This window comes from Cornus florida, unplaced genomic scaffold (genome assembly GCF_030987335.1).
Source record: "Cornus florida cultivar Cherokee Brave unplaced genomic scaffold, ASM3098733v1 CherokeeBrave_3.0.0_Hap2_Chr04, whole genome shotgun sequence".
Taxonomy (NCBI): domain Eukaryota; kingdom Viridiplantae; phylum Streptophyta; class Magnoliopsida; order Cornales; family Cornaceae; genus Cornus; species Cornus florida.
The window spans coordinates 64425223-64497311 of record NW_026775574.1 but is presented as its reverse complement, the minus strand read 5'-3'; the positions used below and the strand labels follow the sequence as shown (position 1 = coordinate 64497311).

General features: G+C 34.7%; 2 protein-coding genes and 1 long non-coding RNA gene across 3 annotated transcripts in view; 2 read left to right on the top strand and 1 right to left on the bottom strand.

Moving 5' to 3' along the window:
• LOC132303380 (glycerophosphodiester phosphodiesterase GDPD1, chloroplastic-like) overlaps positions 1 to 6086 on the top strand; it is a 6215-nt gene extending 129 nt beyond the window's left edge. The window contains exons 1-8 of the mRNA XM_059800620.1: positions 1 to 33; positions 109 to 308; positions 2253 to 2312; positions 2790 to 2870; positions 2956 to 3156; positions 3247 to 3342; positions 5301 to 5497; positions 5656 to 6086. The exon at positions 1 to 33 is cut by the window's left edge and continues 129 nt beyond it. Coding sequence (XP_059656603.1) covers positions 1 to 33; positions 109 to 308; positions 2253 to 2312; positions 2790 to 2870; positions 2956 to 3156; positions 3247 to 3342; positions 5301 to 5497; positions 5656 to 5887 — 1100 coding nt within the window. The 3' untranslated portion in view covers positions 5888 to 6086. The remainder of the gene's footprint in view (positions 34 to 108; positions 309 to 2252; positions 2313 to 2789; positions 2871 to 2955; positions 3157 to 3246; positions 3343 to 5300; positions 5498 to 5655) is intronic.
• Positions 6087 to 25097: 19011 nt separating this feature from the next.
• On the top strand, positions 25098 to 27056 carry LOC132303379 (NAC domain-containing protein 83-like). Its single transcript, XM_059800619.1, has 3 exons — positions 25098 to 25596; positions 26063 to 26379; positions 26482 to 27056. The coding sequence occupies exons 1-3, from the start codon at positions 25416 to 25418 to the stop codon at positions 26782 to 26784; spliced, it is 801 nt and encodes a 266-aa protein (XP_059656602.1). The 5' UTR covers positions 25098 to 25415; the 3' UTR covers positions 26785 to 27056.
• A 4215-nt stretch (positions 27057 to 31271) lies between these two features.
• On the bottom strand, positions 31272 to 38965 carry LOC132302244 (uncharacterized). The gene is made up of 2 exons (XR_009480789.1): positions 38888 to 38965; positions 31272 to 31599 (listed from the first exon to the last, which is right to left on the bottom strand). It is a non-coding gene; the product is annotated as an uncharacterized LOC132302244 (long non-coding RNA).
• Positions 38966 to 72089: the final 33124 nt, after the last annotated feature.

Here is a 72089-nt window from a genome sequence, read left to right as displayed (position 1 = left end):
CATTGGCTCTCTGTCCCACTCTCTTCTCTAATGGTCTGTTTTTGTATTTCATTTGAACAGTCTTTTTTGGAACAAATAATTATTGATTGGGATTATAATTGATTACAGAGATTGAAGGCGATGTTGGTGATCATGGTACGACGTCGTTCGAGCTGCCCAACAAGTTTGTGGTGATGGGACACAGAGGGAGTGGAATGAACATGTTGCAATCGCCTGATCGGAGAATGAAAGCCATCAAAGAGAATTCAATTCTCGCCTTCGACGCTGCCGGAAAATTCGCCCTTGACTTTATTGAGTTTGATGTTCAGGTGAGACCATTCATTCAATTGAATCCCCTCCCTTATTATTTTTCATTTTTTTTTTTTTTAATTTATTTTAAACTTGAAATCCAGACTTTCAAAATATGAAGTTTGAATCTAAATCACGTGATCGACTCATAATTCTTCCATTCATTTTGTATGCATCGAACCAGAAAATTTTCCTTGGTTTAAGAATTTCAGACTCGTTACCTTCAGAATCATATCTGTGATCGATTCAACCATTATTTTTTCAGAAGCTCTGTCACAAAATGTAACCACGAGTCGCCGCAAACAAGCAGATTTAACAGCCTTAGTTTCATCCCACGTGGTGAATTATTACGAAATCACGTGGTAAAGTTGTCCAAAACTACTTTAAAGAAAGAAAAAAACACAAAAGAAACTTGTCCAAAATAGGTTAAAGAAAATAATGGATTCTAGGTTAGACTAAACCTTTAGGTTCAGACCTGACCATAATGGCTAGACTCACTTGACCACGAGAGGTTAGGCTCGGTGGGTTGGGTTAGATATTAGGAGAGGAGAGAATAAATCAAAACAAATGAATTAAATTTGCAAATGAGGCCAGTGGTATTTGTAGACCTAGAGGTGTCTGATTGGGCCTGGCCGAATTGTTACTAGACACAATGGTTTGACCCGAACATGCATGGGGTGTAACCCTTGGGCCCGAGTAGGTATGGCCCAACTAATACCTATTTGGGTATTAAACATCCAAACAGTGCAAACACACCTTGGTTGATCCGAATTGATTCTGGGTTTTCTTGTTAATAGATTTTGGTTCTAAAAAGATTTATTTAATCTGGATAGCCCATACACACACTCTTAAAAGCCCAATAGGCCCAGTCCATTTCAATTATTCTTTTTAATAAAAGCAATAATCATTTTTATAAAAGAAATGCACCATCAATTTATTGATTCAGAGCAAAATTATAAAAAATAATCACGCCCAAAGCTTGCTTAAGTCTTCCCCCCTCTTAAAAACTTAAGTAACCTAAGGGCCAAACCCAAATGTCAACTTAGGAGTATATTAACTCGAGGCATTTTCAACTTCCGACAAACATTTCACACACCTACTCCTTTCAATTCTTTATAAGCTTATTAAACACCTCACTTTTGAGTTAATTTCTCATTCCAATGGATTTGAAAAAATAAATATATCACGCTCATCTACTCTCGGAGAGGAAAGTGTTTGGTTACATATCCCCCAAAAACGATTAACGGGCTCAAAGTTGGCCTATACTTTCCAACAATATTGCGGCAAAATAAATGGAAACTTCAAATGATTTTCACAAAATGTCTAGGATATGGAGTAATTTGTAAAAGTGTGAAAGTTTAAGAGTATTTTTATGCTGTCTAAAGTAAATGGTAATATAAATCTTTTAACACTTGGGTGATTTCTACTTTTCAGTGTTAGAGATACAAAAAACTTAAATATTTTGTTTCAATTTATTAAAACTTGATTCTCCCTTTTTCGTAATCTACCACTGTTACTTTTATTTGGCAATATTACTGGTATCCATTTAGCTTCAATTCAGAAATAACAATACAGTTGTACAATTCGTGCCACGAGCAATCCAACTCGAGTTGAAGAACTTTTAATGCCACAAGCATCAGCTCGAGTTGAGTCCTCACATTCATCTAAAAGATTCGTGCCTATATAAATGCTTACAAAAACTTTGGTCACTTGCATACTAATAGCTAGTGCTTATGCAAGCAACTAAGCATGGCTTGATTTTTCCTCTTATTTGTCACTCTCATTTTTCATTGTAATTTTATGGTAAGCATTCTTTTTATGCAATTACTGTCAAATTGTCGTATTTATTTTGTGGCACTAATTTATTTATTTCCCTTTTTTTTTTTTTTGGCTAATTTTTCTAGTTACAAATTAGATGAGCAGAGAACCTTAGAAGAAACTGTGAACCAAACTTTTTTTTGTAGGTCACAAAAGATGACTGTCCAGTCATTTTCCATGACAGCTTCATCCTCACTAAAGAAAAGGTTAGTTCTTCTCTCTCACTCTACATTTATGTGACAGATGTTCTCAGGCACCCATTAATAGTGTTGTAAAAAATACCCAAAAAGAAAAACAAGAACACAAGCAAGACACTAGATTTATGTGATTCATCCAAAACTAGTGTGACGTCCACGGAGTCACCGAAATTTTACTATGATGAAGAGTAAAACTAATTACAGGCGATCAGATTACAATATCCGCCCATATCCCAACCCCAAAGGAATTTTTCGGTGTATATGAGACAAGGAGACTGCATGTGCCCGGTGGTGGATTATTGAGTGTTCTAAAAGGTCCGACACCACCATTGTCCACTAGAAAAATAAAGAGGACTACATAATAATTGTTAAATTACCAAAAACCCCCACCTTATGGGCAGGGGTTGCATTCCAACCAACATAGAATAATAATCATTAGAAGTTCTTAATGTTCTGACTGTCTCATCGGTTTGTTGACCATTTCAGGGTGCAATAACCGAGAAAAGAGTTACAGAACTCACTCTAGTGGAGTTTCTTTCCCATGGACCCCAAAAGGAGCCCAAAATTGTAACAAATTTTGGCTTGTTCCTTACCTGCTTTTTTCAGGGTATGTTTTGAAATTATAAATTCCCTAATGTTTATTGATAAATAGGTGGAAAAGCCTCTATATAGAAAAACTAAAGATGGGAGAATTTTCGAATGGAATGTCGAAACCGATGCTCCTCTATGCACATTGCAAGAGGTTTTCCAGGAGGTGGACCATTCATTGGGTATTAACATTGAATTGAAATTTGATGATAACATAGTCTACAAAGAGGAAGAACTAGTGAATGTTCTTCAATCAATATTGAAGGTATTTTTCTTATTTGTTTTACCGTTTTGTCGTCCTTTATTTTTCTCCCCAAATTTCTAAGAGTAACATCAACTTAGTTTCATGTGTTAGGTGGTCTTTGAGTATGCCAAGGACAGGCATATAATTTTCTCAAGCTTTCAACCAGATGCAGCCCAACTGATGAGGAAGTTGCAGACCACCTATCCTGTAAGCAAACTCTTTCTTCGACGCTATTATGTTTTCAGCACTTTGCCCTTAATAAGTCACGGTCATAGATTCATCTAAATAACTCTCCATTCCAATCCCATGCTTTTAAAGTACCTTCACGAGGAACATTGGAGTCTATACTATTATTAGTCATATAAAATAATTCATATGTATATAAAGTAATTGCAGTCACACGTATGATTGTCGCATCACTGGGTTTGAATTGTGTCAGTGGAATCATTAAATTTTTTTATTTACAAAATTATTTAAATTTTTTGTAAAAATTTTTAAAATGTCTCCACTCAATTTTTAATAATATCTTACGATATATTATTATTGTTTAAAGTCACTCCTCTTATATAATTCTCTAAATCTGTCACTATGTGGAATGCAAGGGATCCAACGACTGATGAGATGTCACTATCACTCCTCGTTGAAGGAATAGTTAAGTATATAACTGTAGGAATGCTAGGGTACTAATTACATTGTTCTTTATATGCTTCTCTATTTAGGACTATAGGGATTTAGGCAGTTCAAAATATGTAGAAGGCTAATGTTATTACTATATAGATCTTAAAAGAGGTTAGTGTAATTTTCAAACCAAAATGTACCATTCATTAATTTAACATAGTTGATGTAAATGAGAAAAGAATATTAATATAAATTAGTCAATACCTAAGTCACATAAAGCGGGAGCGACGAATTCGAAAGCGGGAACATGAGAGCGGCAAAATTAAATCATAAGTAGTGAGAATTTGAGTGAGAGCGCAAGCGAAGCGTGAGAGCGGGAGCGCGCTCGGAATATGAAAATGACACTTGTTGAGAAAGATTGTGTGACTTAGGTAAATACTAGTTTTGTATTAGTTTCTTAATCTTTCCAAATAGTTAGAGGTAATCCATACTTACTATCTAATATATATATATATATATATATATGTATGTATGTATGTAAAGTGGACCAACGGAACGAAAAACCAAAGCCAACTCAGTAGTGCCATAGGAGTATGGGCTTGCCTTGGGCCCTAAAAAGGCCTGCTCGGGCCTTTGAAGAGAAAGATTTATTGTTCTTGATTTTTATTGTTATTTATTAATTTAAATTACACTTATATTAGTGCTTTATACAACTTTTATTACTTAAAATTAAAAAATGTATTTGTTCAACTTTTTTTATTATTATTTTTTTTATGTAGCAACCTTGTGGTCATGGATCTGGTTCAAGCATAGTGAAGTAATTTAGTGTAAGAAAGCAACCAAAATGTGACAACTTAAATGCTACGTTTTTTGGCCCTCGTGGTGGTTTAATTATAATGATAGAAGTCTCAAAACCATGGGTTACCCAGGAGTAAAGAAAAAGAAAAGATTCTGTGTATTCTCATTTTCACATGCTACATATATATATATATATATATATATATATATATATATATTTGCTAGAAGTCTATCTCATGTATTGCTTCAGGGGGTGACGTATTAAATTCGCTTTAAAATGAAGAAAAACAGCTCTTCTCAATATACTCTGAACTTTTTGCTTTGTGGTTAAAATACTCGAGTCAAATCAACAGCTTCTTTTCAACTATTTGGGGTCCATTACATTAATCTAGGTCACAGGTACATGTTTTCTAGTTTGTTACGATTTAAGATTAAAGTGAATAGCCAGACCGAATAGTCTGACATAATTAATTGCTACATTAGATGTCTTAATGCAGGTCCTATTAGAGACCTATTTTAATGCATCTAAAGGCTGTAAGTGATTAGGTCGGACTATTGGGTCTAGCTATTCACTTTGTAAATCATTTTTCTCAAATTTTGGTATTAGAATTAAGTGATCGTTTCAACATGATTGTTAAAGAAAATGAGATATTTACGCGAACTTCTAGATAAAAATTGCATCAAAATATTTGGAGCCTTGAAAGAAATGTGACTCCTATGATTTGCATGTGTTTGGTGTTATAATGTAGGTGTTTTTCCTCACTAACGGAGGATCTGAAATTTGTGTGGATGTGAGAAGGAATTCTTTGGATGAGGCAATAAATCTCTGCTTGGAAGGTGGCTTGCAGGGTATTGTTTCTGAGGTCAGAGCCATCTTAAGAAATCCAGGATCCATAACAAAAATTAAAGAATCCAAGCTTTCCCTCCTAACTTATGGTCAATTGAAGTAAGTGCCAAATGTCCCACATACATGTTCTTTTACTTTATAAAGACAAATTTGATCCACTCATTAGGATTTTTATTTTCCAAAGTTTTGAAATTTACATTAGTCTAAATTGTATCGAGGATGTGTTTGAGACAATAAAACATTTTCTGACCTTGTAGCAATGTGCCGGAGGTGGTATACGCGCAACATTTGATTGGTGTCGATGGTGTAATCGTTGATTTGGTTCAAGAGATCACGGAGGCAGTGTTGGATTTCATCAAACTAGCCAAGGAGGGTGAAGGGAGTTTGTTTCGAGACAAAGGAGAAATGCGAGGAAAAACAAAGCTCCAATTCTCACAGCATGAGCCCTCATTTCTTTTGAAGCACATACACGAGTTGATAAAGTCCTGAAGTCAAAAAATACATTATTGGGATGTGGCCTAATAGTACCTCCTTTTCTTTTAAAGTGAAAGGCAGGGTTTGGAAGTTTTTCCAATAGTGTTGTGAGAGTAGCGTTGTGTTCATTTATTTTATTTTTTTTTTGAAGTAGATGTTTACTTAAACAACCTCCTCAAATGAATACTCTAATCCTTCATGAAAACTTTTTAAATTTTTCCTAGTATTCTGATTACTTAAAAAGTCTGATACTGGGTACAATCTGTTTCTAGTCAGAATAGAAACACTTAGCACTACAACAATTAAGCTAATAAATGCATTAAAACAACACTTCATCTTTAAGAAGTTTAATTAAAACTAGAAATCTGAAGCTGAAAGACAAATGATTGGAGAGCTAAGTTAAGGTTAAACCTCCAATTACGCTGCTAAGTATGGATGACTACATGTATGAGACACTCATCACCATTATTCAAACACAAATGAGTCTTATTTATAGTGTTAGTTGAGGAAGCTCCTGCACTTAATCAATATCTAAATGGACGGTTGAGATAATTATCTGAAGTCAAAAACTAATTGGGATGAGACATATTGACTGCCACATTTAGTTCTCAGCACGGAGCGCCGCTCGTTAGATCTCTAGCTCTCTGACCCGCTGTCCCCCTAGTCCGGGGCACTAAAGTTCTTTGAAACCTTAACCAAGAAAAACAAATATTTTTAATCTTTAGGCGAGGGGTTATGAGAGTGGCCCATATATGGACTTTGAAGACGAGCGGTATTTGTTTTGAGGCCCAACTCTTTCCTCAGCCTTAGCATCTGCTTGTGGGACCCAGTTGAGTTAAGAAAGTAAAATACCCATTTTGAGTGCAAAGACAAGTTTTAGAGGCAACTAAAAATAATAACCAAAAAAAATATAAAACAACAAATAACTGAGCAGTCTTATTGGTCCTAATGATGTCAACAAAGGTTATGTTTTTTTAACAGAATATATGAAAGATTGGTCAAATATAACATCACTCCAAATCATAGTTCGTCGTATCATTTGATACGCGACTATTTTTTAAGTTCGATACACAACTCGTATCGATAAGTTTACACAAACTTTGTTCGAGTCCGTTATACTGCGATCGTGATTGATACTGCGAATCATGTCTAAACACTTGTACTTTGGACCACTTAACCAAGCCCCAACTTAGCCTAGCCCTTGGTCATGTATAACGTCAACCAAAACATTTTTATTTGGACCTGATCAACCAAACCCAAGCTTAGCCTAGCCCAAATAAGTCATGGTCATGGATTCATCTAAATAACTCTCCATTCCAATCTCAAACTCTCTGTACAAACCATGACTAGATGATGATAAAGCTAAAAGGTTATGATATGAAAACTTGTTTACATGTGCAGTAAAGTTAAAAGGTGTTTTGCTTTTTAACAGTCAGTAAATTTCAAAGAAAGAAGGCAACATACATTTCTTTTACTGTGATTATATAATTATGGTGGGCTGGTTTAGTTCACATGCCCAAACACAACTCATCTTTGTTTCCATGGAATGACCTTCTGAGGAATTTTAGCAAAAGCAACTATATACTCAATTTCCAACCACCCCGTGGGTGTAAAGTACCTTCTATGTACGATGAACCTTGGTGTCTATACTATTATTAGTCATATAAAATAATTCCATATATATATATAAAGTAATTGAATGATGAGAAATACTAATCACAGTCACACGTATGATTATTGCATCACGGGGTTTGAATTGCGTCCGTAAAATCATTAAATTTTTTTATTTACAAAATTATTTAAATTTTTTGTAAAAATCTTTAAAATGTTCCCACTCAATTTCTAATGATATCTTACTATATATTATTATTATTTAAATTAGCCCCCTCTCATACAATTCTCTGATTCTGTTACTACGTGGGATGCAAGGGATCCAACGACTAATGAGATGTGACTATCACTCCTCCTTAAAGTAATAGTTAAGCATATAACAATAGGAATGCTAGGGTACTTACATTGTTCTTTATATGCTTCTCTATTTAGGACTCCAAGGATTTAGGTAGTTCAAAATATATAGAAGGTTAATATTATTACTATATAAATCTTAAGGAGGTTAGTGTAATTTTCAAACCAAAATGAGAGGTTTTGACAACTTTGAGAAATATTTACCATTCATTAATTTAACATAGTTGATTTAAATGTGAAAATTAAAGAATATTAACATAAACTAGTCAATACTAGTTTTGTATTACTTTCTTTTTCTTTTTCTTTTTTTTTTTTTTTTTTTTTAGTTGGTACTTACACACACATGCCTCCATCAAGACTCGAATCCCTAGCTTTCCTTTGAGAAGTAGGAACCTGGTACCGCTAAGCCACTGGCGTATTGGTAATTTCTTAATCTTTCCAAAAAGTTGAAGTAATCCATACTTACTATCTAATGGTTATGTAATACTTAGCGGCCTAATAGGTAAAGTCCAACTCTCCGAGCGGGTGTGTTCATGTTTGAGTTCCCTCTCCTCCTAATTTGTCGGGAATATATATATATATATATATATATATATATATATATATTTGTAAAGTGGGCCGATGGAATGAAAAACCAAAGCCAACTCATTAGTGCCATAGGTGTATGGGCTAGCCTTGGGCCCTAAACAGGCCTTCTCGGGCCTTTGAAGAAAAAGATTTATTGTTATTTATTAATTTAAATAACACTTATATTAGTGCTTTATACAACTTTTATTACTTAAAATTAAAAAATGTACTTGTTCAACTTTTTATTTTATTTTTATGTAGCAACCTTGTGATCATGGATCTGGTTCAAGCATAGTGAAGTAATTTAGTGTAAGAAAGCAACCAAAATGTGACAACTTAAATGCTACTTTGTTGGCCCTCGTGGTGGTTTAATTATAATGATAAAAGTCTCAAAGCCATGGGTTACCCAGAAGTAAAGAAAAAGGAAAGATTCTATGTATTCTCATTTTCACATGCTATATATATATATATATATATATATATATATGCTAGAAGTCTATCTCATGTATTGCTTCAGGGGGTTGGCGTATTAAATTCGCTTTAAAATGAAGAAAAACAGCTCTTCTCAATACTCTGAATCAAAAGCTTATGATCACATCCTAAAGGTTTACCACATTTATTATTCAAGGAAACTTTGGTCAACTTTGAAATCCTTAGCTTACTTTTGAATTTCTCCACCCCCTCTTCTAGAAAATTATTCTTATTGGATCATATTAGTTTACTTGTTCATGTATGTATAATATTATGTGTTTGTGTGTCAATTTAGCATCTATATATATATCTATATATATATATATAGATACACACATTTATTATCCAAAATATACTATGGTTGCATGTTGAGATTTTAAGAGCTAGCTAGCATGATATCTTTTTTTTATTATTGTTGATTGTTCAATCATGTTGAATTTATTATTAGACTAATTAATTCATCCTCGTTGAGCACTATGAAACTCCAATAGTTTTGCCTCATTACATCCCGCTCCATTTCCATTGTGGCGAATTTGATAGCCACTTAAATGAGTTTGGAATTAATATAATAAAATAATTAAAAATTCGAAACGAATTTGGGGTAGAGACAGATTTAGTGATAAACCCGTCCCACTCCGCCTTTATTATATATGTACATTTAAAAATTATATATATATATATATAATATATATATATATTTTTAAGACCTTTATTATTTTGTTGGAAGTATTCGTTAATATATTATTATTCACTTCTTAGTAATTTAAAAATTGGATCAGCTTATTTATCATACCAATTTGAACACATTGAACTAAATTTTTTTCACTAAATAATAAAAATGGCATAACCAGCCTGCCTTCGTAATTAAACATAATACGCGAGACGGAGTCAGTACTTCATCTGTCAGAGTAGGGACGGGAATGGTATACCAATTACAAATCCGTTCCAGAGTTGGAATATTAGAGTTGGTATTACAAATTTTTTAACAAGAAGGAATAAAGTTTAGTCAAACCCGTCCCAACTCCGACCCAATACCATCCCTAATTCGATTAAAATTCTTTAAATCCAATGATGGTCACAGTAATGTAGGCACCAATTTAATGATGCCTCAAGAAAAATAGGGCATCATAGTTGAATGATTGATTGATATAAAGGACTTTATTTGGTCTTCAACATCATTTCCTCTTTTTACTTTGTGCAACTTTTTTCACTTAATAATATGATCAATTGCCCAAATAAGTGAATAACTTGTATTTTGGATTTGATTTTATTAAGTTTGTGGCACTACTTTGTCTTAAACAGGCTGACAATGTTTGATCACTATAGTATAATATTTTAAATAATAAGTGGCAGCTACTTTCAATTATGAAATCATTCTTATCAACATTATGATAAGAAAACCTTATTATAAGGTTTTTCTTTCCTTCTTTGTATAAACTTTCATTTGTTTTCTTCAAACTCCACACACACACACACACACACACACACTCTCTCTCTCTCTCTCTCTCACACACACACACTCTCTCTCTCTCTCACACACACACAGGTGGGCAACCTCAATGAGACTATCAATTTTTTATTTTTATTTTATTTTTTGCAAACAATAAGTCAAGTGAAACATAAATTAATAAAATGTGAAACATAAATTAATAAAATAAAGAACATAAGAGAGCTGAATGAGACCAGATTGATGTGGTTTGAGACATACTCTACATTCATGACACACAAAGTCCTGAGGTCTCTATCTCTTTATTTGATATTTTATTTATTTATTTGGGGACAAAAATACCTATAAATTATATGAAATATAAAATGTCATTTTTGGAAGGAGAATATAATGGAATTACTACAATAATCTATTTAATCAATCTATTTACCAAGTGAATAATTCATTCCAACCAATCTCTTGAAGAAGTACTACAATCATATAAATATCTAATACTTATTTGATTCTCTAATAATATAAGCTTCATTCATTTTAAAAGAAGAATACAAAAAAGGTATTTAATAAATCATGCAATGAGCTTGGAAACTTATTTTGCTGTGTTGTTCTGTCCTTCCATTTGATTCTCTATTGTTCAGGGAAAACCAACTTTCATAGAATATTAAAGGAAAAATTATGAGTTATAAGACCTATAAAAATTTCATAGGGCAATGAAGTCTTACTTTTTATAAATATTTCTAACAACGTTCTATAAGTAGCACAATTCCTCTTTTACCTTTATCATATATCATGTATGTTTAAAATAAAATTGTCTCAAATTTTATAGAAATTTTTTATTATCAAGTATTAAGAAATTTTTTTAAAAAAAATAAAATTGAAGTGGAAATTTCAAAATTAATGTAAATAATTTTAATTATTATTCATGAATGTAATGCATGAAGGGTATTCATTGTATTTTAACATGTTGTGAGTAATTTACTAGTTTATCGTCACAATTGGATTGGAAATAATTTATTAAATATTTTCTTAAATAGGTATTAGTTACAAATAGGGCTGCAAATGAGCCGAGCCGAGCCGAGCTTTAGGCTGTTCGGGCTCGGCTCGTTTGTTTATGGGATAAGCTCGGGCTCGGGCTCGGCTCGTGACGAGCTCAAAAATTTGGGCTCGGGCTCGGGCTCGTCTTGATTTTAAAAGCTCGGGCTCAGCTCGGGCTCGGCTCGTTTAACAAAAAAAAATAAAAATAAAATTCAAAATTAATTAGTATTCTACAGGCCACAATACCTTTTTCCATTGCTTTATCAACTATCACGTAAGCAAAAAGAAAAAGGGCAAAAAAAAAAAAAAAAAGGTGCAGTAGTGCAAACTTTTATGTTTCAAGAACAAATTAAGGATTAATTTCAAAAAAAAAAAAGGACAAAATTGAGCATGAGTGCATTATGCATTTTCTATGAAAAAACAACACATCAAAAAGTTATAAATTCCCATGATAATAATATGTATAGAACCACTGAAACATCGTATATATTAAGTAGAAAAAGAAATCACAGAGGAAAATAAGTTGGAGATAAATTAATTTAGTTACCTGTGGCCATTGAGCATTAGTCTCCATAAATTTAGAAGAAGTAGAAGAAAAGGCTAAACAAAATTGTCTGCAACTGCCTAAAGAATGTTTTGAGGTTGTCCAGATCCATGGAATTAAAGTGAAAATAAAGTTTTGCCAAAAAATTAATTGATGCAGTACCTAATTGATGGCGAGGATAGAGGATGGCCAACGATGATGACGAGGATGGAGGGACAGTGGCACAGACGACAGCGGGAAACGGACGACGTCCATGGCGAAGACAGAGGACCGCGGCCGATGATGACGATGACAGACGATGCGTTTAGATCTGAGAGAGAGAGTTATGGCGATTGAGTTGATTAGAGAGAGACAGAGAAGTAGTTGTGTAGATGGAAGGGTTGTCGTCGCCGGTGGAGTTGATTCGTAACTCGTGAGTGAGTGATAGAGAGAGAGTGACTGACGATGTTGTGGAGAAGAGGCAGATCTGAATGGTAGGGTGTAGTTTTAGGGTTTTTTGATATCTTACAAAATCAATGGATGAGATGTTCTAATTTGATAGGTGAGACGAAATCTTATTTGGGCTATGGATTTATGGTGGATTTTCTTTGGGCTAGTAAGTTATAATGCTTGGGTCATATTAATGAAAAATATGAGCTGGGCCAAACTTAAAAATAATATGGACTAAACATTTTAAATGTACAATAAAAACAAATGGGCCTGATATATATAGAATGGGCCTGATATATGTAACGAGCCTGATACGAGCTTTGTTCACGAGCCTTAACGAGCCCATGTTCACGAGCCTATGCAAGCCGAGCCCAACGTTGCTCAGGCTCGGCTCGTTTAGTAAACGAGCCTAGAAATTAGGCTCGAGCTCGGCTCGTTTGCTTAATGAACTAGCCCGAGCCGAGCCCTTAACGAGCCGAGCCCGAGCTGTTCATGAATAGCTCGGTTCATTTGCAGCCCTAGTTACAAAATATTGGTAGCCAATAGAGAGTGAAATTTGTATTTTACTGAGAAAATACACTATAATGCTATGTTCGGTAAGAAAGAAAAAAAAATAGATGGAAGAGAAATAAGAAGGGATGGATGAGACATCCATAAGGAAGAGATTATATATTTTCTTTTTGTTGTCTGGTTGAATTGAAGAGAAGGAAGAGAATAAGTTCATAAATATTTACTATGTCCCTTAAAAGAGAAGGAAAGAAAAAGTTTTAATTATTTTTACCATTATATCCAATAATATTTATTATATTATAATTTATAGAGAATAGTATGTACTGTAATTTAAAACTTGTATAATTTAGGACATTATTTAATTTAAACTTCTATAATAGTCTACTTGTCTTCCCTCGTTTCTTCCGTCCATTTTTTGGCAGATGAAAATTTGTAAAGGAAAAAAGATGGGTCATCCTTCATATTCTCTTTTCTTTTCTTATATCATCTCTATCTAGAAAATTAAGTTTGTTCATTCCTTCTTATCAAACACGGCATAATGGTAATTTAATAGCAAAGGGCAATACTTAAAATAGGTTCATTATTTATACAATATTTTGAAATATTTCTAAAATCTAGGAATTTTTTTGTCTTATGAAAACTTTAATTATAGGGCGTATTTGTCTTTAAAATTTAAAAAAGTGGGACTAATGGGTAAATTTTCCAATATAAAACCTAATTCCTTGAATAAAAGAAATCTTAATCCTAAATACAAAAGAATCATTTTTACCATATTATATTAAAAATTCCTTAGTTGACGGGATTTGATGTATCACTTCCAATAGAGAATAGCAATAATGAAATGTATCTCATTACACTATCCACCAGCTCTATATGTTTTTGAGCTAGATTAAGAGAAATTTTAAAACACTAACCTGAAGAGTATTTAGGATTTATATAGACAAATTTTCGTCTCAAAATCCATTTAAAGTAGACCGCACGTTTCAATCAAATTTTGTATTTTCTTTCTTTTGACAAAATTTGACAGGCTAAGTTTCATTTTTAACTAGCTCCCATGAATTTATTTTAAGGTATTTTAACATGGTTGTTACATAGAATTATCAATTTTCAATAAGATTAATTCTTCATCGTTGAAATTGCCTTATTTCCATATGGAGTAATACTAATAAATTCCTTATATTTGGTAAATGTTTTATCATTTGTTCTAAATATCTAAAACTTTCAATTTTACCCTTTTAAATTTAACAAGAGTTGTCTTGTCTTTCTTCAAAGCTAGAAAGCACATACTCTTCTATGAAGGAGCCGTACCCATGTCGAATACTCTTCCGATACGTGCTCGACACTTCATATATATACGTGTCTATAAATAAAAATTAATTATATTATTTTGGATACTTTGCCAACACTTACCAGACACTTCGCTAACACTTTTCAGACACTTCGCCAATATTTTTCGGACATGTCTAACATAAGTTTATCCAATAATCTTGAAAATAATATGAATGCTATCACGACAAAAGAATGAAATAATAGTATATAAGATATAAAAATAATTACAATAATAACATAATTTCATTTTCTAATTCATTTCAGAGCAACTCTTAGTATAGAAATCCAGAAATGCATAATGGGACGGACTAACCTATTATGGGACGAGTTAGTACTATTAAAGCTTTTTTTTTTTTTTTTGGGGGGGGGGGGGGGGGGGGGGGGGCGGATACGCCTTTGGTAGTGTATAAAAAAAAAAAAAATTATATTTATATGTATTCGTGTTCACACCGTACCCGTGTCCTACTTTTTTAAAATTTATCGTATCCACGTATTTGTGTCGTATCGTGTCCCGTCTTTGTGTCCATACTACATAGCTGCAAAGTAAAGGGGGGAGGTGGTAGAGAGGCTGTGGAGCATGATTTTTTGGGGCTGAGTGCAACCTGAGCTATTTTATTTGAGAAATTAAAATGGATGAAATTATTTTTGCCATGTAACCCTAGAAGAGGCTATTTATTTAACAAAAAAAAAATCATATTACCGTACTCTTTGAGAAATAGTGAATAGTGTAATAAAACTAATGTGAGCCATGGACATAAACGATTTTGTCGAATAACAATCTTTGTGTATGTGATTTATGTTTTGCGTTATTTTGTGTTCCAAGCGATTTTGTTCTATAAATTGGTGGTTGTCTGCGTTGTGTGTTATCTATTATCGATTTATTGTTTTGATTGTTTTCAACAGAGACATGGCATAATCAAGTTTTATTTTCTGTAAAAGGTTTCAATAATAATTTATCATCCTATTTGTAAATTATTGGAATAATTTTGTTATATTTTTAGAAAATAGACTAATTATTTAATAGTTAAAATTTATAAATTGACAAAAATTTCCAATTGCCAATAAAATGTTAAAAGATGTTTGAATAGTTAAAAGATGTGTTAGGGAAATTAACTCCCTCTAACTTACTCTACAATCAGTTGTTATTGAGAATTCAATCTCCCCTTCGTCACACACAACAGAAACATCAGTATCACATCAATCAACAAGCATATATGGAGATAACAATCATACACATCCACGCACAATGCAATATTTTACATAGTTCACCTAACTCTAGAATTATGTCTATAGAGAATATACAACCAGATGTCAAAACCTTACTCACTCACTCATCATCTCTTTTGAGGCTACATCTATACACTCAAAAATTACATATATTATCCCTTTTCCTCACAACATTCACTCTTAAACCCATTACATCTTTTCTCTTTTCTCTCTCTATCACTATACCTAAACCCATCTCTATTTACAGAGTCTTTAAAACTCAATTCCCTGTCGGACAAGTATTCCCCAATTTGCTTATAAGGAGTTACTATATTAGTCTTCAACTCTAAAGTAACAGTTTTCTATCTTCCACATCCAACTGTCTCAACTTTTCTTAAACTGGTTCAATTAGGGTTGCATGTCCAACTGGTTCAACAAAAACTTGAATTGATTTTAAATAACTTGAACATGTTTACTTATACCAGAACACTACTCGCACACCGAATTCGAGCCACAAAACACAACAATCTTCACATTGGCTTGAATTCGGTCTTCACAAGCTCCTACATAGTTCCACCTTGAACCAAACTCCATCTATCATCCCTATTGGTGTTCAATTGCTCTGTATGGCAACCCACCAATAAATCAACTCATCCTTATTAATTAATTTTCTGGCTCTAAGCGACAAACCTCTATTCTTCACTCTTCATTGCTCATTATTAGTCTTAAAACAAACCCTTTCATTCCCCACATCATACTCGCCCCATCTTGAAAACTACCACCCACACTCCCTGGCTTGTCCCCAACACTTGTTCTTTATGGGCTTGTGTCTTCACACCATCTATCTTCTTCGTGTCATCATCGATAACTCTAATTGAATCTCCATGGCACCTCACGATCATCACATACTTTGACAAACTTCACACCAATCTTCTATTAGTGATCTTGAGGACTAACCACAACCTACCATCGGCTATGATACCAGTTGTTAGGGAAATTAGCTCCATCCAATCCACTTCACGATCGGCTGTTGTTGAGAGTTAAATTTCTCATTCATCACACACAACAGAAGCATCATCATCGTATCAATCAACAAGTATATATGGAAATAACAATCATACACATCCACGCATAATACAATATTTTATATGATTTACCCAACTCTAGGATTATGTCTATGGAGAGAGAGATTATACTATTATGAATCAAGGAAGAGAATTTACAACAATATGCCAAAACCTCACTCACTCACTCATCATCTCTTTTGAGGCTACATCTATACACTTGAGAATTACACATACTTTCCCCTCTTCTCACAACACTCACCCTCTCTCTATCTCTCTACCCAAACCCATCTTTATTTATAGAGACTTTAAAACCCAATTTCTTATTGGACAAATATTCCCTTACTTACTTAAAAGGAGTTACCATATCAGTCTTCAACTCTAAAATAATAGTCTTTATCTTTCACATTAAATTGGTTCAACTTTTCTTAAACTGGTTCAATTAGGGTTGCATGTCCAATTGGTTCAAAAAAAAGTTGAATTGGTTACAAATAACTTGAACATGTTCACTTCTTTCTGAACGCTATCTGCACACCGAATTTGAGCCACAAAACCCAACACTAGTTATATTGACGGTTGATATGATTTCTATTTTTTTGGTAACTATTTTTTTTTTACACTTTATCATATTGGTGTGAAAAAAATTTCTCTTTCAACTATATGCTTAGAGATCATTACTTTTTAAAAGAATAGTTCAAAAAGCTTATTGATTTTTAGAGAAAAAAAAAAGCTTAAGATTGCAAAATCTTAATCTTAGTTTAAGAAAGGTGTAAGTGGAAAGATCGGGAGATTTAAAACTTATGAAAAAATTGCACGAAGTATGATTTAATAGAACAAAAAAGATTGTTTATAAAATTACTATCTTTTTCTATGGCAATACCATTTTAATATGAGCAATGTAACTATGTGATTTATGCGCAACTTTTCGTATTGGAAATGTGTTAATTTAACAAGTATTATGTAACAACTGTGACCTCATGGCAATCTTACTCAAAAATTTATAAAAGAAAAAAAAAAACAAAGAATAAAATACCAAACTGGGGCGAGAGAACATTATGAATCCATATCTGATTTTTCATTAATCTATTCGGCTTGATAATCCGATCCGTTAAGAGTTCTATTTTTAAAAATAAAATTTACTGTTATAAGAGGTTAGAAAACAATGGTTACAAAAACAAAAAGAGAGAAGAAAAATAAAGCATGAACAAAAAAAGAGTAGACAAAGGGAACAAGAAAAACAATAATGATTAAAAAAAAAAAAAACCCTTAATAAATTATATAATAGCATTAGATAATATAATAAGGAGTATATTGAATCAAATTATTATCAAATCGAATACATTATGATTTATACTTTGATATTTGCAACTACTAGCTTATCGAATTATGATGGTCAACATGTTATATGTTGAATCACTTACATGTTATGAGATTGATGGTATGCTTGGTTGGAGGGAAGGATTGGGGAGGAATGGATGAGTGCGAATAAAATAACTTCTTCGTGTTTGGTTGGAGGAAAAGAAAGAGAAAGAGAGGAAATAAGGAGGGATAAAATCACTCGTTCCTTTGTATATTTCTATTCATCCAAAATAGGAGGAAGAGAAGAGAAAGATGGATTATAACTAACAAATATATAATTTATATTTTTAACATTTTCAAAAGTTTGCTTGTTAAAACCTACTGGAATGCTTCATTCTTTCCTCTCCTTTTCCCTTCTATCTATTTTTTTATCCCTAAAACCAAACAATGAGCATGAATGTTTTAATTCAGGTGTATATATATATACTCTCTCTATATACACACACACACACGTATGTGTTGGGGAGGGGTTTTGGCCTTTTACATGTTCCAGCGGGACAACATATATTACTCAAAACGCAATAATTGCAGCCTTTGACGTTTCTCTGTTTCTCCTTAAAACCCTCTTGGACACCCAACACGCAAACTCCTTTGACTCCCAACCAAAAGAAATGTTAAGAGAGAGAGAGAAAGAGAAAGGAAAGGAAAGCGAGAGAAGGGAAAAATCACAGCCGCAATTTGGCTTACGAAAGGCAACTTTTCTTTCCATACTAAACACAAGTGGGCTGATAACAATTGCTTGTGGGAATCTCATCTTCTTCTTTTCTTTTTCTATTAATTTACTCATTATTTTTTTATTTTTTAAAACACAATTTTCTTTTCAATCGAGTCCTTTCAATTTTATAAAATTGGTGAAAAGGAGTTTCCCTTCTCCTTACGTAATCGGGCTTCCGTCAATTGTCAATGTTTGAGGCTCCAGTTTAACTAAATCTCAACCGTCCCACGTTACCTCCACTTCATGTCTCATCTATCCCACAACTGTCTGCTCCATTTCACTACATTTACAATAATGCCATTAATGTCTTGGGTGAATCTATATACATTTATATATATACATTATATTATGAATTTATGACTAGTATATATTATCTTTTCTGGTGCATGAGTGTGCACCTATGACATGGGATCCAATCAGCTTACTTAAAGAAGTTTTGTTTTGTGGACATTTGAGTGTTTGAAGCAATTGGTTGTTTACTTCTTTTTTTTTTTTTTTTTTTCGTACAATCAGAATAGGACTCAACCTTATATTTTGAAAATTGGAGCAATATGAATGAGTTACAATCCTTAAAACTTCGAGAAAAAAGGGACATTTACGGGTTTACGGAAGATAAAATTTTCTCCTATATTTTATTTTCAATAATTTAGTGAAACAAGTTCCATGAGAAATTTAAAACTGAGAATTGCCTCACACTACAATAGAATGTAACTGTTGGGGACGCCACCCTTTTTGGACCCCTAAATGTCAGTCGAAAAAATTCATCTTTTAGTGACTCACAAATAATAAGACGTCATAAATACTAGTATATTAGTGACTCTAATTCAGCATCAGTAATAAAATTATTTTTAATTCTCAAAAAGAGTCGGAAATGAATATACCTTTTTGCGACCCCTATTTAGGATCGCTAATATGCTTTTTTGACACTAACTTTACGTTTTTATGACACTAAATAATCCCATTTGCATAGTGTTGATAAATTAATATTCAAAAAATAATCTTATCATGTTTGGGCCTTCCATACATTATTATCATCTGAACTATTAGGTTGCAAACATGATTAGGAGTCGAGAAGAGGGCAATCGGGTCTTTTCAAATAGAGAGACTCTCGAGACGATTTCTCCTAAATTTTACGTCTGATACAAGACAGTGAGACAATAAGATATAGAAAATCTTGAAATGGGGCATGGAGTTGAAGGTGGCTGGTTTGTCAGCTACCCTAAATCCGACGTGGGTGCCCGTCGTTTTGGAGGCAAGTAGGCCCCTAAACTTTATTCCCTACCCACTCTCCTACAGTTTTTTTACTGACGAAACTGCCCTTGTTTAGAAAATAAACTCAAAAATTATTCTTTTCTAAACACCCCTGAACTATATTTGAATTTGAAAATAACCTCCCTCAATTATATTTTGTGCATAATATCCCCTACACTATCACATTTTATTACAAAATACCCCAATACCTAAACTATATTTCATTAAATGACCATAATGCCCTTTTTATTGAATTACACTTAATTTATTTTTCTTATTGAAATAAATTATGAAAAAATGTCATACTAATTTAATGACACATTCTCCATTAAATTTGCTAAATTACCTTTAATATTTTAAATTAATTGTTTAAATAAAAATCTTAAGTAGAAAATTTTAAATAATTTAATTAATTTCTTAATTTTTCATGAATATATTACTGGAAAAATGAGGTATTTTTAATTTAAGTGATTTATTAATATTTCTTCAATATATTGTATGAAAAAGAAAGTATTTTTCTACGGTAAAATAATTTAAATTGGGTATAATAAGTTTTATTATAAATAATAAAATTTTATTAATATGTTAATCATTTTAGAAAATGGTAGTTACAAATATATTTATTTTTTTCATTTTATTACAAAATCGATACTAATAATAAAATTAAGTTAAATAGTATAATTAATATTTAGATAAGAGAAAAAATATTAAAAATAATATGATAAAAATGATAAATTTAATGAGAAAGGGTAAAATAGTCTTTTGTGATGAATTTGTCTTTCATTGCAATAAAATAATAGTCTAGAAGGCATTATTTAGATAAGGAGGGTTAGTTGCAAAAGGACAATAGTTTATGGGTATATTTTGCACTTTATCCTTTTTCTTTATCCTTTTTTAATTCTTAAAAGAAAATATTATTACTAAATTGAAAGAGATGCCAATGAAGAATCTCCAGCTCATTGTCAATTTCAAGGATATCTCTAGGCCTATGCCTCTCCACAATGGAGATATCTACTTCAACCTTATCACCATGTTTGCATACACCTTATAATGGGATAACATTAGCATTACTTTTAATCATTTTCTTTTTCTTATTACTATTATTTTAATTATTTATTTATGTTTTTTTTTTCTTCTATGAATTAAAATTATTAAAATTAGAATTATAACATTTCCTTGCATTTCATGTTAATTCATCATATGGTAATATACCACGGAGGAGTGAAAAGTTATATTGTATTTATTTTCTGTGCTCTTAGAACCAATTCTGTATCATTAATTTTTCTAGTGGAACATATTGCAAGTTATGCTTTCAGATGTTGTAATGAACAATGTTGCCATTCAAATTTTATTTTTGAACTTTTAAGCATGAGAGAATCTTTAGAGGATCTTAATGCCTCCTTTGCAACATTGCATATGATCTTGAAATTGATCATGTATCATTAACTGTGATGGTTGAACTTGGCTATATATGTATCATCTATTTAGCAAAAGTTTAAATATTCTATATTCTTTTATTTTTCTTTTCTTTTCTTTTGGTAAGATTTGGGCATATTCCACATGGTAGACCATTTAAGCTCTCATTTTTACTTAATGACATTCCTAACATTTTCTTTCCAACAAATTTGTTGATCAAAATTTATAAAATAACAATTTACCCTTTACTTGTATAAAAAACAATATAATATAAGGATATTACTAACTTTTCAGACTCAGTCATTTTCTGGTTGCCGATAAATAAATTTAGAGAAGATCAAAGTAATAAAAAACTGAACGGTCTACCCTCGTAGTTTGTCCAAACCTTACCTCCTTTTTTTAATCTTGAAATTGGTTTTGTACCATTTTACTATGGCCATGGCACAGTATAGCCATTTAAATTTCTTATGAAGATATGACATAGTCATCAAATTTGTTCCTTACAATTACATTTTCACCCTCCTTACTATGAGTGATACTTTTCTGTTGCAACAGAAGCCTGATTTGGGACTGGGGGGAGAAAGTTGCCTGTTTGTTAAGTCAATCTCTGCTTTTGACATTGGCTGAGGTACCAAGTACACTGTTACAGTTGCAGCTGCTTTTGATTGTACTTCTGGTTGATATTGATGAAGTTCAGTCAATTGCTTTGTAAAAAATGAAAAATTAATTATTATTTTCGTTCCATTTTAATTGTTGTCTTCAGAAATTATGACTCACACGTTTGTGAGTTACTATACTCAAAAACAAAAGGAATGTAATAATTTAATTCAGCTCCAAACATCCAAAACTTTTCTTTTTACTTTAGATATTCCCAAAATGCCCTTCACCTCATCCATTGCCAAGTGCTGTTTGTACAAAATTAGTTGGGTTGGATGAGTGACAAAGCCAAATGGTAGGCACAAAGTCTCATCGTACCCACATTGTGAAGGATGGGAGTTTAGATGCGCTTGGTTCAATAATAAGAAGTTTTTTTGTTATAGGGAGGAAAAATATTTTAAGAAATTTTTTCAATAATTGCCTAATGCATAGGTGATGAAGGATTACAGGTGTCCGGTGGTGATTTTTGAGTTGTTCTAAGACTCGACACAATCATTGACGAAAAAAATATAAATAAAATTTTAGTTGAGTTCAGTACGTATTCAAAACCAACCAAAGTTGCTAATTAAAGTTAACCGACCTTGATCAATTTTATGAACAAGTTTCAAAGTTTGAGAAAATAATAGTTTGAAAGACTCATTTATTTTTTTTGGAAGTACAAATTGTACAATTATTATTTTGAAAATACTACCTAAGAAGGCAATTATGTTGTTGAGAGTTTTTTCACCTAATTTTGCAATTTTGAGGTAGAATAGTCTTGAAGTGATATTAACCCTAAATTGACCCAATTATCAACCCTAAATTTCCAACCCTAGCTAAAAGCGATGACCATAAATTGAGTTGTTAAGGAGATCATGCGTGTTGAAACTCCGAGTTAGATTGGACTTAAGATGAAGATTTCATACCTCGAGTTGGTCTAGAAAGAAGGGAAAAATTGGAGAAACACTTCTCAAAACTTCTCTTTTTATTGTTAGAAATTCTTCCCTTGTTTGTTACTGACGTAGTTTGTATTGAAAGGCCTTTTTTTCGAGGAATTGGAGCGGACATGGTCGACCGTCGAAATGCACTCTAACAAGAGTAACAACTCCAAATCGCATACTTTTATTCATTTTGTCTTGAATGCCAATAATTTAAATATTTTTAATAGGATCACCATCATCATCATTGTCTTCATCTCATTAAGATGGAATAGACTGCATGAATTTTCTTTTTCTATTATAGTCATTCTTAATTACTTCATCCCATATGAGTTTTGGTCAACCTCTTCGTCACTCACCTTCTACACAAATAATTCTTGCTCTTTTTATAAGTGTATCATCAGACCTACGTTGGTTTTATCATTTACGGGCACCATACCTAGAACTCCCCTCACACAATAGTTATTTAACTTATCTCTTTTAGTGATTCTATTCATCATAGCATCCTTATTTTCGCTACATAGGTGCATAGTATTTGTGTCTTTCTCAATGCCCAACACTCTATATACAACATTTTCGCCTAATAACCATTTGGTATTCGTTTGTCACAAAGGATATCATTTGCTTGCCTCCATTTTGTCCACCCAACTCCAATCTAACTTGCTACATCACCATCTATTTTTCCATTTTTTTGTAGTATTGATCTTAAGTAACGATAGTTGTTCTTTTGAGTGATTATTGGCTCTTAAACTGTGATATGTATATCGTCATCGCTTTTTACTTTATCAAATTTACATGTCATATATTCAATTTTAGTTTTACTAATTCTTAGGCCCTTTTTAATGGGAATTAAAATTATTATCTTATTACAAGATGACAACATCTAATGTTTGTCATAGTTAGACTAATAATTCATCTTCTCGCACTAATTTCTTCATTCATCTGGAATTTTGAAACAGATTCCTTTCTCTCTTAACGGTCAACGACGACTTTTGTTGACGTCAGTAATTCAGAATATCAATTTTATCCTTATAATATCAATTTTATTTTAGTACGTAATTGAAAAGCATTATTTTCACGATGGAAATTTTGACAAGGGAAGACAATATAATTCTTGAAACAACAAGGGCACAATGTAATTTCAATGAATTCGTGGGAGTTAGTTCACAATAAACCTACCCTTGTGGTTATTATATGTATTATTAACTCTTATACTTACTCATTTGAATATTCCAATTTTGGGACACCCAAAACCCTAGCAAAGCCAAGAGGACCACATGGAGGTGTCCTTCCTCCCTACCCAACTCCCTTTTTGATCCCAATCCTGTTGCAAAGGGTTTCCACACGATTTTGCCGCCAATGGTAAAGACACTTTCGTGAGGTGTTGTGGTAACCCATACAATAGAGTGGAAGGACCAAACCAAACAACTCTTGCCCCTCTCCCACAAGCAACCCAACTGTATCATCATATATCCCAACTCGTGGGGTACTTCCGTACTTTCACCTTTCACCTTCACATTTATGGGCTTTCGGTGAGCTCCAGCTGTCAGCATGACATTAGGTGACTTCACCACCCTCACGAGGCCCGCAGGGACTGGTACTACCTTTTTTGGTGTTAGTACTATTTTCCTCTAATGACCAAAATACCCTTCACAAGGTCCCACATAAAGCACCCGTTTCATACCAGTAATTAGGTAAAGCCACTATCCAAGAATTACCTACACATTAATTTTTTTTTTATTTTTTACAGTATTTTATTTAGGTTTTCTCAAACTCTCATCCATATCAACTTCATGACCTGAGTAAAATTTAAGTCCTAGACATGTTTAGGGAAGGAAATTCGAACTCACCCACAATACATTGATATATTTAGTATTATAATGGTAATTTTGTAATTTTATTTTGTAATATATATTTTTTAATTGTTAAGTTTTCTCAAACTCTACTTCATATCAATTCCATGACACGAGTAAAATTTAAATCATAGATTTATTTAGTGAAGGAAATTCCAATTCACACTCCGTACACTAATGATGTACTAAGTATTATAAAGATAATTTTGTAGTATTCTTATATGTAAAATAAATATTAGGGAAAGAAAAGAAAAAGTGTGATTGGAAGGGATGGAAAACGTTCAAGAGATGTTTAACAGCTACGGTTATTCCCATAGAAAAAGTCGGATTTCGAACGCAACAAAGCTTAGTTTTTAGTTGTATTGATTTTCTGTCTTAATTCGTCAAGAGAATTAACCTCTTCGGAGAGACAAAAAAAATGCGTCAAAGCAAACGAGATTGAGTCTAGTTTACGCCAAACGCTTCGTCCTTATTCTATTCCTCTGTGTCTTTCTCTCCTCTCCCTTTCTCTCTCTAGACCCTCTCCTTCCCTCCTCAAACACACCCCCAACCCCATTACTATAAAGAACCCTCACTTCCCCTCTCTCTCTCACATACCCACCCCTCCACCTTTTTCCTTCCCCCTCTCTTTCTCTCTCTTGTTCTTGTTCCCTCTTGTTCTTGTTATCCTTTCTTGTTACCTATCATTTCACAAATACTTATTATTCTCCTCTTAATTGGGTTGTGATTTGTGAGAGGTCTACTTTATAATTGTTGCTACAAATTGTTCAAAGCTCAATTGGGTTTTGCGTTTGAGCTTTGAAGAACAGATATGGAGAAGCTCAGCTTTGTTAAGAATGGTGTGCTGAGGTTACCTCCTGGTTTCAGATTCCATCCTACTGACGAAGAGCTCGTTGTCCAGTACTTGAAACGGAAGGTGTTTTTGTGTCCCTTGCCTGCTTCAATCATCCCGGAGGTTGATGTTTGCAAGGCCGATCCTTGGGATTTGCCAGGTAATTAGTTATGGACATACTTAAAATCTCTCTGAAAAAAAAAAAAAAAAAAAGACTGTGTTGCGTTTGGAAGTACTGAACCCGGCTACTTAGAATTGGAGGACATTTAGTTCATTTTTCTAATTCCAAGTCTGGATTTCGTGCTTTCAAATATAACTTTGTCCCAATTCAAAAATACTATTGGGATTCAATAGATAGTATAACAAGACATAGGAGCTCACATTGAGCTGAATTTACCACCAAAGCGGCTCAATTGGACTACTTTGAAGTTGGAATATGTTATTGGACGTCTTGGTTTAGTAACAAATTCTCAAGCTAGTACACAAATTAGTTCAACTTTGAACTATATATATATATATATATATATATTTAGTTTTTCAATTTCAATTCCAATTCCAAACATAGCATCAATCATTTTTGTCTGAAACAACTTGTTCTGATAGAAACATGGGTTATTTGTGTTTAGGTGATTGGGAGCAAGAGAGGTACTTTTTCAGCACAAGGGAAGCCAAATACCCAAATGGGAACAGATCAAACAGAGCAACTGTCTCCGGTTACTGGAAGGCCACCGGAATCGACAAGCGAATCGTAGCTTCCAAGGGCAACAACCAGGTTGTGGGGATGAAGAAGACTCTGGTTTTCTACGGAGGGAAGCCTCCAAGTGGGACTAGAACTGATTGGATCATGCACGAATACCGCCTCGCCGGAGCTGAAACAACCGCCACGGTCGCCTCGCCGGAGCTGAAACAACCGCCACTGTCTCCGGAGAAGGACTCTACCCCGGTGAGACTTCAGTTCCATCAATATTCAACAAGCCCTTATAACCCATTTCTTGTTTCTTCAATTTGTCACTCAGTTCACTGATTTTGGCTCCGTTTTTCGCAGAGTTCTAAGGTGCAATCGGAGAATTGGGTACTTTGCCGCATATTTTTGAAGAAAAGAAGTAGCAAAAATGATGATGAGATGGTCACACAATCCGATAGTTGCAATAGAGTTCGTAGAGTGAGGAATGGTAATCCTGTTTTCTATGATTTCATGGCCAAGGACAAGACTGATATGAAGGGTTGCTCTGCTTCGTCGGCTTCGAATTCGAGTGGAATCACAGAGGTCTCTGCTCATGAATCAGGTGATCATGAAGAAAGCAGTAGTTGCAATAGTTTCTCCTCCTCTTTTAGAAGGAAACCTTAGATAGAAGACTACCCTCCATAGTTTCTTGTTTTCCTTGTATCACTAGTTGAGCTTCCAAAAAAAATTGAATAACCATCACAAAATATGATGTTTGGTCACTCATTTAGGTGTCTCTCTTCTGCAGAAAGGAAAAATATGAGAGAATTGAGAGGAAAAAGAAAATCGGCATCCAATGTTTTGGGTTAATTTGGAGAGGAGAAAATGTCAACAGATGGTGCTATTTATGTACTCAATCCCCAAATTTCAGAATTAGTGGAAAACCCTTCTTACTACTCTTTGTTTAACTATATCCCACCATGCAAAACTTTTTCTTTAAGAAAAGGGGTGTGATTTTCAAGGGAATGTCATCAAAAGAAAAAGGATGAGAAAAGGAAAAAGAGATGGAAAGGGGGAAGGAAAGAGAAGACATAATAACTTGCATGTTACAACCCTCTATCTAAATCTAAAATTTTTCAATCCAACCATTGGATGACAAAACTACTCTAAATCACTCCAATGGACGTTATTCAAGATTGTAGTATTATTATTTTTTCTTAATTGGTATTCAAGCGAATCGAATTTGTGACCTCCCTCTTACTATTAATCAAGGTGACAAAACAACTTTAAATCACTATCAATGGACATTAATCAAGATTGTATTAAATATTATTTTTTCTTAATTAGTATTCATACTTTTACTTATGATTGAATTTTTGACCTTCCTTTAATAAGTAAAAGTCTAATATCGTTAGACTACTAACTTGTCTACAGTCGAGTGTTCGAACCTACTAGAGGCAATATTGAAAAAAAAATTAATTTGATTTTCTATCTAGGGTAATATAAATGGTTGTAAAAATAACTTTTGCTTGAATGGATTCCCCATGTATATACAAGTGTGTGCATATAACTTTGAGAAAAGAGAATCCTTTTAAGGGAAGCACAAGAATAAGAATAAGATCTTTTACAAGATCACCTCCTCATGAGGTCCTTAAGCTCTTTGAAGCTATAAAAGGCAAATTTACTCTTTAAGAGAACCTAATTCCTTGATACTCTTTTCTAAATCTCTGAGAGAAACTTGTCACACACTCAACCAACACCTTGCAAGTTATTGACAAATCTTGTTTAAAAGAACAGACATTCTGAGCATAAATTATGCGGCATGTGTTACCATACCTATCTTCAAACAAACAAACAAAACAACCAGGAAAATTAGGTATAATTTTCTGTTGGGGAACAGGGTTAACTAAAGTTGAAATTACAAGAATAGTAGGTGAAGGTTGAGAGAAATGAAGAGTCCGGAATCACATTGATTCTTGTGCAAGGAAGACACCATTTTATAATAAGTTATGTCCCAGTTTAAGAAAGTTATTTTTTTTAGGTGCAGGAAAGTCGAACTTAGAATCAGAGGGTGAGGGCACTTACAACCTAATATTTTATCATTCGGACAATACCGTCACATTTTTTTAAAAATTATTTATCAATATGAATTATTGACTATACAATTTCTTGCATCTTCTTACAAGTTTTTGCTGTTTATGGTACCTTACTAGGAGAGAGTAGGAAAACAACTCCATGTGTGGCCCATGCCATGGTACAAGCCAATCAACATCCTCTCCGGTACACTATTCCATGGTGGAGCGACGAGTTGGAACTCAACGGATCGCATTATACAAATCACTAATGAGGATTTTGATTAGTATAAGTCCATTATAAAGTATTGGATTCCTAGCATGTTAAAATCAATGATAAATTACATTGATCTCTCTTAAAATTTGAATAAATTACACACTATTCCGCATTTATAATTTTGACCTTTCCTAAATCCGTATGCGGTTGTCAAAAAATGACTTTAAGTGTGAAAAATTAATAATACCTTAATTTTCATACAAGTAAAAAGTAAAATTGTCATTTTATAAAATTTAAAAAACCAATCTACCAAAAAGAAAATGTTAGGAGTGTTGTTGAGCACACATATCAAATCTCTGGAAATGTCAAAGTAATAAACGTTGAATGGTCTACTCATGTGAAATTTGTCCAAATCTCATGAGAGATCCTTATAATTTATCCTAAAATCAATGTTTGTGGTATACATACGTCGCATATACTTTGAAATTCTAAAGATATATTCTCAATAACACTGTTGGACATGAGACAGATTATGCAGACAAGTTCCTTAACACCCTCTAACCACTCTGTAAACTATGACCTAAATTAAGTTAAACAATGTTTTGCATTCTTAATAGTTTTTAATTAAATTACCCTAATGTGTCTTACACACGTCAAACATGCACAGGCACATATGTAGTTGACTCACCCATTATACTATAATTATAATAATTTAATCTAAGCAAAAAAATACAATTTATAATATAGTAATCACCATCCATATTATTCATCTTTTTTAGGCGGTTCATGATAAAAGCGTAGTGTCAAAATACACGTATACGGATGGTACCATTTGCTAAAATGTGGGCCACGAATGCCTACATAAATTTCCAAGTGGACGTTGCACGACCAAAGGCCGGCATATACTAAAGCTTAATTAAGTGCTGATTGTCTACAATTATTAAGCTAATACATGCAATAATAGAAAGGGAAATAGAAAAATACTATATATGAAAGAAAAAAAATTAGCAGACAAATATATATATAAAACAGCCGACCAGAGTTTCTTGTGACGGTGGTTTAGAATCATCTATGGGTTTTGGAGTTCTTCACGTTTCCTTCTGAATATATATTTCATTTTCATGAGGAAATGACATGAGAGAGATAGAGACACAGAGAGAGATAGATAGAGAGAGGAGAGAGAGAGGATTGGGTTGTGGTGATTGCTCACTTTGGGGCTTTATATTGTCAATCACGTGGGCAGTCCGCCATAATAGACCACTCACTCAGAGCACAATTGTTTGTAGCCTCAGCTGATTAGGTCAATCACATGAACAGGGTACCCCACAACTCTTAGAATTGTACAAGGACATGTAGGACTTTTTTGGAAGATGGGATAGGCAATTTCGAGATTTTATAAAAACATTTCCTACCAGATAGGAAATTTGAAATGTATTATTCAATCATGCATGCTTACCCTTTCCAAAACCAACCACTCTTTAAATGCCGTTCGTTTGGGAAAAAAAAAAATTTAAGTTTATAGGGTTGCTTGGTATCTCTGCAACAGTGACATCTATATATATATATATAAATTATTTTTCTAAATAAAATTCCAAACTTGCGATAGTTTGAAACCAAGAGAGACACACATCCACTTTAATCCTATTCCGAAAATTTGAACCCTGAACAGCATTTTTGCAAGTAGAAGAGAAATCACTTTGAAAATTTTATTATTGAGTTCAGAAATACTGAATCCCGTCCCAAAAATTGAAATTCGAAAAAATTTAGTTTTGCGTGAATTAAAAATAAAAAGAATGACGTGTTTAGCATGAGTTGCGGAGCAGCACGGCAACTAGCTCATAGCCACATATCGAGTCCAACCGACTAGAAACTTTTGGCAACTGTTCACAGGAATTGTTTAGACAGTTGAAGGGCTGAAAAGTCAATAAAAATGGAGGGCAGAGTTGCCTATGAAAGACGTTGCTCTAGGAATCAAAGGAATGGATTGCTGAGCTCACTGACAGATTGGAAAATGGGACGGCAACAATATGATGTATCTCAGTGGCATGTAGACATGTTTTCAGTTCCTGTAGTAATACTTTCAAATAAAAAAAGGACAAACTCGGTGACGTCTTATCTCTGTTTCGAACTCATAATCTCCGAGTCACAATGAAGTGACCTTACCGTTGTAAATAATACTTTATGATTGAAGCATAAAATTCCATTTCCATGTCAAAATCCTGGATATTCAAGCTGTAACAGCCAATAATTATATACAGAAATCAACAGTTTCCAACTTTCCACAGATGCACAGTAATGAGATAATGGGAAAGTGTTGCAAGCAGAAGTACAATCCTTAAACCCTATGATTTGTGAGAAAATTCCTTAAACCCTATGATTTTACAGTTGCCTATTATTAATTCATAGGTTTATCCTATTTTCTTTGATGTCAAAATATGTCTCCTAAGACAACTTGGGGGTAGTTTTCAGCTTTCGGTGGTTTTCGGACCCCATTTCTATCTAACCCTGTCTTAATTCAAACTAAAATGGACCACATCATCCTATCAGAAGATTCAACATCATCCTTTCTGTGGTTGTGTTTGGAAGACCAAGGTTTCCCTTATCAAACCCTAGGATTTCAGTAACCAATAATGGAATCTCCTCCAACAAAATGCCACCAATCAAAATTGACATAACAATCAAACTATGTATGGGGCACACAACAATGTCAAAGTGACATCAACATTTTCCTACTCCATTAGACAATTTTTCATATAATATAGAGTGAGGACATTGCATATTCTCCGGCATGGCTCATTTTAGGAAATAATTGATGCTCAGAAACAATAGTGTAGTTCCAACTACGAAAGAAGAACGATGATCATGAAGCCTTAATCACACCATAACAACAAAGATTAAAATGTTGTCCCATTAGCTACTTGATTTAGACGAGTCGGCACATCAATAGTTAGCATAAATTCTATTATATGAGGATCAACATCGTGGTAAGTCATGATTTCTAGCCATGTTTAATAATAAAATCAAAGAGACGTGAACAGATGGCAGTACAAAATTGAGGTATGACCACAGTACTCCCTTTAGGCTTGTTTAATATTCGTAGTTAGTCTCTGCTAATTTGGCTTCTGCTGTTGTCCTCCCCAAGTTCTTCAGCACCAGCTTGTGATGTTACTGAATGTAGTGGCTCAAAACAAGCCCTCGGGACAGCTTATTCTACAAACAAGACAAAGACATTTCTCAATATTTCAAATATTTGACATTTCAAAGGATGGTTAGAATAAAACTAGGAACTCCTTGACCAAATGTACAAATGTATGTACAAGAAGTTTGAGCCAAAAGTTGTACACTTGTCTGTGCCTCAGGATGGGAAACAAATTAAATTTTGTATGTTTGTATGCTGATCTTCAATGTTGAAGCTTTCACCTTTTCCTAGGAGAATGTTTTGCAGCATAACCCAAAATAATAATAAAATAATATATAATGTCCACCAACAGCTACCTTTATATATTAATAGATGAAGTGAAGAACACTAAACTAACCACTGAAGACCAACAAAGGCTGTAGCCTAGTGGTACTTCCTCACCTTCCAAAGTAGAAGGTCGAGGGTTCAAGTCCCCATAGGGGCAAAGTGGGTGCTTGAGTTTCTTGCCAATCTATACAAAAAAAAATAATAATAATAACAAATAAATAAAAAAAAACTGAAGCAAGAAACAGCACATCATAGAGCACTGCAAGTAACCTTGGAGGAAATGGTGCATTTTTCATTCATAGACTGATCTTGGTTGACATCTTATATGTAGACAAAACCACATATGAATCACATAACTAACAAATACATTAATGTAAATCATGTTGATCGATTTATGCAAAGGGATGTACAACGTAACTAGATTGGTTGGAAGGTAAGAAGAACTTCATGAAAAAGGCACATAAAATAACAGGTGGCCGACCTTAGGTACCACAGGCCTGCCAACAGTAAGAAAGCTTTTTGAAAGTATTAAAAGAATTTCCCATTCTAGTTAGACTGTCCTTGAATAATGACTAACGAGAAAGTGGTGCATGGGCATTGTATGACCAATGAGCATAATACATGACAAAGAAAGGGAAATGAGCAATAAAGAGACGAAGGAATGGATAGTGGAAGTGAGGAGAGATAAAAGAGGGAGGTTAATTGTTTTTATCCATCTTTATTTGAACCTGTAGTTCTATCCCTTGACTAACCTATATCTCATGGTTTAATTGGTTAAAAACAATTTAATAACTTCTTTATGGAGATCAAGTACAAAAAAGAAAAGCCTCTCAGCGTTAGTTTGATTATAGATCAAGAATAGAATTTCATTTCATTCTGGTACCTTCAGAATCATCTGTTAGAAGAAAGAGTACAATCTATGTGTGAGTCTCAGATTCTGGTTTCAGAATTCTCATACCTTCAACAACAATAACAAGCCTTTTTCCCAACCATTTGGGGTCGGCTACATCAATCCTATGTTTCAATTCCACTCCTATTTAAGGCAATATCCTCGGTTAAACTACATGATGGTATCATATCCTTCCTTACTAACTCTAGCCACATTAACTTTGATCTTCCTCTTCGCCTAGTATTACCCTCAATGTGAACTATGCCACTCTTCCTAACTAGCGCATTTAAAGGTCTTCTTCACATATGATCAAACAATCTAAACCGATTTTATCTCATTTATCTCCGATTTGTGCTACTCCAACCATCTCCCGAATGTGATAATTTCTTATCTATTCTTTCTAGTCTCACTGCACATCATCTCAATGTTCGCATTTCCGCCACACCCACCATATGCATTATATGCACATGTTGTTTCGAAGCTGCCCAACATTCTGTGCCATGAAGTATAATTAGCCTAATAGCTGTTTGATAGAACTTCCCTTTCAATCGTATGGGAATACACTTCTCACCCGATATTCTAAATGCACTCCTGAATTTAAACCATCCCCCTTCTCGTTCTCTAGTCTCGTCAGCAAATAACATACACCATGGAATCTCACTTTGGACGTGTCTTGTCAGCTCATCCATAAGTACGTAAAAAGGTATGGGCTTCATGCTGACCTTTGATTTAAGCCTACAGTAATTGGAAACTCACTTGTTTCCCCACAGGCATTCTAGCTATAGTCGCACAATCATCATTCATGTCCTTTATTGTGTCAATGTATTCCTTTATAACTCCTTTCCTTTTTAAAACCCTCCATATTAGACCTCTAGCTACCCTATCATAGACTTTCTCCAAATCGATAAAAACCATAAGTAAATAGCCTCCATCGTTGACCTTCCCGGCATGAATCCAAATTGCTTTCCGACACTTCAGTCTCTCGCCTTAGGCGTTGTTCAATCACTCTCTCCCAAAGTTTCATAGTGTGACTCATTAATTTAATACCACGATAATTATTACAACTTTGTATGTGACTTTGGTACCTTCAGAATCACCAATTAAGAAGAAAGAGTGCAACCAATATGCGAGTCTCGAATTTTGGTACCTTCAGAATCACCCGCTGTTGATTTACCTCTTAAGTATAGTGTTCCCAACCATTCAAGACTACAATGCCTTCGGAATCACCAACTCGGTTCCCGCGTCAATGCAATCACCACATTGACAATCTACTTCCAGGTTGAATGAAGTCATTCTATGACTTGGTGATCCATTTTTGACCAAAACCCATAAGCCTCATAAGCTACTGCAAAAATTCCCATCTAACCTCTGCTCATTTGTATCCCTGTCTTATGAGTGAAAAAGGCATTTCAATTCAAAGATTAAAGGCTTCCACATCTTTAAAACCCAGACCCCCAACCTCCTTGGCTTCACACATCTTGCTTCACCACTGATTTGTTGCCAAATAGATGGCCATGCAAACAGAACCTCATTTTCCATGAAAAGAATAAACCCTAGCGGAATTGTGAAGTATTTTTCTATGATAGATATCTGAGAAGCTAATTGCTCTTTAAAATCTCTAATTAGCACTCCAAGAACAACTTTGATTGATTACACAAAAGTTCTAAGGTTCTAACAACAAGCCTCCGAAATTATATACGTAAACGAAACAATTTCACTCACAATATGCCCTCAAACCCCACAATAATGTGCATATGTGTGAGAGAAATCAAACTAAGTCTTAAAGGTGTTATATGTGTGTTGCGTAACCCTTAAACGTATTTTTATAAGCTTTAGAAAGCTTATTCAAGCCATAGACTGATTATAAATTCATTTGGAATGATTGGACATGTTTTGGTTGAGTTAGAGTCCAATTCAGAATGAAACCGCGTGAAAAACACGTTAAAATCGCATCCCCAACAAATTGAGTCAGTTCTAAAGCAACAAGTAACTTGTATCGATTCTAATTTTCTGCCAAAAGTAGAATTGGTTCCACTTTCATGTACACTGCTGATTAGGCATCAAACTTGACTTTCCGGGCTTCATTGAAGGGTCAAACGAACTCAATATTAGGGGAATAATATATTGTTGAAAAGCTTATTGAGCCAAATTTCTAGACATGTAAGGACCATCACAAAATTCTAAGTATAAAAGGACTTATGACTGAATAAAATACCTTAAATAGGTATTGACTCTAAGTCCACCCAAAGCTAAGTTTTCAGAATACGATTTTACTCTTGAATTTTTTAAAAAACCTTTTAGGAGTTTACAAGTCCTCTATGGTCAATCAAGTGAATTTTAACCATATTAATCATAAGCCACACACAGTCAAACTTGCCTTGTCCTAGTGTGTGTGATCAAATTAAGATTATCTCCATTTGGTCATTGAAAAAAGTCTTCAACCACATCTCTCTTCAAGTAAAGCGGCAGGTAATTAAACATGACAGATAAATGATCCTAGACTGTCCCAAACAAAACCAAATCAACTTAACAAATTTTAACACATGTTTTGATGATAAAAAGTGCCAACAATATGACTGTCCTAAAGAAGATTTATGCAATCAAATATCTTGGAACAAGGCATCATTGAGATGATTTGAATTGTTAATATGTATCAGTTTTTTTCATTCAAACTCATGCATCAATTTACTTGTTCTTTAACCTCCATATTACTTATTTCAAAAATAGAATGCAACATCTGTCAATCCTAAGACATGAAATGGAACAAATCTGAAACAATTTATGTAAATCCGAGTCCAAATCCATATCTAAGTGTCTTGGTTCATATTCAAATCCAAATCCAAGTCATTTCTTACTGACATAATTCATATCCAACCCAAGCAGTCCATAGATAATCCCAATGAATCCTAAATCGATAAAATGGGATTCAGATTGGATTGGATCTCAAGTTAAAACACATCCATTCCATGCCTTACCCATACACAAACCAAACTCGGACTCAAGACAGATTTTTAAGGAACATCCATATGCAAACCATTTATGAATTCGTATTTAAAATACCAATCCAAACCCAATAAAAATCAATTTCATGCCTCAATCAACCAACCTAAGAGATCAGTATCATTAAAGTTTATCATGGTACATTGAGTTTTAGCATTTAATATGCACACCTCTTTATTAAATCATAGAATCCAAAATATTTGGGGGAAAAATTAAGGCATGCTAAAACATAGCTAAATCCAATTCAATGATGTCCTCACAATGATAAGAATAGCTTCTCTAGAATGGGGTCACAACTAGGCAGTAGATATCCCAAATAAATTGTTTATTTCAAAGGTCTAGACCCACTATCCAGTGGATTTCATTCATGAGATTGTATGTGTTCAGATGACATTACACATGTATGCATATGTTTTTTGTTCAAATTGTTTGTACAGTTGAGAAGCTTTCAATTATGTTGCAGTAAAAACAATGTTGAAATATAAGTAAGATAGCATTAGAAAGCTTTCAAAAGGGTAACGCATACCAAAAAGCTACACAAGGACCAAATGGGACCCCTAAACTCTGAATATGTCCCAAAAATAAACTCTCTCCCCAAACGATTTACAATTTCTCCCAAGAAACCAACAAAAAAGAGAACCAATAATCGAGAATTTCACCACCCCAATAGGAGACTCCTAGCCATCGGAGGATCTCCTATTCCGTTCCCTCCATAAGCACCACCACAAACACAAGGATGCCACCCTCCAAAAGTCACAAGCTTGGGAACTCACTGTACAACCTCTCCAAGCCTCTATCATGCCTCTCAATGACCAAAAACAATGTCGAAATATAATGTCCACAAAGGTTTGCAAATGAACCAAACTCTTCGTGAACAATTCAATCACAACTCGACGAAAGCTCGGATCAGGCTCAATTCATTAAGTAAATGAACCAAGATTGAGCTATACTTTAGTCTCGTTTAATAAATGTGTCGAGCCTCAACACTATCCTATTCCACTCAGATAAGCTTTCAAGCCCATAAAGTGCAGTCCATTAAGTTAAATTTGTTTTTCACTCTGATGAGGACCATTATTCAATCCCTCTTTAGTTGCCAAACAACCCATATTTTGTTTTAATTTGCTAGGCCCATTAAGCTCATCTCCTATCAAAATCCAAACAAGCCCAGTACACATCATATCCACACCAGATGTCTTGATCTCTCTCATTTGCAGTGTTATTAAAGGCCCAAGGCGCACCAAGGCGCTAGAGGTCCTTTGGAGCCTAGGCGCGAGGCGCACGGCGAGGCGCGCACCTGAGTGAAGTGAGGTGCACAATTGAAAATTTAAACCACTATAATAACATTCATACCTCATAAGTCATATCAATATTCTAAAAATTAATATCAAATATAAAAAAGTAAATCTATCAACTATACAAGCATCCAACAACCATAAAATAGAGCACAGATTTGTTTTCTTGAAAGGCAATGCAAAATGTGTTTTTTTTAATGGCAAAACAAAGCACAAAAAGAAATAAATCTATTAACAAAAAAAAAAAAAGAAGACACACACACACAGAGAAGAGAACTAGATGAAGAGAGAGATGTAAACAAAGATAAGAAGAGAGGAGAGAAAAGTAGAGGAGGAGAGAAAAAAGAGAAAGACTGACGTGGCTTCGTCGTTCATCTCTTCAACTAGGGCTTTGTTTTCGTCTCACAATCTCATTCTATCGCTGTTTGGTTAACACTTTGACTCTTCAGCTTTCTTAATTGTTTATTCTTTTGAACAAAAGTTCCTATTATCGTATGCTTGGGCTTTCTTTTTTGTTTATTCTTTTGAACAAAAGTTCCTTCTATCGTATGCTTGGGCTTTCTTTCTATCGTAGGCGCACCTCACAAACAGGACGAGGCGCAACCGAGGCGTGCGCCTGGTAAACATCAATGAGCCTGGGATGACAACAGGCGCTAAACCTGAGCCTCGAGCCTAGGCGCGCCTTTAACAACACTGCTCATTTGTTCATCCATCTTCTTTAATCTCTCATCTATTTGTCTTTCCCTCATCAGCCTCATTTCTCTATGAACTTTCTATATAAGTAGTCAAGTACAAAATTTTCAAAATTATCTAACTTATTTTGTAATTAATATAATCATAATTATTTTTGTTCAATCTTATTAGACAAGTCATACTCCTTACGCACTAGACTTCCTTTTTTTTTTCATTAGCTTCACAGACTCCCACTATAAGTAATCCTTAAGATCTGATACCACCATCCAACATCCTGAACCCCAGACTATAAACCATCCCAAAGTGTAACCAATCCAAATTGAATTATCATTGATCACAAAACTTAGATTCAAACTCTCTATATTTGAAGTTCAAATATCAGAAAGCATAAATTATTAAATTCATATATCAGGAAATCAAATCTCTATCATCCATAATTCTTGGAAAAATAATTATACAGTCCAAAAATCTCATTTTATAATTATTTACAAATTTCAGAATTGTCACCAGACTGCCAAGTTATTAACAAAATTGACCTACCGACCTTCAAATTACCAGGAATTATCGATTAGGATTACGGTGACAAGGTCTACACTTTCAGAAAATAGACTTCCTATGCTTTAAACCATATCTGGTTCATAATTGTTCAACACCATTAGCCCCTTGAATTATTTTCTAAAGTCAGTCATTCACTTCAGGGTTGTAACTCAGTATAAATAGAACACACCATGTTGAAAGTTTATGAAATTTTAAAGGAATGTAGTCATGAATTATAACTGTTCCAACTTGTCTCATCTCAAAATCAATTCTACTATTGCTCAGTTTTTCAGATTAAATCAAGCCATAAATATGAGTACCAATCAAATGTACATCTTACCAAATAAAGCAACTAGTTTATAATGTAAAAAATGGCCTCTGAACAAAATGTACAACATAAAATTATTGAATAAACCAAATTTAAACTAATATGTTGGAGTTTATAGTCTTCAAATGTTCTCCATATGTGAAAAACCAAGTTCTCAAGGGTTTAGTTCTTATGATTTAGTTGCATTCAAAAAGAGTTCCACATATTCGTGAAATGAGAACAAAGTATAAAATCAATAACAATGAAACAAAAAACCCTAAAAATGTAAGGCTAAATTGTTGAGAGAGACCTACCAAACACGGAGATTTTGCTTCTTCAGTCTCAAAATGCACAGTAACACACAGCACACTCTGCCCCTTCTCTCCCTCTCTCTCTCTCTCTTGAGTCTCTCACACTGTGTGTATATATATATTTGTACACAGTATCAGCTATTTTGAACCCAAAAAGAAAGTCCAACTTAAGACTGTGCTGGGCCCAAAACAATGAAGTTAATCCAGAGACCCCGATGAAAGCCTAACCACTTCTCAAAACAGCGAGGCCCAAAGAAATTTGAATTTAAGCCCAAAGGACATTGCTTAGGTTGGATATTGAGGTTGGAATGAATAAAAAGCATTTTTGATTTACATATTCACATCTATTGTGCTTTTGGTAGTGTTTGTCGGATCAGAGATGGTGGGTATATTACTTACTTATCAAATTAAAAATAATGTTGTTAAAAAATTAAAAATAATGGATTCATGCCCCGTCCTTGATTTGGTATTCATAATTTTAAACACCATTTCTAATTTGATAATAAAAAAAATTTATTAATTTATTATTGGTCCACATTAACGATTTGACCTAAATATTATCTAAATTATATATATATAAATTTTGACATATGTTTAATTGCCCCTAATTAAAATTGAAATTGGATTGGGATTGGGTTGTGTAAGTGCGAAAAAAGTGAGAACAATAAACACACACGAACATGCAAAGATAAACAAAGAGAATTATGTTATTAGTTAGGCGAAAAAGCTTTAGAGCTCAATAATCCCAATGTTGGATGCCTATTTTTGGGTCAGTTTTGTCTATTTATACAGTGACACATGTATTGTCGTAGCTAATTTTTCTCTTTGATCTACTCTTTTTCGGTTTCATTCCTGATTTGTGATTTGATCTACTCTTTTTCGGTTTCATTCCTGATTTGTGATTTGTTGCAGATAATCTGACCCTCTATACTTCACACTTTCCATTTTTGAATTAATTTCATGGTATAGCAACCCCACCAATCTAATTTCAAATTTACTGTTTCGATAAACTTTAAAATTGAACGATTTTTTTTTTTTCATTATTGATTTGGAATTGTTTAATAGAATTGAATTAAACAATGTATATAGATAGGTATATAGGCATGTGTATATAAAATTACATACATACGTACACAATATAAGACAAGTTTGAATCAAGATTAAACCAGTATATAAAATTATAGGAGAGGGATGGTGAAGGTAACACCTCACTACCCGAAAATATAAACAAAAATGGACATTAAATTTTTTTTTAAATGAATCAACTTCGTTCTTAAACCAGTCTTACAGGGATTTTTTTAGAATTATTCTGTCCAAGGGTGAGAAGAATGATGAAGATGATGGTAGCACTTCACTACCCCAAAACAAAAATGGACATTAAAAATTTTCTTTATAAAAAAAAAAAATAAATAGTATTAAAAATAATCTGTAACGACCCAAGTTTTATTCAACCTGGTACGTCAATGGTGACCTAAAAGTTGACCCGGTAACAGATCTCGATGCGGAAGCAAGAAACAAGAAAATGGTCTCCCAAGGCATAACACACCTCTAAGACCCTAATATGACCTTCCATGAGGTCACGGAACTCAAAGAAAACTGACGCGAAAATAAAAGATCGGAAATATGACATATAAGCCCTTAGGGGCAAAAGAGTCATTTCTAAAAACTGTGGATTCGAGTGCCACCGAGCACACCGCTGGAAAGACAACAAAAAAATAATCAAGATGGACTCAAGAATCGCATGATTCGGAATCCGGACAAAGGAGAAACGACATGACGAAGAAAAACGAGCACTTAAGGCTAAAAGGGTAAATTGGTAATTATCAAAGAAGAACTGGGTGCAACCAAGCATACCATTTGAAAGACAGTGAAAAATTAGTTAAGTACAAAAAAAAATTCACTCGATTTGGAGTCCGGACGAAAGAGAAACGAGTGTTTGAAGTTGTGACGTCGCGGCGGCCCGACAAAGGCCATGGCATGCCTCATGCGCGCCCGGCGCCAATGCCGGCGCCCCCATTCGGCGTCCGATGGCATGCACCATGACATGCTAGGAAAGAGAAAAATTCAGCTAAAACTGAGAGCCGAAACGGATTTTTCTGGAAAAATACGAAGAAAAAACCCCCTTTAAAATCGAGTTTTCTACCCAATTGGGTCAAAGAAAACGAAAAAAAAAAAAAACTCACTGTAAAATCCCCAAAATGCCCCTAGATTAGAACTGGACAAGAGGGCAAAAAGCTGCTACAAGATCTGTGATTGAAAACGGGCTACCAAACGAATTTTTCTGGAAAAACACAAAGTAGAAACCCCTCCCGAAATCAAATTTTCTACCCATCCACATGAGAGAAAATGAAAAAAAAAACTCGCTGCAAAATGACTAAAATGCCCTCCCAAGAAATCTGGTCAAGAGAGCTAAAAAGCTGCAAAAATGAAAACTGAAAGTTAAAACTTCACGAGGGATTTCTGGTACCAAGATGACATTTTCTGGAAAAACACGAAAAAGGAACCCCCCCTAAAATCACGTATTCTAATTGACCATGTGAAGATCGGAATTTATTTCCCGAAGGAAAACCCCAAAATGCCCTAAAATCAGATTATGCAAGAAAGTTGAAAAAAATGATTCCATAAGAGGTTCAAATCACAAAGGAAATGGTTTTTCCCGGAAACGATCATGCACGTAGACGTAAATGGTGATTTTGAGCGCGCAGGAATGGTCCGCAGCTCCTGAAAATGGCCGAGTCAAAATCCGACCCCCCAACGGCCAAAAAGGCGGAAATGAACTTGAAATGAAAAATATGGAAACCAAAATTAGGAAATGGTTTCAAATGACCGTTTGGCCCTTGGCCACACTTCATACAAGATAAATGAGACTTAGTGGAGGTGCCGGAATACACTTTACACTACCCGATTTAAAAATGAACCCTTAAAGGCTCGGTTTCTACTATTTTAGCCCAAAAATGCAATATGTAAACTAAAATGCAAAAATGAAAACTAAATGATGTTTGACCCTTGGCCACACCTCACATATGGCAAATGAATGCTAAAAGATGAATTTCACACAAAATGCACACACCAGTGCGAGAATGACATATCAAAACCCTAATTTTCATACTTTTCTCATTAAAGGCAAAATTCAAAATTCATGAATATTCATGGATTTCAAATAAAGTTTGGCCCTTGGCCACAAATTATATACATAGAATGAATATCAAAAAGTGTGCTTAAGCACATAATACAAGTTTGGAATCAAATATACACATTTGATAAAATAGCTACAAATGGCATTTCAAGCCAACCTTCACAAGAATGGAAATCTTTAAGTCCACAAATCATCCAAGCATAATGAGAATTTCAACAATGATTCCTGTACTTGAAAAATGTCCCAACTACATGGGTGAGTAACATAAACCTACTCGTAGGAGATGAGCATGCATCGACCTAGCATTTTACCATTTTATCACCTTATGGTGAAACATGTTAAAGGGGTTCATGCCACCTAACGTCTATATCAAAATGAGACTCAGGAAGCATCCTAAGCTACCTTAGAGTGTTTCTAGCATAAATCACATCATTCATGCATTTCAACAACATAAAAACATGTTATACAAAGCAACAAGATATAGATTCTCAAAGTCATCAACTTGAAACCTATAATACGAAAACAACAAGAGTGTGTCATGCCACCTAACGTCTATGTTCAAAATGAATCTATAGGATCATTCCTAAATTACATTTGAATATCAAAACACAAATCATGATATCGATACAATTTAACCAACATTGAAACTTCCAATACAACACATAAAGCATGATTTCTCAAAGTTAACATCTTGCAACTTAAAATTGTAAATCAAACAAAGAATAACAAGTTACGATATCATCTAGTTATCAACTTGAAAAGAAATGCGAAATCAACCAAAGTGGATACTTGGACGTCACGCCGGATCAGACCGACACTATAGTTACTTTAGGGCCCACGGGTAACCTCTCTATGTATACACTAGACTATATAGAGGGACAATCCCCCGTACTAGAACCAAGTTCTAGCCGTAGCCAAACAACGACATTCTCAAGTTTCCAAAATCAACAAGTTGTGCAACAACGTATATATCAACATGTATATCCAAGATATCAACTATCTACCAAGCACAACCAAATTTGGAAACACATACAATACATGTACTAAGTCCACAACTACTATGGCATGACAAATGTCGAATCTTCAGTGTGCAATTCGTTACACGCTATAACAATATCTTTCAACATTGAAAACATAAGCTCATGAATTTAAATATAACAACAATGTTATCAAATGCTCAAATGTAATCAAGTGAATACACAACAAGTCCAAGTCCATAATTTAAACATAGAAACAACTTTCAAGATGCAATTAAATCCATGGAGCAATTAGATAGAATTTAATTAAATAAACACAATTAAATTCTCTAGATTCCAATTCAATTCCAAATAACCTTAAATTAATACATATTAAAGGACATAGCATGGTCATCACCTATATCCATTCTAAAACTTAATTAGGTTGTTGGAGCAATAAAGTAAAATTTTAATTAAATCATGCTAATTTAAATCTCAAGGTTCTAAAGCAACTTCAAATGGTCCCAAATTACTATATGCCAATAAACAAATCATGGTCATTACAAATATCAAGTTAAAAACTTAATTAAGCCAAGGGAACCATTAAATAGATTTTAATTAATCCTTTTAATTAAAATTTCTAGATTTTCAAACTCATCTAAATGTTCTCAAATTAACATATGTTAGGGAATATGCCAAGGCCTATTGTAATATCACATTACAAACTTATTTCATGCAAGTTACATCTATGTAATTTAACTTTCACCAAAGATAAATATTAAATAAAAGTTGCAATTCTCATTCAAATGAGTCCAATTTAATATATGTTAACAAGTATACCAAGGCCTAAATTACTAGCATGCCACACTTTAATTCCAAGTTGTATATCATCATGAGGATTAAATCTCAAACAAAGAAATTAATTAAATGAAAGGTTTCAAAACCTAATCAAATATTCTAGATTTAATATATGTGAAAGTGTATGGCATGCACATCAAGAATATCATGTCAGAATTTCAAATAAATGAATAGTGCACTTGGAGCAAATTAATTAATCAAATTATTTAATAATTACTAGATTTCAAAACATCTCCGATTACTTTCAATTTCACATATGTTGAAGAGTGTATTAAAGCCTAACATAATATGCTAACACATATTGATTTCAAGCTAGATAAGACCACATGAATTAAATATTTACTCAAGAAAAATATTAAATAAAATCTTCATTACTTGTCCAAAAATTCTCAATTTAATATATGTCAATGACCATATCAAGGGGTAATATAATTCTATGCCACATGTTTAAACAAAGCTATAATCAACCGGGAAAATCAAATCCTTTACAAGAAAAATAAATAATAAAATCTCTAGATTTGTTACCAAAGCATGTAAATAAGTTGCATAAACATCACTAGCATGCAATATAACAAGAATAATAACCTATAACACCCCCTACCTCGATTTGAAATGAAAATCTCAAATCCCCACCGAAAGAAAAGTGCTCTGAATCCGACGATACCGAATGGTTTTGTTGGGGACAACATAGTAAACATGAATCCCAAGGAAGCCCCATGAAAATCCAAACTTGAACTTGAAACTTGAACTTGAAACTCGAACTTAAAAATGGTCAGAAATACATTCTAATAAGGGGGAAAGGTGCGCGACGTTAAGGCGAACAATAAACATTAAGGCTGAAGGGTTTTCACTAAGGAAATCAAGTGGAGGAGAAGAAAGAGTGAAGGCAGCCCCTTGGGCTCCCATGGCTGCCGGTCAAGAAGAGGAAGAAGGTCTGAAAATCTGATTTTAAAAATTAGGGCAACCTATTTATAGAAATCTCAAAAAGTGCCCCGAAAGGGCCCCGCCGGGTCCGGAAAAGTAGAATTTGAGCAGACGCGCTCAAACAGCAAAACTCTATGAATGAAAAAGATTCAAAATGAGAAAATATGAGCAACGGAAGAAACGACGTCAAAAAATAAGTCCCGAGCAGAGAGATATGCCCCGAACAAGTTCTGCGGCAACTAGGGTCAGAAATCCCTAAAACTGGGGAAAACAACCAAAAGGAAATTCTAAGAGTACGTGACTTGACGAAATGTGAAAATAAATCCCGTACGAGGATCCAGGCTCCAGACGAGGTATTTTGCAATAACTTTTATTAATTACACAATGGCCCCTACAAAAAGGGTTAACTGCGAAACTACCCCAGAATGAAAAGATATTTTCTTAGATGCCCCTGAAATAAAATATCTTCAAAAGATATTTACAAAAAACACCCCAAGAAAAGAAAAAGAGTCTGACGAATTGTGCATCCATGCCCCTATGGACACCGGGAGCAACCAGAGTACTTTCTTGCAAAAGTAAAGAGACGTATTTCAAGGAAACCACTCAAGATGAAGGTAGGTGAAGTCAAAAACTAACTCCGAGCACGAAAAGTGAGGTTGTGCCAAAAACTAACAAACGGAGATAAGGCAGAATAGGGAAAATGACGAAATAGGAAAAATGATGAAAAGTGAATAGTGTCCGAAAAGTGAAATTGTGGAAATGACTCGGTCCTCAAAAGAAGTTGTCAATCCGCATGAAAGAGTCTCAGAAACCAATTCCAAGCACTCGAGACGACACTATGTGATAAGAAATATAACTCAGAAAGGAAAATTAAACGGAAAAAATTTATCCGTAAAATTTCAGGAAAAAAGAAAGGAAGGAAAATGACTGGATCATTACATAATCTATGAAAATGAATCTAAAAGAGAACTAAAAAATATATATTATGACACTTCAACATGCAAAATAAAAAAATCCTTTCTTGAAAAGGAAAATAAACATGCTACTTGAGAATATGAAAGAATTTCACATGTACATGCTAACAAAATAAAAATGTGACATCGAATAAAGGATTGAGTGTGACTCAAATTGCAACTGTAACGGATCAAGTGTTTCGTGATCCGACTCAACAGCTTAAACTGTTAGGTGGAGTTAACACCCAACCCATTTATACCCATTATATTTTTTATATAGATCCGATATGCGACAAGACTCCTCAACACCAAACCAGTGCAGTTTTGGTCTCAAAACACAGAACCCAGCATCTCCATACCTTTTCTCACAAAACCTCAAAATAACAACAAATAGCATTAGCTTAAATAACTTAGAAATATCAATATCAATATTTAAGTAGGAAATACATATTCCATTTACCATTTCATCTCAATTAAATGGAGGGGAAAGATGATATTGCATGTGCAAAACATAGATGAGACAAACACAAGAAAACATAAATAAGTTACATTGCTAAAGGAGAGGATGCAAAGTTCGTTTTTGAGGGAGGGAGGGAGGATAGATTATACAAGTGAGGTAACGATTCATTGGTATTGGAGTTTTAATATTTTTTATTGTATTGATAGGAGTGAAGTTTCAAATATGCCTTTATTAAAAGATAAAATAATGCTTTGTAACTAATGCACTTGTTTAGTTAAAATGATAGTTTGGGAATGTTCTTAAGAATAGTACACCCAATTTTGGAATGGGACATTTTTTTAGGACATTCCAAAATAGAAAGATAAACAAGTATTTTGGGACAGAGGGAGTAGACTTTTCAAATGAGACATTTATTTTGGGATGGATAAAAATGGAAAGTGAACACTTTTTTTGAGACAGAAGGAGTAAAAAAATAGACATTTTGTATGATTTCGATGCGATGGCTGAATTTCAGATGATCCAACAACCAAAAAAACATTACAAAAAATGAATTGTATATACTCTCACCCACTAAGACAAATTCAGCCCTCCATTAAAAGATGCATTGCTATGCTCAATGCTTTGTAGATGAAGTGAAAGCTTAATGCTCCGTTTGGTTGGAGGGATGAAAAAATGGATGGATAAGAGAAGGGGAGGGATGCTAGCATCCCTATAGAAGGGAAAGTGTCTACTTCACTTTTTGTTTGGTTGAATGAAATGGATTGCAAAAAGGATTGACGGAGTGATAGTTTTTTTTTTTTTTTTGGTTGGAAGGAAGAAAATGATAGTTTTTATATACTTTTTACTAATATACTCTTACCATATAAAGTTATAAAATTAATTAATTTCAAATTATTTAATAATATTGAGCTCTCCATACAAGCAAGTTGTGTAAAATGAATATTTTATACATACCAAACATTTTTTTTTTATTATTATAAAAAAGGAATACTTCAAAATTCAGATGGTGTTAAATGGGTTTTCTGATTGGCAAATTCAACAATTCATACTTCTCACAATATACTTCAAAATTTAGATGGTGTTAAATGGGTTTTTTCTTATTTGCAAATTTAACAATTCATACTTCTCACAATATTCAATCACTGGAAAATGCCCAGCAATTACTGATTTATAAGATCGGCCAAAAGATTTCATAAGATATGTTTGAACCTTTTGCTATCATTAGAAAAATGACTCCTGTACTTTGTATTGACTAATATTTTCATGCCACAAAAATGAAAGAGAACAATGAAAGCACATCTTGAATCAAATTTAATGAGTCCTAAAGAGCAATCGGTTTTTTTTATTTATGTAAATGAAGAAACCAAATCTCCAACAAAAACAAACAATATAAAGTATATAACAATAATTGAAATGTAGTGCAAGAAAAAATATATATGTAAAAAAGACATCATGAAAATAATGAATAGAAAAACAAAAAATTACTGACTCTTCAAGAGTCATTTTCTCCGTCCATCATCGTATTAAGCAATTCCAGACGCCTCTCAATTGGAACAGCAAAAAATGTGCTTTTGTGTAAAGGATATTTGATAAGGAATATAAATGCTTTGAACTGTTTATTATCAAGAACCCTAATTCTCATTAATTCAGCAAATATTTCTTCGTCAGGATGATAATTAACTCGTGATTTCTCAGCTATTGCAACTCTCTTTGCTACAATTTCGAGTCCCTTCTCAGCAACAAGATTTCCTTTTTCAATTCCCTTGGCTACTTTGTTATTTCTAGATCCAACAACTTCAATCTCTCTCTCAAACACATCAGCCATTACATCTTTTCTTTTTCAACCCTTTGAAGACGCCCCACATTGTGAATTTGACTCATGGTTGTTGTTTTGACTATTACTTGAGGTACCATCTCTATTCCCCATTTGTGAACTTTTTCCTTTGCACTTACCATAATGGTTGATTTTGGTGTGCCTCCATTTTGAACCTGATGGATTTGCCTAAAAGAGTAAGAAACATTTATCATGCATCATTCAAATACATATATAGCGATTAAATAAACTAAAAGTAAGATAATAAAAATAAATAATAAAATGACTGTGTACCTCTATGAGGCCTTCCATACTTTTGGTTCGCTTCAAACAGTTTTGTTTTTAGGCTCCATGATATTCCACTTAAATTTTGAACAAGTCGTAACATGTGTTAAAATTATTTTTCAATGTTTTCATACGATTTTTCACGTGATCTTTATCAAACAGATAGCCAAGTTTTTGAGAGCATATATTTATAACATTTGAATATGTAGCTAGTATATGTGAAAGTTCCATAAACTCTGTTCCCATTTTCTTATTGCTCTAATAATGCATCAAGTAATATATCATCCATTTTTTCAGTCCACTTTATTGCATCTTTCTTAATTTCATTCATATTCTTATTTGATTTCTTCATTTCCACAACTTGTAATTTTTTTATATCATATAAAAATAAATTCTCAATAGCACATATTTCAAAAAAAAAAAGTACAAATATAAACCCACAAATGACAAATTTTAATGTGAAATAGGCATCTAATATAACAAGATATAGTAATTAGAAATAAAATGTCATCATGATTTAGTAAATTAAAGACATGAAAATATTGTAACAAATATAAAGAAAAAATAGAAACATCATGGTTCGTAGTCCTCCCATATGTTAGTTGCTATGGCATTCAGCTTCGTCATTATTAGTCAGTGTGTGTCTCTCTGTACATCCATGTTCATGAGGTCTCGATCAAATTCTTTAATCAATCTTTCATGTGACGGCCCAAGTTTTACAAACCCGGTGCGCCAGCGAGTGACCAGAACTGACCCGAAAACTATCCCGAAATGTAGAAGCAAAAGAGAAGGGTCTCTAGAGATGAATATCATTTCTAAGACGTCAAAGTAACATCCCATGAAGCCACAAAACTCAAATGAAACAATGGGGAAACTAGGGTTGAAAATGAACTAAGTATGACACTACGGGTAAAAAGGTCTTTTCAAACTGAATCAGATACAACCGTGCATTCCACTAGATAGATAATGAAAAATTAATACAGTTAGACTAAAGAATCGCCTGATTCAGAGTTCGGATGAAGAAGATATGGAACCCCGAAGTTTCATAAAAAGTTGACCAAAACAAAATCAGGTGTTAAGGCTGCCAAAATTCGACCATTGAACCTACATTGCGGGCAGATGCCAAGAGCTGCGAGCACCCGCCACCTTTGCAATGCGGGCGGACACCAAAACCTGCGGGTGCCTGCCAAAATGTTGAAGTGCTACCCAAGTGATGGAAATGGGTCTCGGGATAGTTTTTAAAAGACCTAAATTGAATTTGCAATACTTAAATACACCCACAAGACCCTCAGAAGTCCCGAAATAGTTGGTCCAGTTTTTGAAAAAAGTTGATGAATAGTAACCTTACACTAAATTTCAAAAAGAGGGTTTTGGTTTTGTTTTGGAAAATATTGGTTTTTAAGGCCGAAGATAAACTCTTTTGGATAAAGTTTGTTAAGTGACCCCCCCCCCCCCCCTAAAATTGAGTCTTTTAATCAACCATGGTCCAAACCACAATTGACATGCAAAAGGAAATGACGAAAAAGCCCTCAAGATAATGCAATGTCATAAAAACTAAAACATGATGAAATTTCTCATACATTTGATTCAACCAAAAGAGATTGGCCCTTAGCCTCATTACATATATATTGAAGTAAATCAAAATATACCATCCAAGCTTACATTACATACCCAAAAATAAGCAAGTCATGCTCCTAACAAGTTATACTTTACTACTACAAAAGATAGGCAAAAATATACTAACACTTGCGTAATAGATGTACATAAAAGATATCAAAAGTAACCAAGTCAAGCTAATAATGTTGTGCATCCCAAAACAAAGTCTTCTTACCTGAAAATAACCCAATTAACTAGGGTGGTAACTTGCATTACTCATAAGAAAAACATATGCGTTTAACCTAAAGTTTTAATGAATTTGCAAGTTTAATATAAATCGAATTCACACGGATCATGCCACCTAACGTCTAAGTTCAATGAGAAGCTAAAGTTCATCCTAAAGCTACATTTGAAGCACACGTATATACCATTCACAACAAGTGAACTCAACAAGTTACAACTTCAAAAGTAATGTCAACTTGTAAATGAAAGTGAAATCAAACAAATGGAATACTTGGACGCCTTCATCGGATCAAACCAACGCAATGAAGTTATTTTGGACACTAATCCGCTAGGAACCACCTAAGTACACATTATATGGGGAGAACTCATACCTCCTGCACCAGAGCCATGCTTTAGCCAATTCACAAGGTCGATGCCCCAAGTTTCCAAAATCAACAATCAATGCACAACTTATTCACATAAGTAAAAATGCATTTAGCCACCTTCCATGCACAACCACATAGAGATTCACACAAAACAAGCCCTAGGTCTTCAACTACCATGGCATTTATAAGGAATGCAAGTCCAAAATGTGAATCTCTAAGCTATTATAACTTTTCAACTTATGAAATTCATTTATCTCATCATATAGCAAGTTACAAGTTCTCATTTCAACATCAACATAGCATTAAATTTACAACAATTAATAGGCATGTTTTATACAAGAATCATATAATCTCTACACATGAAAATCACTAGATTTTAGATTACATTTAAATGAAACAACACCAACATATGATATAGGTTATATACAAGCTATAAACAATATGAAACCCTAGGTTCATTGTAATACCCCTAATTTAACAAGGATAGTTCTGGAATTTATTTAGTTGTGAATTTGTTGATTTAATTGTGAATTATTTAATGACTTGTTTTTTTTGGTTGTTTTATTTTAATTGTTTATTAATTGGGTTTTAATTATTTAATGTAATTGTTTTCTTTAAATAGAATTAATTGTTTTTAATAAAAATTATTGTTTTCCTGAAATTGATTTAATTGTTAAATGATTTCATTAAGTATTAATTGATTTTCTATAATTTGGTTATTACGTTAATGGGATTAATTAGAGTTTTGTTTTAGTGTCCTTGATGTAGCCGACTTAGTATCCGTCTCATATTACACTTAGAATTAGGGTTGGGAGGAAACCTTTAAATACATCATTAGGGGTTTGCTTAGGGTTTAGAACCTTATTCATAGCATACTAAAGCAAAGAGAGGTAGAGAAGTCTGGGAGAGAACAGAGACGGAAAACAGAAGATTACCGGAACAACTTAGGAGAAAGACATTGAGATTTCTGAACCGAGTCTCACAGGCAAGTTTTATAACTAGCTCTATCTCTTTGGCCTGTGTTCTTTGCATCTCTAACACAATCCTAGGATGAGTAAAAGCTAAATTAAATTGCTTGGTTGCATGGAATTTGTCCAAAACAGTTTGTGTTTCCGATTAAGTATTTTGCTTGTTTTTATTCTGTTTTGTGTAATTCTTGTTCCAATTGAATTAAATTAATGAATAATGAATTTAAATTACTCTGGAGCACCTCGGGATTTAGTTTTAACTAGAAAGAAAGTTGGTTTGAAGGATTAAACAAATTTTATACAGTATGTATTCATGGTTTTGGTTTTGGTTTGCAGAAACTATTTTTGCTAAATTCTTGTTCCAATTGAATTTGGTTAATAAGTAAAGAGTTTAATTAACTTTGGAACACCCTAGGACCTAGTTTTAATCAGTAATAAGCTTGGGTTGGAGGAACACAGTTGCCGGACACTGCCGGAAATGGAGAAGAAAACGTACAGGAGAAAAAGACGTATAGGGGAAGAGCCTGCTCTAATTTGAGTAGAGCAGGCTCAACAAAAGGTAGAGCTAGCTCTACCTTAGGTAGAGCCAGATCTTTGGGCTCTAGAGGCTGGTCCACCATGTGTGGAGCTGGCTCTTCAAAGTGGTGGAGGCGGCTCCACCTTGTGTGGAGCCGGTTCCTTCAACGGTTTACAGTTTTTCGACTTCTCTGCGAACCTAGGCTGCTGTGGTTGAATTTTTAAGGTCCCAGGCTGATTCAAGAGCTATTCTAGGGTTATTCAATAAGGTAAGAACCCTTGTTAAATGGGCAGAAGGTATGGTAATTCATAAGATAGCATAGGAAGCTGAAATAGGGTCACAGTCTAACCCTTAGGGAAGTTTTCAGTTTAAACTTTGTTGCAGACGATTCAAGTTGTTTAATTTTCTAAATTAGCAATTGAATTAGGAGTTTGATATGTAAATCATATAATAGTAGTATGAGATTAAGCCTGTTAACTAATATAAATTCAGTTAATGCTTAATAAGAAACTAGTTGACGTTAACCAAGAATTGTTTATGTCAACTTGTGGGATGTTGTGGAGTAATTACAAGTAAGCATGTAATTATTGTTAATATTATTATTATGCTTATTGTGAGTTACAGGATGGTTATATTTATTCTCTACAGTTAAAATTTGTTAGAGAATCAGGTACTGGATGTATTGATCAAGCATGCTAGTTAAACATTCTTGTTATGCTTATGATTGGATATGTTGATATTGATATGTTATGTTTTCATATATATATTATCAATACTGGATGGATGGTTTGTATGCACCGGTATGGGACGGTGACATATTAGGGGGATTAGCTCAAAAAAATGCTAAGTCCTACCTACTCTGGATTAAGGGAAGGATTAACTACAAAAGTTAAGTCCTACCTGTATTTTGTGTCAAATCACTAAATAGTTGAGTGCACTTTTGGTTTGGAACGAATTTTAAATATATTTTTATGGTGCCACGATATGAGCCTGAGTCTCAGAGTCGTTAGCTAGGGAGCGTATTTGCATTGGGATGCATAGCTGGCTATGATGGTTAGATGTGTACCCTGCTAGGTGTAGGTAGTCATACCCACCTCAGGTGCGTTTTGTATGGTGCCTACTAGTCAGGTTGAGATGGGCCTGTAGTCCAGTGAGTGTCCTGTAGTATGATATATATATATATATATATATATATATATATATATATATATATTTACGGACTATTTAGTTATTGTTGGATTGGTTAGGATGTACATGCGTATCGGGTCTCTGCTTGGGTAGTAGTAGTATAGAACTTGCTAGTAAGCCTGACCCACTTAACATTTTTTTCAGGTGTCGGGCGTTTCCAGTCTTAGGGCTTGTTTGGGCTGAGCAGAGACGATTTTCCATTCTACCGACGACGTAGGACTTCATTCCTTATGTTAGATTTGGATTTTATCTTCAGTTATTTAATTACATTCAGTTTGGGATTGTTATTAGGGGTCCACTAGAGATGGATTCCCGAGTTGTAAAATTATTGGAGGATTCTTTTTTTAAGAAGGTTTTGAATAATTGGATCTCAAGTATTTTAATTTCAAGGATTATGTTTAGTATTCTTTTCAGCTTTTAAACTTCTATTTATTAAATTCATTTTATATTCTGTGTTCTGTTAAATATTAATTATTTGGTATCCCTCGGATCTGTGCTCGGACTTGTTCACTCGTGGCTATAGAATCGAGGGGTATCACATTCATCATATACAATAATAACCTATATGCAATCCTAGAAGTTATAAGCATGCATACAATATATATTAACCCCAAATTAAACATTAAACCACTAAGGGTATAAACTTAGGACATCCCCTACCTAGCTAAAGAATAGAATCTCTAGAATCCAAGCAAGGTGGTGCAAAGCCAATTCTAAGAACAAAGTCTTGTAGGTGAGGATCCAAGGAAGCAAAAACCCTTCTATGGTGAAGTGAAAAGGTGAGGGAAAGGTGTATGAAATCAAAGTCTTAATCTAGGGTTTAATAGTGGCCAAGGAAAGATTAAGGAATAAGATAAAGGTACAAGATTTCCCACTAACTCAAAACTTGATAGTCAAACACACACACACCAACACAATCTCTCACACACACACTCTCATCTACACCCTCCACTTGTTATAATCTCAAGTACCCTTACAAGAATCAATCTCAAGCATATACTTGTCAAAATCTTAAGCCCCTGCACAAGGCTTAATCTAAGCCCTACACTTGCCAACATCACAAGCCACCAAATGTCCCAATCCAAGGCCAACAAATGGGTGAATCTACACCCAACACTTGTCACCAAACAATGCTTCCAAGTGTCTCCACTACAAAGCCTACAAGTGGTCCAATGAGAGTGTGACACTTGTTACACTTTCCAAAAATTACAAAATGGTCCTTCTTCCAAATATCTACCAAAAATAATTATAAAATGGTCTCTATAGAAAAATATCTTAAAAACTTTATTACACAAAGCACCCTAAAGTGTGAAAATATTTTCGAAAAAACTATGCATCCATATCTCTCAAAATGTAAAACAAGCTATCATGCTTTTCTACAAATTTAAATCATACAAAGACAATAAATTAAAATGAGGTGAATGCATGCAATGCCATAAATCAAATCCGAACTCAAAACCCTAAGATTAAGTAAAAAAGAAATAAACAATTAAAATAAATAATAAATACTATATCAAAACAAAAAAAATGAATGATGGAAAAATCGAAAAAGGAAAAAAAAGACACGGTCTTCACAACCTTCCCACCTTAAAGGGATTTCGTCCCCGTAATCCGGCTCGACAAAACAGAAGGCCAACACAAGATAACTACGGAGTATATCTCCTAGCATCCCACACAACACACTACATCAACGACCCCAAAACTGAAACAAAACGCACAAACCAATGCCACTTACATCCAGGTGCTCATGACACAACACGCACAAGAACATCTGCCAAAAATGGTCCCGTCCCAATGTCATTTGCACCCACGTGCTCACAACAAAACACTCTCAAAAGAAAGATGACCATACGGCCACACAATACGTCAAAACTTGAACATCGAATAAGAGGTCACATCTCGGAACAGATCATCGAGTACTAAAGGACAACTCCTAAAGTCTCGAGATCACATAAAAGAACAAGGGGCCATAATCACCAAAAGAGCTCCAAGACAACCACATAAAGAATCAAGGTACCTAGCTAAAAGCAACATGGTGGTATGAATAGTGACTAGAACCCATCCACAACGTACTCAGATGTATGGTAGCATCGACAATGTTTAGTGCCCGCCCACACTTACATTACTAGCTAGGTAATATAAGGTAGCATCGACTGCAACAAGCACTCGCCCACGACACACAATTTCGTATGGTAGCATGAAAGTATAAAACACTAGTTCATAACATGCCCCACTAAATCTACCTATGAAATCTCTTAATACAAATGACATCAATGCCCTAAAATGATCATTGTCAAAAGCACTACAGTAACTCGGTATTATGTAAGAGTTGGGGTATGGTCCAAAGACGTCTGGCCAGATTATCTTGGCCAATCCCAAAATTTTGACAACAATGTCGTAGGCACCACCATTGACACGTCTCGTGAGAGGTCGCTTCACAAGGTCAAAATATGAATGTGGTTTAAAAAGCTTTTGTTAGTCAAATTTACATTTATAAAACCACTGCTACTATAAAGCATTGCGAGTAGGGATCGTCCGCAGGGATTAAACACGTAGTTAGAATTTAACTTCGACTTTAGTGGATCACAAGATTGCAAAAGAAAAAGGGTTTGGTTGGTTCATTACACTAAAATTCAATTAAATGAAAATGCAATTAAATTAAATTAAGTGAGCTAGGGTTTTAATGATAGGAAGAGAGGTCTTAGGGTATTAGAATCACCACCAAACTCATTCACCAAACCACATACTTTCAACTAATTGGGAACAACCTTCTTGTAATCAAAATGTGATTATGAATTGCAATATTAAGCATGGACCATCAAATTCAAGTATGAATTATCTACCTAATCAATAAGTAAACTAGGGTGTAGCACAACCTATCAAGTCTAAGTATAATCCATCAAAGTAGTCACGAGTGTAGCACACATCAATCTAGAGGATAATGTAATTTACAATAATAAACCATGGACCATCAAATTCAAGCATGAATTGTCTACCTAACAACTAGTAAACTAGGATGTAGCACAACTCATCAAGCCTAAGCATAATCCATCAAATTAATTGACAAACACATCTAATAAAAACTATGCATGGCCATCACTAAATCCTCAATTAATCACACATAGACATGTAACCAACAAGCATCTAGTATAGAGCATAATCCTCAAATAGTCATACATAAGACAACATGTAATCACATAGAGAATTACTAGGAAGAATTAAATCGATATAAATTAAAGGATAACCCAAGATTCATTATATACACAAGGCCATAACACTAATTACGAGACATAATTCCCCAAAAAGTGAAAGATAAGGGTTTAGATTACAAGCTTAGGGCTCATCCAAGCCCCAAGGAGAAGTCTAGCCAATCATGGAGGAGTTTGGTGTGGTCATGGAGCCCTCAAGAGCAATCCCCAAACCCCTCTTTTTCCACAACCCTAATCATCTATCTCTAACTTTCTATCCACCTTTTTTACAAAATGAAATCTAACAAAATAATGGTTGGCCTATTTGGAAGAAGTTCGGCCCAAGTAGGATTAGAAAAGAGAAAAAAATGATAATTCCCGTAATACTACCGGGAACTGGGGGATAGGGATCGATCCCCCAGTGCTAGAAATTTCCTTTAAGCCTTGTTCAACACTATTTTGGCACTGAGCTAATTGGTTTGTTTCTTGATCGTTGGGAACATCATCAAAGGACTGAAAAAGGTATAATTAACCGTTTTTAAAGGATAAGCACACTGTTCGAATGATGTGTTACGGCCTCTTTTTGCCATTTTCTAAATTTTTTCTAACTATCTTTGCTTGACTCCAAAAAGGCTTTAATGACCAAAATTAGCCCATTTGAATCTTATTGACCTGAAATCGACAAAAACACAAATTAGGACTAAAATGGAAAAATAAAGATAGATGAATGGACTAAAATACCCTAACTTAGGTGCTAAAATGTGCAACATTTGAGCACTTATCACACCCCGAAACTTAGATATTGCTAGTCCCTAGCAATGAACTATGAAATAAAAAGAAAATGAACAACTATACAACTATGAACTAGAAAGCAATAAAAAGATAACACCATTTTCGTAGGGATAGCGATTGCATTTAGCATATGGAACAAGCCTTTTAAACCCCTAGGTTACCCTTAGTGGACAAGTTAAGTCTCGTGAAGGTTTTCAGAAATGATATCCACAAACATTAAGCTCTTTCTCACTTAAGAGGCACCAACATTTTAAACAAGTATTGAAAAAAAAAAACTACCTCAAGAATGCCATTTTTCAACCATCTCTAAACAATTTCCAAAATTCTAATAACAAGCAAACAAATATGGTCCTCCACACATCAAGCAAGATAATCATACAAATCAAAACAATTCTAGCATCATTTTGAATAAACCGGCATCAAATATGTTGTTATCTTAGCAAATCAATTAAATGGGAGCAACCGGTCTCAAACTAGCACACAAATCAAGTACCAATCATCAAGACAAAGAATAAACTTTTTTATTCAATTTATTTCCAACATGCTTTTTTTTTTTTTTTTTTTTTTTTTTTTTTTTTTTTTAATGGGATCAAAGATAAAAGTATAGTGCAATGTAGTGATCTCTTAAGCTCTCTAGAAGATCCATGTAACAAGCGTTAGGTCAATGACTCCCAAATCATAAGGACTTACAAGTTCAAATCAACTTAGTTACAAATCAAAACAACTCTCGTTGTCATTTTTCTACTCCCCACCTTTGGCGAGAAGTGCTCATTTTTCTTTGCTTTTGCTTTTTCTTCTTTTTTTTTTTTTTTTTTTTTAACTATTATGTGGGCCCTTCACTTTTCGGCGCGAGAATTCAATGCTTAATTAGGCGGGAATCCCGAATACTCGGTAAAAGGGTTTGTTATTAGCATGCAAGGTCATCTTGTCAAGAATGAAAGCTTTCAAAGCTTACTAGCTCAATTAGGATATAACCAAAACAATGATCAACTAAGCATGTACCCCACAAATGAATGCTAGTGTGCGCCTATGCAAATTTAGTACTCTAGAGTCGAATCTCAAAGCATTATCACAAACAAAATGATATAGACCATAAAAGCAAGCATGAAATCAAACTTTTAAAAAATTTGCTCCTAAATGGCATCCAAAGGCATACAAGGATTATTAAACTCTTAAGTCAAGAATTTTTTCAATTTAATGAAACGTAAGCCTCAAAAGATCAAAATCATCGCTACATGGATCTCCAATCCCAATTTTGCAATTAAAGTTCAAAACTTTAAGTAGAATGCAACAAAGCTGTGATACCCCTCGGATCCGAGACACGGGTTGATCAGGTCCAGGCCCAGGCCCAAACCCGAGGGATATCAGACAATTATTATGTTATAATGAACACAGAATATAAAGAGAAATAAGAAATAAAAGCTATACACTGAAAGAATACTAAATTAAAAATCCTCAAATATAAATATTAAAATCTGATGATCCAAAACCTCCATAAGTTTAACAACTCGGGAATCCATCTCCAGTGGACCCCTAAAAATCTCCAAACTGAATGAAAGTAAATTGAAACATAAAATCTAAATCTAACATCTGGAAAGAAGTCCTACGTCATCGGTAGAACAGAAGATCGTCTCTACTCAGATCGAACAAGCCCTAAGATTGGAAACGCCCGATACTTGAAAAAAAATGATAAGTGTGTTAGGCCCACTAGCAAGTTCTATACTACTACTACCCAAGCAGAGACCCGATACGCATGTACATCCTAACCAATCCAACAATAGCTATATATATATATATATAATCACACTACAGGACTCTCACTGGACTACAGGCCCGTCTCAACCTGACTAGTAGGCACCACGCAAAACGAACCTGGGGTGGGCATGACTACCAGGACCTAGCAGGGTACACATCCAACCATCATAGCCAGTTATGCATCCCAATGCATATATGCTCCCTAACCAACGACTCAGAGACTCAGGCTCATCTCGTGGCATCATAAAAATATATTTAAATTCCATTCCAAACCAAAGTGTCACTCAACTATTTAGTGATCTGACACAAAATACAGGTAAGACTTAACTTTTGTAGTTAATCCATCCCTTAATCCAGAGTAAGTAGGATTTACCATTTTTGAGCTAATCCCCCTAGTATGTCACCGTCCCATACCGGTGCATACAACCATCCATCCAGTTGTTGATAATACAAATGACCATATTAATATCAATATCAACAGATCCATAACAAGTATAACACCATCCATCGAATTGTTAATAATACAGATGATATTATAAATATCAATATCCACACCTCCATAACAAGTACATCAAAAATGTATAAATAACATGCTTGTCATATATGAATAGTACATGATTCTCTAACAGTTTAAGAATGCAGAGAATAAGTGTAATCCATCCTTTAATTCCCTATAGCATACTAATATCAATATCAGAATTAACATGCTATCATAAACTACTCCATATCATCCAGTACGCTAATAATACATAATAACTTGTAAACATCAACTAATTTTCTGTTAAGCATAACCGACATTATATAAATTGAGATGCTTAATCCTATACCACTGTCATATGATTTAAACATAAAATTCCTAATTCAATTGCTAATTTTAAAATAAGCAACTTGAATTGTCCGCATCACAGTAATATTGATCTTTTTCTTAAGAGTTTCCGGTTGTTCCATATTTTAGCTTCTTATGGAGGATTATGAATTACCAGGCCTTCTGAAAATTTAATACAGGTTTAGACCTTACTGAAAACCTTTAGAAACACTCTGTTTTCAGCCTAGAATGTAAAGAATTCAATCCCCGTAGCCCAGGTCTCGCAGAAAATCAAAACTGGAAGCAAAATCAAAGGAGCCGATTCCACACAAGGTGGAGCCGCCTCCACAACAAGGTAGAGCCGGCTCCACCCATGGTGGAGCTGCCTCTAGACTTTAAAGAGCCGGCTCTAGAGCCTGCTCCTCTTTTTGGTGAGCCTGCTCTTTTTGAAATAGAGCAGGCTCCTCCCCCTCTTCTCCAATTCCGGCAGTGTCCGGCAACTGTGTTCCTCCAACCAAGTTTATTACTAATTAAAACTAAGTCCTAGGGTGTTCCAAAGTTAATTAAATTCATTACTTATTAATCAAAATCCATTGGAACAAGAATTAAGCAAAACAGATTTAAAACAAGCACAATACTTAAGCGGAAACACATACTGTTTTAAACAAATTTCATGCAACCAAGTAAATTAATTTAGCTTTTACTCATCCTGGGATTGTGATAGAGATGCAAAGAACACAGGCCAAAGAGATAGAGTTAGTTATAAAACTTGCCTTACACCGACGGTCCTTCCCAAGTTCTCCGGTGAAACTCTCTGTTTGCTTTCTCTCTCTGTTTCCTCTATGCCTCCATAGGAACTTACGTTTTTGTTTTGTTTTTTTTCCTTAAACCCTAAACCACCGTAATAAGCCTATTTATAACCTTAAACATTAAACCCTAATCCATGTATAATTTGGCCCATAGGCAAACCTAGGTTATATTCAATGTCGGCTGCCTATGAAAACTATAAACCCAAAATAAAGCTATATGACAGTCACGGAAAACCAGTCATTTTAAAAATAATTAACTTAAAACAATTAAATTATTAAATCCCATTAATTCAATGAACATAATTATAGAATTAAATTAAAACAATTAAATCCATAAGTACGACAACTAAGTAAAACAGAACAATTAAATCAATTAAATTAAAACAAGTAATCAAATGCAACTAAATCAATTAAATCAAACCAAAGAAATAAACAAAAGTAATTTTAAACAATAAATTAAATACCAAGACTATCCTTTTGAAATTAGGGGTATTACAAAAGCCATCTTAACTCCCAAACTTAAACCACACATTGTCCTCAATGTGCAATGAGAATAATGAAAAAAATGGAAAGAATATACCATGATGGCAAAAACCTATGAAGCCCGGCAATGATCCAATTAGAAAGACATCTCCCCCAAACTTGGAATCAAAAGCCTATTTGAATAACCACACTAGCAAACTTACATCAAATATCACAATGGAATAAAGAGAGTAAATCATACACTCTAAGGCAATATAAAACAAGATGAAAGAGTAATATGAGATCAAGTCACCAAATTTTTTTTTTTTAATCAATAAACAAAGTATGTACACAAGTAAAATAAAAGGCAAATAAAATAAAAATGCAAGTAAAAATGTAAGGAAAAAAATGCAAATAATATATATATATATATATATATTTGAATTGAAGCCCTTGGAACTATCTAGACGACGCAAGAAATGAAAGATAAAAAGAAATTGGGAAGAAATAGAGTTTGAAAACTTTATGAAATTAGTGTTTAACGTCTCTAGCAAGACGTTGGAGCGACTTACTAGTCAAAAGTATTAAAAAAAAACCGGATATGAAACATCCACATTTAATCGCTTGTCGATTTTCCCCATTGGATCCTCTCTTACAAAAACAAAATTATCCTCCGAAAGAATGACTTTAAAACAAATGAAAGATTTAATGCCTCTCCTTTCATCCATGGTCTTGAAAATAAAACACATATTGGTCGGCCTTAGATCATTTTTGTGCTCTTAAAGTGTATTCAAAGAATCACTTCCTTTGTTAATTGGCAAGGGAATGTCTTTCAAAGACTCAGTTGGATTATTAGGAAGGGCACTCTCTTCATCCTTTTTCTCTTCCTCTAAATGAAACACCTTATCCTCACTCTTTAAGGTGGCCTCAATGACTTCATGATCCAAATTACAAGGAATGTCCTCATAAATCATGTTGTGCTCTATTGGATCGGCCATTGGCAGACTTGCCAATTCCTCCCCCTCTTGACGAAGAAGAGTACTTTCAATTTGCTCACTACCTTATCCTCCTCTATACAAAATAGAGTACTTGGTATTTGCTCACTTGCCACTTCTTCCTCCTCACTTCCCTTATCCTCATCTATATAAATTAGAGTGCTTGTCATTTGCCCAATTTGAGCCTCTAGCTTGGCTATGGTTTGAGAATGAGAATTAATAAGTTGGGCTTGCGCATTAAGCATATCAAGTAGAGCCAATACTTTTTCTTGAAATTCGGGTGAGTACCTAGAAGGTGATGGAGTTGGATCATCATAGAATGGTAGGGGAGGGTAGTAGTCATAAGGAGAATCATAAGAGTGATTAAAGTCCATAATAAGATGATGATGCTTGTGGTGCATTGGACTCAATTTCATAAGGATCAAAACATTATGGAGGGGCATAAGGTGAATGAATGTAATTTTCCCCCAAACTTGGATCAAACAATTCCTCCATTCACAATTAAAACCCAAATACAAGAAATATTGGCCTTAATGAGCGTCGATGCTTGGACAAAATTGAACAATGCAATTAGCCTCGACAATGGCTATCTCTTAAGCATATATAAATGAACAATTAAGCTACAAGAGTTTCAAGAATTGCTTACAAAGGTCCCAAGCAACAACGTCGGAATCCAAAGCTCGTTTTCCTTATAGTCAAGTACCTAATTGAACAAGTAATAAAGAATAAGAATAAAATAAAAAATAAAAATAAGAAACAACCAAAGGAACATTATTGTCTAGTTTAATTCCTACAAAACCGTTAATCATCGGTAACGGCGCCAAAATTTGACACGTCTCGTGAGGTCGTTTCACAAGGTCAAAATATAAACGTGGTTTAAAAAGCTGTAATGACCCGGTCTTTTTCCTCCTTTTCCATTTTTGGCGATTTTCTTTTTTCGTCTTTTTCCTATTTTGTCTTTTTCTTATTTCATCTTTTAGTCATTTTTCATATTTCCTTACATAACCTCACTTGTTGTGCTCGGATTTGATTCCGATTTTGCATGCATTCATGATATTTGATTTCCATGACATTAGTATTTTTACTTTTCTTGAAAAGCATGTTAGATTATTACTTTTCTTTTAAAGGGCATGAATGCATACTTTAGTGTAATTATTTATAACTTTTTGGGTTTTAGTGTAATTATGTAAAATAATTATTTTTCGTTTTAGGGACCTTTTTGCAATTTATTTTGGAAGATATTTTGAAAAAGGACCATTTTGTAATTTTTGAAAAGTGTGACAAGTGTCACACTCTCATAGAGCCATTTGTTGGCATTTAGGTGAAGAGACTTGGCACTATGACTTCTTGACATTTGGTGGGTGGAGATTCATCCATGTGTTGGCCTTAGATTGGTGCACATGTAACCTTTGATTTGTGACAAGTGTGGGCTTGGGATTTAGTCTTGGAAGAGGCATTGGATTAGTGACAAGTGTAGGATTAAGGTTTAGTCTTGCATTGTGTGTGTGTGAGAGGTAGTACAAGAGCACATAGTGAGTGGAGGATTTCTAGCCCTTCCACTCACCATTTTACACTTTACCTTTTTCATTTCATTATCTCTCATGAACCCTAGCAAATCCACAATTGGAGGAAAGCTTAGTTCATAGCTTCTCCTTTCAATTTGGCTCACTTCCTTTCACCTTAGAGTAAAAACCTTGGGAGAGAAAAGATTCCTCTCACTCTTCTCTTCAATAACCTTAAACTTGTTTTACATTTAGAGCTTGGTTACTTGGATTATAGAGATTCAATTCTCTATTGAGGTAGGGGTGGTAGTATGTTTATATTCTAAGTGTTTTATAATCCTTGGGGTTTAATATATATTGTGTACATGCTTTTAATATGATAGTTTTTGCATATTATAGGAAACCCTCACTTCATGACTTAGGGTTTATTGAGTTAAGCATGTATGATATGTATAAACCATGTGTTGAGGATTATATAATTTAGTAGCATGCTAAATTCTAGAAATTTCACATGTGTTAGTGATATGGGACATTTGTAGAATTATTGATGTTATATGCAATCTCTATTGATATGAATTGTTATATTTGTTGTTACAATAATTCTATGTCCTTGTGAATTACTAATTGTAATTACTTAGGAGCTTATTGCTATGATGTTGATAATTAGTATATAGGGCTTGTTATTGAGGCATGACTTGAATTGATAAATTTGTGATATTGTATTGTGCATAGTATCATGATGTGAATTTGCCATTTGGCATGCCATTCTAGATTTGGAACCCTAAGACATAGTTTGTGTGGTTTCAAAATACTTGTGCATGGAAGGTGGTTTGTATGCCTTATTATATATATATAAGTTTTGAACTTGATATATATTTTAGAATCTCTTGGGACATTGTTACATGTGACATGGCTAAAGTTCGGCTTTAGTACGGGAGGTATGAGTTCTCCCCAATTGAGATAGTGCGCACTAGGGTGGTCTTCCTAGCGGGTTGATGCCCAGAATAACCATATTGATCTTGGTTAAGTCCGAGACGTGATGTCCAAGTCTTCCATTACTTGTTTTCGTATTAAATTTCAAGTTGACAACCAATGCTTAATTGTAGCTTAAAATTCTTGTTATTGGCGAATTGATGTTGTTAAGTAGATTGATATTGATTTGTATTGCTAAAGAATCATTCAAGTTAAGTTAAGATGATCCCTTAGCACCCCTTGAACATAGACGTTAAGTGGAATGCTACCTTGTATTCGTCTATATTGATCTTGCAATGATATTGAAACTTTAGGGTATACGCATATGCTTCTCTTACGAGTAACTTGATTACTCACCCTAGTGGTTTGGGTTGTTTTTCAGGTAAAGAGACTATGTTCATGGATGCTCATCATCCTTAGAAGTTTTTGAGCTTGTTGAAGCATTTTTGTATATTAACATGCAAGTGTTTAGCATGCTTAACTTTTGAAGTTATATTTTGTATACCATGTATGTATGGTACTTTTGAAGATTATGTAATTTTCTTGATGTGTAAAGATGTTAAGTAATCACTTTTGACATTTTAAGCATGTATGTAATGAGGCCAAGGGCCAAGAATGTCTACTTTTGTACTTAGACACTCTTGATAACAAAGTTTTGCTTCAAATGTCTTTTAATAAAATTTTGAGTTTTGAGAAGTCAAAATCTTGTAAGTAAAGTGTATGAGGCCATGGGCCATTGATTTATATTCATTTACTCATATCAATCATGTTGACATGTTTACATTCTCAAAACTTATGAAAAATCAATTTTGTACGTTCATTTTGAATCAAATCATCATAGGATTCAAAGTAGAGGTTAAGCCTTAGCACCTTGGACTCATAGCAGTTTTTTTTAGCAGCATTTCGTGGTGTTTCGGTCGACCAAAACTCCATTTCGGTCGACCGATGTCAAATGGTTTTGTGTTTGCACAGTAACATCACATTCCAGTAGCCAAATACACTGTTCAATGGTCATTTCGGTCGACCGAACCTTTATTTCAGTCTACCGAAGCAATTGGAACCTTTTCTTCATGATTTCAGGTCTCAGCATCTCCATTTCGGTCATCCGAAACTTCATTTCGGTCGACCAAAATAGCTAGAACCCAAGCCTTGCTTCTATTGAGTTTCAGCACTGATCATCCAACTTCAACGGGTCATAACTTCTTCGTTTCTAATCCAAATGGGGTGATTATTGAGCCTAAACTCAAGGATTTTGAGTCATATTTCTAATGGTACCAGTCCCATTCTCAAATTCCAAACACAGTGGGAGTTATGTATGTTTTAGTGAAGCAGTGTCAGTTTTCACTTCAACCGGGACGGGGCATTTTGTGGAATTCTTAGCCAAAGTCTATGGAACCTCTTGGAATATTTTAAAATGATTAAAATAGGTTGTATTAACCTTGTTTGACTTGTTTAGAGTCAATTTTCTCTATTTAATAGTGAATTGACCTTTTTCCACCTTGGATTGCAAATTTTGTCCTTTTTGAACTTTGTTTCCGTTTTTGTCTTCTTTAAGTTCCGTGACCTCATTGAGGGTCACATTTGTGTCTTAGGAGTTACTCCTATCTCTAGAGACTTTGGTTTACCTTTAGCTTTTGCATTTCGGATCCGTTGTCGGATCACTTTCGGTTCATCACTGACGCATCGGGTTGAAAAACTTTGGCCGTCACAAGTGGTATCAGAGCTCCTAGGTTTGAACACCTTAGGACTATGGGTTTTGGGTGCATATCATGCTTTTGTTAATGTACTTTGATGTATTCACATGCTTTTGATAACATATTTTGACTTTATAACATGTTTATGTGTTTCGTGATAACATGCTTAGTAGTATGACATGTCTTTATGCTTATGTGCCTATATGGGTAAGAGCACCTTTGTTTGACGTGTATGCTTATCTGCTTAAGTGCTTAATTGTTTTAAGAGCTTTCTTTAACTGCTTTAGCATGACGGTATGTTACATATCTTGTCTTGCTTCATGTCTTGCGCATTCATAGTGTGAAGTGCACTTGGTCATAATAACTTGAGTTATTGTTGATCTCATTTCTTTCATGCGTTTAGCGTCATGGTTGTCACGCATAGAGAGTCTTCGCGTCAGGGCACTGAGGAGCAGGTGGCTGACACAGAGTTCACACTGGGTCCGGGGAGGCCCAGGATTCCAGTTCGTGGCGTGGATGCTAACCCACCACGGGCACCGACTTATGAGGAGCAAGTGGCTCAAGGAATCAATCAGGGGATCGCTGAATCCCTATAGGAGTTGATACGTAGGCAGGTGGCAAGAGTGCAGATTCTAGCACTGGCATCGACACCGATAGTCAATGAGGCACTGGAGTACTTTATGCTACTACAGAGGGTCAAGATTGATCCATCTGCGGGGAGTTCAGATCCGCTAGTCTCAGAAGCTTGGTTAGACCTTATAGTTCGCAAGTTAGACAATATGGCAGTACCCACAGACAGGTTGAGGATTTCCTTGACTGCTTCTTTGTTCATGGGGGATGTAGATATCTGGTGGAGGTCTGTGACCAATGTCCACAATGTTGAGTTGATGACTTGGAATGAGTTCAGAGATTTATTTTTCGAGCGCTTCTTTCCGAGGGCTATGAGGCGGGAGATGAGGACACAGTTCGCAGGTCTTTATCAGGGCACTATGAGTGTCATTGAGTATGAGACACGGTTTACTTCTCTCTCTCGTTATGCCGAAGATATGGTAGCGACAGACGAAGCCAAGGCAATGAAGTTTCAGGATGGGCTACATCTTGACATCAGGCCACGGGTCTCCATTCTTGATTTGAGGACCTATAGGGAAGTGGTCCAGAGGGCTATGCTAGCTGAAGTAGAGGAACGGGATCAGTTACGAATCAGGGGTTCACATAAGCAGCCTCGCGGAGATAGTCCATCATTTTTCAGGAGTCAGTGAAAGAAGGCCAGGGCAGGGAACAATACTCACTTATAGGGGGCATCACAGTAGAACCGTTCTGCACCCACAGTTCCTGTATCTACGGGATCAGCTCAGGGAGTGGTTTGTTACCATTGTCAGCAGCCGGGGCACATCAAGCCTCGCTGCCCATAGCTTCATCCACAGGCCAGTCAGACTTCAGTTTCTATAAAGCGATGGCAGGGAGCTTGCTTTTATTGCAAGAATTCAAGAAGGATTGTCCAAGATTGTTGAACAAGCCACGTAGTGGCACAGATTCACAGATGATATCGGCATAGTCTGCAGGGGTTCAGTCTGGTTTTAGAGTTCCTCAGGCACCACAGTCAGTGGCGCCGGTTGGCACTTATCCAGCCAGGAGTTCTACACCTACTGTTTCTACACATCAGTCAGGCTATCATGGCAGTTCACAGTAGGGCACAGGGACTCAGGGACGAGCCTATGTTCTTTCATAGGTGGATGCTTCCACAGGCACCGCTTCAGTTCGAGGTATCTTTCCAGTTTTCAGTTCTTGGGCACTAGTTCTTATTGACACGGGTGCATCACATTCTTTTATTTCTGCATCATTTGCATATTCATTGGGTCTGGAGGTCACACTTCGGGACAGTTTTCTCTATGTTGACACACAAGTAGGGGGTCCAGTGTCTTTGGATCGTGTTTGTCGGGGTTGTGCTATTAAGATAGTTAGGCGGACCTTGGAGTTCAATTTTGTTGTTCTCGACATGACAGGTTTTGATGTCATTCTTGGGATGGATTGGTTGTCATTCTTTCGGGCTACGATCGATTGCTTCCGCGGGAGGGTGACCGTTTGCACTCCCAAGGGAGATTGTTTCTATTTTGTGGGAGATCGGAGTGATTCCCACCCGACAATGGTTTTCAGCATTGGTGACTGGAGTTGCTACAGATCCTACTTAGCTAGTTTACTAGTTGACAAGGATAGCAATTCGGGTCGTGTTTTCCGGCAGTTGTTGAGGATTTTGTTGATGTCTTTCCAAAGGAACTGACAGAGTTACCTCCGTTAAGGTAAGTTGTTTTTACCATTGATGTCATTCCCGGTACAGCACCCATCTCTATGGCACCGTACCGTATGGCACCGGCAGAGCTTGATGAGCTGAAAAGTCAGTTGGATGATTTGAAGGCTAAGGGCTTTATTCGTCCTAGTACTTCACCATGGGGAGCACCGGTTCTTTTTGCGAAAAAGAAGGATGGGTCTTTGAGACTTTGCATCGATTATCGCAAGTTGAATCAAGCTACGATCAAGAACAGGTATCATTTGCCTAGGATTGATGACTTGTTTGATCAGTTGAAGGGAACGACATACTTTTCGAAGATTGATTTGAGATCAGGTTACTATTAGTTGAGGGTTAAGGATGAGGATATATCCAAGACTGCTTTTCGTACACGGTATGGCCATTATGAGTTTCTGGTGATGCTATTTGGTTTGACCAATGTTCCAGCAGCTTTTATGGATTTGATGAACCGTGTATTCAGTGACTATCTTGACAAATTTGTGGTGGTGTTCGTTGATGACATTCTCGTGTACTCAGCTTCGAGAGAGGAGCATGAGTATCACCTGAGAGCAGTTTTATAGATCTTTAGGGATAACCAATTATATGCCAAATTCGAGAAATGCGAATTTTGGCTACCAGAGATGAAGTTCTTTGGACACGTTGTGTTAGGGGGTGGTGTTGCTGTGGATCAGTCGAAGATTGAGTCTGTGATGGATTGGGAGCTTCCAAAGTTAGTGTTTGAGATTCGGAGCTTTCTTGGCCTAGCCGTTTATTACAGGAGATTTGTTCGGGATTTCTCTCGTCTAGCCGCACCTATGACTCGACTTACTCGCAAGGGAGTCAAGTTCATATGGAATGAGGCTTGTGATTTTTCTTTTTAGGAGTTGAAGGTCAAGTTGACATTAGCTCCAGTTTTGATCATACCTGAACGTGGTTTGGGTTACGTGGTCTATTGTGATGCTTCGCAAGAAGGTTTAGGTTGTGTTCTGATGCAGACTGAACGGGTGGTAGCTTATGGGTCTCGACAGTTGAAGATTCACGACTTGAACTATCCGACACATGATTTGGAGTTGGTAGTAGTTATCTTTGCCCTTAAAGGATGGAGACACTATTTGTATGGGGAGAAGTTCGAAGTTTTCTCCAATCACAAGAGTCTCAAATATCTTTTCTCTTAGAAGGATTTGAATTTGAGACAGCGCAGATGGGTTGAGTTCATGGAGGACTATGACTTTATGTTGCAGTATCATCCAGGGAAAGCCAATGTGGTGGCCGATGCATTGAGTAGGGTATACACATATGCTTTTCCTACGAGTAACTTGATTACTCACCCTAGTGGTTTGGGTTGTTTTTCAGATAAAGAGACTATGCTCATGGATGTTCATCATCCTTAGAAGCTTTTGAGCTTGTTGAAGCATTTTTGTATATTAACATGCAAGTGTTTAGCATGCTTAACTTTTGAAGTTATATTTTGTATACCATGTATGTATGGTACTTTTGAAGATTATGTAATTTCCTTGATGTGTAAAGATGTGAAGTAATCACTTTTGACATTTTATGCATGTATGTAATGAGGCCAAGGGCCAAGCATGTCTACTTTTGTACTTAGACACTCTTGGTAACAAAGTTTTGCTTCAAATGTCTTTTAATAAAATTTTGAGGTTTGAGAAGTCAAAATCTTGTAAGTGAAGTATATGAGGCCATGGGCCATTGATTTATATTCATTTACTCATATCAATCATGTTGACATGTTTACATTCTCAAAACTCATGAAAAATCAATTTTGTACGTTCATTTTGAATCAAATCATCATGGAATTCAAAGTAGAGGTTGAGCCTTAGCACCTTAGACTCATAGCAGTTTTTTTTAGCAGCATTTCGTGGTGTTTCGGTCGACTGAAACTCCATTTTGGTCGACCGATGTCAAATGGTTTTGTGTTTGCACAGTAACATCACATTCCAGTAGCCAAATACACTGTTCAATGGTCATTTCGGTCGACCGAACCTTTATTTTGGTCTACCGAAGCAATTGGAACCTTTTCTTCATGATTTCAGGTCTCAGCATGTCCATTTCAGTCATCTGAAACTTCATTTTGGTCGACCAAAATAGCTAGAACCCGAGCCTTGCTTCTGTTGAGTTTCAGCACTAATCATCCAACTTCAACGGGTCATAACTTCTTTGTTTCTAATCCAAATGGGGTGATTATTGAGCCTAAACTCAAGGATTTTGAGTCAGCTTTCCAATGGTACTAGTCCTATTCTCAAATTCCAAACACAGTGGGAGTTATGTATGTTTTAGTGAAGCAGTGTCAGTTTTCACTTCAACCGGGACGGGGCATTTTGTAGGATTCTTAGCCAAAGTCTATGGAACCTCTTAGAATGTTTCAAAATGATTAGAATAGGTTGTATTAACCTTGTTTGACTTATTTAGAGTCAAGTTTCTCCATTTAATAGTGAATTGACCTTTTTGCCCCTTGGATAACAAATTTTGTTTTTTTTTTTACCTTTGTTTCCGTTTTTGTCCTCTTTAAGTTCCGTGACCTCATTGAGGGTCACATTTGTGTCTTAGGAGTGACTCCTATCTCTAGAGACCTTGGTTTACCTTTAGCTTCCGCATTTTGGATCCGTTGTCGGATCACTTTCGGTTCATCATTGAAGCACCGGGTTGAAAAACTTTGGCCGTCACAAAAGCAAATTTACATTTATAAAACCACCACTACTACTATGTAGCATATTGAGTAGGGATCATTCGCAGGGATTAAACGAGTAGTTAGAATTTAACTTCGACTTTAGTGGATCCCAAGATTGTAAAAGAGAGAGGGTTTGGTTGGTTCATTACACTAAAATTCAATTAAATGAAAATGCACTTAAATTAAGTGAGCTTGGGTTTTAGTGATAGGAAGAGAGGTTTTAGGGCATTAGATCGCCACCAAGCTCATTCACCAAACCACATACTTTCAACTAATTGGGAAAAACCTTCTTGTAATCAAAATGCGACTACGAATTACAATATTAAGCATAGACCATCAAATTCAAGTATGAATTGTCTACCTAATCAACAAGTAAACTAAGGTGTAGCACAACCCATCAAGTCTAAGTATAAACTATCAAAGTAGTCACAAGTGTAGCACACATCAATCTAGAGGATAATGTAATTTGCAATAATAAGTCATGGACTATCAAATTTAAGCATGAATTGTCTACCTAACAACAAGTAAACTAGGGTGTAGCACAACCATCAAGCCTAAGCATAATCCATCAAATTAATTGACAAACACATCTAATAAAAACTATGCATGACCATCACTAAATCCTCAATTAATCACACATAGACATGTAACCAACAAGCATCTAGTATAGAGCATAATTCTCAAATAATCACACATAAGACAACATGTAATTACATAGAGAATTACTAGGACAAATTAAATCAATAGAAATCAAAGGAGAACCCAAGATTCATTATATACACAAGGCCATAAGACTAACTACAAGACATAATTCCCCAAAAAGTGAAAGATAAGGGTTTAGATTACAAGCTTAGGGCTCATCCAAGCCCCAAAGAGAAGTCTAGCTAATCATGGAAGAGGTTGGTGTGGTCATGGAGCCCTCAAGAGCAATCCCTAAACATGGCTTCATCTTCTTCCTCTTCTTCTTTGCCTTGGTTTAAACCCTAGAGAGAGTGTGTG

Excerpts from the sequence above, each read along its gene's own strand:
- LOC132303379 (XM_059800619.1), top strand. The coding sequence starts at position 25,416 with ATGGAGAAGCTCAGCTTTGTTAAGAATGGTGTGCTGAGGTTACCTCCT. Across the intron at positions 25,597-26,062 it reads CGATCCTTGGGATTTGCCAG|GTGATTGGGAGCAAGAGAGG; the intron begins GTAATTAGTTAT and ends ATTTGTGTTTAG. Across the intron at positions 26,380-26,481 it reads CGGAGAAGGACTCTACCCCG|AGTTCTAAGGTGCAATCGGA; the intron begins GTGAGACTTCAG and ends CGTTTTTCGCAG.